This window comes from Mytilus galloprovincialis, chromosome 3 (assembly GCF_965363235.1).
Source record: "Mytilus galloprovincialis chromosome 3, xbMytGall1.hap1.1, whole genome shotgun sequence".
NCBI lineage: Eukaryota > Metazoa > Mollusca > Bivalvia > Mytilida > Mytilidae > Mytilus > Mytilus galloprovincialis.
Genome location: NC_134840.1, coordinates 17,944,158 through 18,016,246, shown reverse-complemented (window position 1 = coordinate 18,016,246; position 72,089 = coordinate 17,944,158). Strand labels below are relative to the sequence as shown.

The window sequence follows — 72,089 nt, the reverse complement described above, 5'->3', positions numbered from 1 at the left end:
ATATGTGTATTATTTCAAATAGGTCATGTAGGTTATAGACGTGTATTATTTCAAATATGTATTTAATCACAGTTTTGATTTTTCAAACTAAACTATTGTCTTGCCAGCAATTTCCAAAATTCACTTTTTAGGCCCCATTTATGGGCATTATGTTTTCTGGTCTGTGCGTCCGTTCGTCTGTCCGTCCATTCATCTGTCTGTCCCATTCAGGTTAAAGTTTCTTGGTCGAGGTAGTTTTTGATGAAGTTGAAGTCCAATCAATTTAAAACTTAGTACACACTAGAACACACCTGTGATATCTTGGGTCTGTGACTGAATTAAAGTATATAACTATGCGTAAGCCTTATTTTAGTATTAGGATTGTCATCTGATAAAGTCATGCAGTATATAAGATGCACAGTTTTCTCTGCTTTCAAAATCTTTCTGTTTGAATCCGTCAACCTGGATCTTATCAATTATTGGTAATATTAATTACTGCTGACAAATTGGACCTCGTTATTTTAGTATTACAGATGTTCCCTATGATTTAATCTTTCTAAATTAAATGTCAAATTACAGTTTTTACTCCATTTTCACGGTCCACTAAACATAGAAAATGATAGTGCAGATGGGGCATGCGTGTACTATGGACACATTCTTGTTTATACTTCTAAATCTTAAGACCGTTTTAATTTCACCTAATAAATGTATAACCGAAGAAAGCTACAAGTGAAACTTATATATAAGGGTATATATACTTGATAGGGTATACTGAAAATTTTACCCCTTTACACCTAGAATGGTAAAAGTGACGCCAACAAAATTTAAGCTTGACTTGTGTTTTGTGGTTATAAGCATTGCGTATAAGTTTCATAAAATTTGGTTCAGGCAAACTAAAGAAAGAAAACAGAAATTAAGTTTGGGATGTATAGATGTACGTACAAGTAAGGGACGTACATACTTATAGAAAAAAAACAAGGATACAACTCATTATGGTGGGGGCATAACAATAGTAGTATGACCTCAGGAATAAAAAGTTTATATACACTAGATTCATACAATGTTGATCTGAGGCCGGTGCTTATAACCCTACAACACCTTTTAGTTTCTGCTGTGTAATCACCATTGAGGCAATATTATTTGATTTTTTTGTTTTGAGCCATTTATTTGATATACTATAATAATCATTGCATCAGTCTTAGGACGACACATTGTTAATTATACATGTAGGTCAATCTTAAAGAATTTTACTGCCCCAGGAATAAAGTGTGAGGATAAAAAGTTCTGGATCCGCTACTGCATTGTTAAGCACTAAGAAAGTCAGTTTCTTCTTCTTCTTTAAGTTTTCCAGTTTTCCATCTGAATAAAGATGATTAATAACTGGTGCATACGTGGCCTATTTATTAAAATTAAGTTATATTTACAAACAGTGCAAAGAACAGATGTAGTGATTAAAACTATGTACATGAGATGAAGTTTTTTAAATAATAGTGGAGAGAACAGCATATGTTAGCTGATCTCTGAAAGAGTCGACTGTCTGTGTATTTACTACTGTGGTTGGTAAAAGATTCCATTGAGTTATTGTGTATGGGAAGAATGAAAATCTGTACGAGTCTTTTGATGTATAAATGTGTCTGAAGGTGTGAGAATGATGTTTTCTGGTTCTTGAGTCTGATGGAATGAGAATTGTGCTAGATGGTATGGCAACAAGTTGATGTGTGATCTTGTACATCATAACCAGTCGTGCACGCAGTCTGCGTTGTGTCAAAATTGGCCAGTTTAGTGTGTTCAGCATGTTTGATACACTACTAGTATTATGATACCTGTTGCAGGCATACCGAGCAGCTCGCCTTTGGACCATCTCTATCTTTGAAATAGATTCTGAAGTGTGGGGGTCCCAAACTGAGCAAGAGTATTCGAGTTTGGGACGGACAAGTGCTTGGTATGCCTGGCTCTTGATGTTTTGGTTTGATGTTTTCAGATTTCTTCGAAGGAAGCCGAGAGTTTTGTTGGCCTTTGATATATTGTCATCTATGTGTTTGTCCCATTTGAGGTTTGATTGTAATGTGATGCCCAAGTACTTAGCAGATGTAACAGATTCTAGTATATGATTGTGGAGAGTGTAATTATGTTTTAAAGGTTGACGTTTAGTTGTTACAGAGAGAACATTACACTTGTCTGGGTGGAAGGCCATCAGCCAGTCCTCTTCCCATTTTGCAGCTGCGTCAAGGTCAGCTTGCAGTTTTAGGCAGTCACTCTGGGATTTAACTGGCATGTATAAGATACTGTCATCAGCAAATAGTCTTAGTTTGCTATGTGTAAGGTAGTCTGGAAGGTCGTTGATATACGCCAAAAATAAGACAGGACCTAAGACAGTACCTTGAGGAACCCCAGAGGTGACTGGGACTGTGCTTGATGATCTTCCATCCAGAACAACTGTCTGGGTTCGGTCAGAGAGAAATGCAGAGATCCAATTTAAAGTGTTTCCATTAATGCCAAAATAGTGTAATTTGTATAGTAAGTGACGATGCGGAACTTTATCAAAGGCTTTCGCAAAGTCCATTATTACAAGGTCTGTTTGTGTATTTGAATTGTTTGTGGATTGAAGTTCTTGAATGAAGGAGAGAAGTTGTGTCTCACAAGAACGAGAGTTTGCTAGTACAATGTACATGGCCTATGACAAATGTTATTAAATCATTTTTTACAGCACTTGTCTTTAGCTTGATCTCGGTCTTGATACACATGAACTATAATATTCTAAGAAGTAGATGATGACTCGGTTGCTTTTAAATTATACTGATGCTATGATACTTATTGTCATTAAAACGTTTTTTCTGATGTCTGTTGTCAGTTTGATGCACTTGAGCATGCTGAACAAGTGAAGGTCCTCATATCCACATTGGAATGTGAAATAGTTAGAATTCAAATAACAGAAGTTTTCAAATGATGTTTGCTGGGAACAGCAGATCTAACATAATAATATATATATGTTCCTGATGTTTGGCATCAAAACTTTCAGATCGATGTCAGTTTTGACAAAAACAATGCACTTTTCTATTAAAGCCGGTATTTACCTTATTTACATGTTCTTGGCGTGAGACATAATGATAAGCCACCTGTGTATTGTTAAATAAATCAAACCATTAGGCAGCAACCATTTGATTTTCGGGGGGGGGGGGGGGGGGGGCTATGTTTGTTTCCAGTTTTCGGAGAAAAAAATAATTTGTTTTTGATTCTGAGAAAAAAAAATTGTTTGTTTCACCCTCAGCTGCCACTATATGTAATGCTAAAGTTGAAAGAAAAAAATTGTTTTCGACTTGTCGCGAAAAAAACAGATTGTTTTTCGCTGCAGGCGAAAAAAAAAGTTGGTACAGAAAAAAAAAACCATAGCCCCCCCCCCCCCCCCCCCCGAAAATCAAATGGTTGCTGCCTTATCACTTGTCAATTATCCGACAACTTGGTCAAATATCAACTTGTTCTCGCATACTCTTTCGATATTCTCGGGCTTTTACTTATTCAATAATAAACAGTTGTAAATATCGTACATAGTAAAAAATAGTGTGGGAAAATGTTCATTCATGTAATATTCATGAATGAAACGCTGTCTCGCGTAGATTTCTTTTGATTTTCTTCAGCCAATGGCCGATCCGCAAAGTAGTGTTGTGATACTTATTTGCAAACTGAAGTTGAATTCATCTGAATTGTCGGTAAACATTTATTCCTTTTTTAGCTCACCTGGCCCGAAGGGCCAAGTGAGCTTTTCCCATCACTTTGCGTCCGGCGTCCGTCGTCGTCCGTCGTCTGTCGTCCGTCGTCGTTAACTTTTACAAAAATCTTCTCCTCTGAAACTACTGGGCCAACTTGAACCAAACTTGGCCACAATCATCATTGGGGTATCTAGTTTAAAAAATGTGTGGCGTGACCCGGTCAACCAACCAAGATGGCCGCCACGGCTAAAAATAGAACATAGGGGTAAAATGCAGTTTTTTGCTTATAACTCAAAAACCAAAGCATTTAGAGGAAATCTGACATGTGGTAAATATGTTTATCAGGTCAAGATCTATCTGCCCTGAAATTTACAGATGAATCGGTCAACCTGTTGTTGGGTTGCTGCCCCTGAATTGGTCATTTTGAGGAAATTTTGCTGTTTTTGGTTATTATCTTGAATATTATTATAGATAGAGATAAACTGTAAACAGCAATAATGTTCGGCAAAGTTAGATTTACAAATAATTCAACATGACCGAAATGGTCAGTTGACCCCTTTAGAAGTTATTGCCCTTTATAGTCAATTTTTAACCATTTTTCATAAATCTAAGTAATCTTTTACAAAAATCTTCTCCTCTGAAACTACTAGGCCAAATTAATCCAAACTTGGCCACATTAATCTTTGGGGTATCTTGTTTAAAAAATGTGTGGCGTGACCCGGTCAACCAACCAAGATGGCCGCCACGGCTAAAAATAGAACATAGGGGTAAAATGCAGTTTTTGGCTTATAACTCAAAAACATAAGCATTTAGAGGAAATCTGATGTGGGGTAAAAATGTTTATCAGGTCAAGATCTATCTGCCCTGAAATTTTCAGATGAATCGGTCAACCTGTTGTTGGGTTGCTGACCCTGAATTGGTAATTTTGAGGAAATTTTGCCGTTTTTGGTTATTATCTTGAATATTATTATAGATAGAGATAAACCGTAAACAGTAATAATGTTCAGCAAAGTTAGATTTACAAATTAGTCAACATGACCGAAATGGTCAGTTGACCCCTTAAGGAGTTATTGCCCTTTATAGTCAATTTTTAACCATTTTTCATAAATCTAAGTAATCTTTTACAAAAATCTTCTCCACTGAAACTACTGGGCCAAATTAATCCAAAGTTGGCCACAATCATCTTTGGGGTATCTAGTTTAAAAAATGTGTGGCGTGACCCGGTCAACCAACCAAGATGGCCGCCACGGCTAAAAATAGAACATAGGGGTAAAATGCAGTTTTTGGCTTATAACTCAAAAACCAAAGCATTTAGAGGAAATCTGACATGGGGTAAATATGTTTATCAGGTCAAGATCTATCTGCCCTGAAATTTTCAGATGAATCGGTCAACCCGTTGTTGGGTTGCTGCCCCTGAATTGGTCATTTTGAGGAAATTTTGCTGTTTTTGGTTATTATCTTGAATATTATTATAGATAGAGATAAACTGTTAACAGCAATAATGTTCATCAAAGTAAGATTTACAAATAAGTCAACATGACCGAAATGGTCAGTTGACCCCTTTAGGAGTTATTGCCCTTTATAGTCAATTTTTAACCATTTTTTGTAAATCTTAGTTATCTTTTACAAAAATCTTCTCCTCTGAAACTACTGGGCCAAATTAATTCAAACTTAACCACAATTATCTTTGAGGTACCTTGTTTGAAAAATGTGTCCGATGACCTGGCCACCACAGCTAAAAATAGAACAGGGGTAAAATGTAGTTTTTTGCTTATAACTCTGAAACCAAATCATTTAGAGGAAATCTGACAAGGAGTTAAATTGTTAATCAAGTCAATATATATCTGCCCTGAAATATTCAAATGAATTGGACAACCGGTTGTTGGGTTGCTGCCCTCCAATTGGTAATTTTTAAAGAAATTTTGCTGTTTTTGGTTATTATCTTGAATACTATTATAGATAGCGATAAACTGTAAACAGCGATAATGTTCATCAAAGTAAGATCTACAAATAAGTCCACATGACCTAAATTGTCAATTGACCCCTTAAGGAGTTATTGCCCTTTATAGTCAATTTTCAAAAATTTTCATTAATTTGGTAAATTTATGTAAATTTTTACCAAATATTTTTCTCTTACTAATGGGCAAAGTTCATTATAGATATAATTGTAAGAAGCAAGAATGTTCAGTAAAGTAAGAACTTCAAACACATCACCATCACCAAAATACAATTTTGTCATGAATCCATTTGTGTCCTTTGTATAATATGCACATAGACCAAGGTGAGCGACACAGGCTCTTTAGAGCCTCTAGTTATTCAAGCTGTAATCTTTTCAAAAGAGTAGCAACTCAAAATATCCAAGAACCAGAATTCGAACACTAGTACTACATTATCTTGGAGCAGAACATTGCGATAGTCTGTCTCACTGGAAGTTGAGGCCGATGCCTATGGAAAGTAGCTATAGCAAGCTATAGCAAACTTTCCAAAAAATAGTTTTTGTGTTTTTGCCTGTTTTTTTCTAAAACAGTACTGTATGCAATAGGTCAGCTATATTTAGTACCGGTATATGAAAATATTGTATGATGGGGCATGTTTTATTTGACCATGACCTCATTTTAAAGTTTCATTGCTCAATGCCAAGTTTTTGTTTTGGTCCGTTTTTTAAATATGTGTTTAAGCAATATGTCAACTATATTTGATTTTGATGTATGGAATGATTGCAAGGTTCTGTCTGTGTGTCAATTATCATCAGACTATTTAACATTATCATGTTTCATTGGTCAATCTTATTCAAAAGTTTCCCTGGTTCAGTTTGTTTAGGCAGCAACCATTTGATTTTCTGGGGGGGGCTTTGGTTTTTTTTTCTGGACAAATTTGTTTTTTCGCCTGTGGCGAAAAACAATCTATTTTTTTCGCAACAAGTCGAAAACAATTTTTTTCTTTCAATTTTAGCATTACATATAGTGGCAGCCGAGGGTGAAACAAACAATTTTTTTTCTCAGAATCAAAAACAAATTATTTTTTTCTCCAAAAACTGGAAACAAACTTTTTTTTCCAAAAAAAACCATAGCCCCCCCCCCCCCCCAGAAAATCAAATAGTTGCTGCCTTATTAGATATTATATGCAATAGGTCAACTACATTTCAAGCATGTAATACATCTACGGTGTGCATGTTGGTCGGAGAGGTTTTATCCTAGCTTAACCTCAATTTCATGGTCCATTGATCACTATTAAGTTTCCCTGGATAGGATTGTTTCTTAGATACTCTGCAATAGGTCAACTATATTTAAAGCATATTTGCTGTACAGAATGATTGCAGATGTACATGTATTTCCAGTTTGGTTAATCTGGCCTAGACTATATTTTCTTGGATGATTTTTAAGTTTATGTGATTGTAGTATGTGTAGTAAAACTTTATATTTAGGATTATCAAGTATAAACATCAACTCAATGGCGAGTCAAGAGAGACATTACAGCACGAGCACTCTTGTTATGTATTGTTTTAATAGTTTATGAGACTACTTTCCTATCTTTTTTTTATTTTTAGACCTCTGCACATTTTAAACAGATCTTTTTCTGAAGACTGCCTTTGGAGTTTGACCTCTAGATGTTATGCTTTATCAGGTTGCTGTCTTGTGTTGATGTTTATCAACATCTTTTTTATTATTACATTGAAGTTTTAGCACAAACACATGGTAAAACTGACAAGACTAAAATACAAGATCTACTTAATGATCTTTATATTACTGTCTGCATACAAGGTCACAAACTTCGAATTTGTCATACTGTGTATATTTTGGATAATGTGTTACAAGTTTGTATAAATGGCGTTCATCCTACAAATCATTTTATTCCTTCAGTTGAATGCATACAACTAACAAGTACATTTCCAGTGAACATGATACCCTTATCAAAGATATCAGTTCTTTATTTGAATGAGAAACCCCTAGGGTGGTTTGGGAATAGAAATATGGTCAATTGGTTTTCTTCCTACTGACACACTTGCAAAAGTGTTTGGTGGTTCAGGATTTTTTTAAATTCAAGATTTCTTACCAGCATGACACAAAATCTGATGCATCTCTACACGTTAAAATCCCTTGCAATAACTCTTTGAGGGGTCGAGGTGGCCTGATGCAAGGTTAAATACACCAGTCCTGATCAAACTTCAAACTTTATGTGGCTATTTAAACATTTTTTGATTCGAGCGTCACTGATGAGTCTTTATTGAAGTTGCTTTTGTAGACGGAACGCTCGTCTGGCTTACATATAAAATTTTAATCCTGGTATCTATGATGAGTTTATTTACATCTGCGTTACATTGTAAGACCTAATCACAAAACCATGAAATGAGATCCAGGAAGACAGAAATATACAAAATAGAAATCTTATACTACATGCATCTGTTTACCAAACATGGATCATTCCATTCAAATGTTTTTAATCATGAAGCTTCAGACTTTGACAGAAGGCTGCTGCCAGATAAGCATACCATTTTGTCTCACATTTTTTGACACTCATCACAGGCAAAAAAACTTTAAGGGATGGTAACTGTTAAAGTATAATAAGATTATGAAGATGACATTTTATTGACATAACATAAATCCATCATGGAGAGGTACATTGAACTGGATCGTCAATTGATCATGTCCATCTTCATGTCCTGTTTCTTCTTTAGTCCAACTGAAAAAGAAAACAGGAAATTTTAGACTTTTTTCCCCCAATGATTATAGACAACTCTAACTATAACAATTAAAGGTGAACATTATACAAATGAAATGTTGTAACATTTGGTGTTAAAAATGCAAGCCCAATTACAAATTCTGGTGGGTCATTTGGAAACTAACTTTGTTAATATAAAAAGGCTTCAAATAACTTATTATTGTACTAGACTAATAACAAGGCTCAGTATAGCGTATATTATTACAGACATGTTTTATTCCTGCATAATGTTTCTCCTCATTGCCTTATAGTCAGTATTTAACAAATTTGCTCTTTTATATTTCATGATTGGCATATGCATTTACACTTGTAAAACCCTGATGGAAAGAAGTGCTTAAGATGTATGATGCAATATTATCATTAAAGTGTAGATACGCTCGTCTTGTTTTTCCAAGATTTTTCATGGACTGATTATTTCTATAAATTTTTCAATGACGACAGTATCTAGTTCTTTTTTTTTTAATTTCGTTCAATGTGTGCTCACAAGTTAACTTATTTTCAAATTATACAGCAAAAATATTTGGATAGCACTCCAAAATTTATTATTAAAATGTGGTGTGGTTTTAGCCTTAAATATAAAGAGGCAAAAGATGTTATTTTTGGTATTGGGGAAATTTTTGACCCATATAATGTTGTACAACATATAATGTTGATTTTAAAATTCTATATTTATAGCTGTAAAAAAGCAGGAGAAAAAACCTTCTGTGAAATGTAGTATTGCATATTTGAAATACTGTATAAGAAAATAGAACATACAGTAAATTTTTTATCGCCTACACAAAAAGAATATATAGATAAACAAGAGGCTGTCACAACGACAGCAAACCGGATTTATTAACATTTATTTGTGTCCTGGCAATATCACAAGAACCATTACTGATGAATGGTGAAAGTGAAAATCGTCAATATCAAATTTGACCTCCATTTTGTCATCAGTATCAACATATTAAAATTTGAAAAGCTTAGATTGAATGGTTCATGAGTAAATGCAACAACCTGAATAGAAACGCCATTTTACGATCTTTCAAGAACGGTAAAAGTCAAAATCGTCATTATTGAACTTGACCTCTATTTTGTCATCAGTAACAACATATTAAAATTTCAAAAGCTTTGGTTGAATGGTTCATGAGAAAATGCACGGACACGACGGGAAAAACCATTTTTCAATCTTTCAAGAACCATAACTCCTGAACGGTAAAAGTCAAAATCGTCATTATTGACCTTGACCTCCATTTTGTCATCAGTAACAGCATATTAAAATTTCAGAAGCTTAGGTAGAACAGTTCATGCATAAATGCACAGACACGACTGGAAAATCCATTTTTCAATCTTTCAAGAACCAAAACTCCTGAACGGTAAAAGTCAAATTCGTCATTATTGAACTTGACCTCCATTCTTTCATTAGTAACAACATATTAAAATTTGGGAAGCTTTCAATGGTAGAACAGTTCATGCGTAAATGCACGGACAACTCCATTTTTCAATCTTTCAAGAACCATAACTCCTGAACGGTAAAAGTCAAAATCGCCATTATTGAACTTGACCTTCGTATAGTTGTCAGGAATAACATATTAAAATTTTAAAAGCTTTGGTTGAACGGTTCATGAGTTAATGCACGGACAACATTTGATTGACGCCCGCCCGCCCGCCGTACATCCCCAAATCAATAACCAACATTTTTGTCACAAAAATCCGGTTAAAAATGGTTGCCACTACAATCTGTCCTAGGTGATTTAAATATTTCATAACTAGTACGAAAAATATAGTTATAATTTTGCTTTATGTCTTGCTATTTAGAGTTGAAGTAATATGATAATATCTTTAAGACCATATTCAAAACTGTACAGGTGTGTAATCCTGCTTGATTGTTTTCTGTCTTTATGTCAAAAATAAACAAATTACAAAAAAAAACTTATTTTCAAATTTCTACTTATCTGTACAACCCCTCCAAGTCAGTAACAATTATTATAAGCTACATTGTACTATGTTTAAGTTCAATCTCACTAACTTAACATTATTGAACACATCAATATAAGGCTCAGTATAGCGTATATTATACAGACATGTATATTTCCTGATATTTTTATCCTCATCATTGCCTTTGATATTAAATGTAACATCCACCATTATCTTGATATCCCTAATGTTCAAGAGGGTTTGCATGTTCCTCCGTCTTTGATTTATACATTCCAGTGTTCATTATTTTGTTTTTATTGTAATTTCGGAACAGAAAGGAAGTGCTGTACAATAGTATTGCTACAGGGTTAAAATATTTTTTTTGACATACATCTTTGTTCTTATTTCCCCTTAGTATAAATAATCTATTTAATTCTCCTTCAAACACGTTCAACAATTGAATGCTAGATTTTTTTCATTGTATAAACCATTGTACAGTATGTGTACTAGTAACTATTTACTGTAGGCTGTACAAATCACAGCTGTGCTTAAACCATAAATAATGAAGTTTATACAACTGTATTACAGATTTTCAGAACTCTTTTTGACCTGCAAGAAAATCTGTAGAACTCAGTCTAACTTTGAGTATGCCTCTTCGTGTAGACAACACCATCTCATAAATAATATTAATAAAATGTTGTGTTAACAGTTTTGTAAATTTCAGATTTTCAGGACTTTCCCCTTTTACAATAAAGCTGCTGTGTAACTTAACTGGCCATATCAAAAACATCAATGTAAGGCTCAGTATAGCGTATATATTATACAGACATGTATATTTCCTGATATTTTATCCTCATTGCCTTTGATATTATTGCCACAACATTTATTATCCTTAAAATTCAAAATGGGGACGATAACAGATGTGCAGTTCTGCAGGCTTTAGTAATCATGTGTTCAGCTAAATTGGCCATACTTAATATGAAAATATTAACAAACAGTTGATTGTTTACATAATAATCATCCAAACATGGCAATGCATTTTAAACTTACAAGTCAAGACTATCAAATAGTTCCCTTTGAATTGTCTACATATCAAATTCACAGAGGTACAAAGTCCATGTTGTCCTTATTAGATTTAATCAGTATTTGTACTCTTTAGTTAATTTTTTTTTTAAATAATTACCAAATTCAATAATATATTATTTATTGAAATTTTGATTTCATCTGAAGATAAGAAAATTTTGATTGTCAAATTAAAAGTTGGATTCCATAACCTATCTTAGAAATTACGACAGGGTGTTATACAGACACCAAATTTTTTCTCAAAAAGAAAATGCAGGGCGTCTAGGAAAATAGGTACGTACGAGACCTTCAAAGCCAACACCTCTGTTGGGGAAACATCATTTGATACATCAATATTAGGCTCAGTATAGCGTATATTTTATACAGACATGTATATTTCCTAATATTTTTTCCTCACTGCCTTTGATGTTAAATCAATTACATTCATTATCATACAAGTATCCTTTCAATTCAAATCAATTACATTCATTATCATACGTGTATCCTTAAATTCAAATCAATTACATTCATTATCATACGAGTATCCTTTCAATTCAAAAGAAAAGGGGACAAATCTTTCTGTTCCTTGGTTCTTTTTTTTTTCATTTAGATTTTATATGTATTGACAATTTTTTCTTATATAGATCTGAATTAAAGAACCTTAGTGAGCACGCTCACATACCCCACGTCCCCACATTGTCATTGGAGAAATTAAATAAGTATAAGAAAAAATATTGAATAATAATTTCCTGTCAATATACATAGTATGTCCTTATTATCTACAAAATTTCATGAAATTCTGTTGTGTGTTTTCAGAGGAGTTGAGATGACAAACTGTTGCAGTACATTGAAGCAAATAAGTTCAAAGGGGCATAACTCCTAGAAAAAAATTGAACCGTAATTTCCTGTTGATATGCACATCTACATAGTATGTCCTTATTATCTACAAAGTTTCATGAAATTCTGTTGTGTGGTTTGAGAGGAGTTGCGATGACAAACTGTTGCAGTAGTACATTAAAGTAAATAAGTTCAAAGGGGCGTAACTCCTAGAAAAAAAATTGAATCACATTTCCCGTCGATATGCACAACTACATAGTATGTCCTTATTTTCTGAAAAGGTTTCGTGAAATTATGTTGTGTGGTTTGAGAGGAGTTGCGATGACAAACTGTTGCAGTAATACATTAAAGTAAATAAGTTCAAAGGGGCGTAACTCCTAGAAAAAAAATTGAATCGCAATTTCCCGTCGATATGCACAACTACATAGTATGTCCTTATTATCTGAAAAGGTTTCGTGAAATTATGTTGTGTGGTTTGAGAGGAGTTGCGATGACAAACTGTTGCAGTAATACATTAAAGTAAATAAGTTCAAAGGGGCGTAACTCCTAGAAAAAAAATTGAATCGCAATTTCCCGTCGATATGCACAACTACATAGTATGTCCTTATTATCTGAAAAGGTTTCGTGAAATTCTGTTGTGTGGTTTGAGAGGAGTTGCGATGACAAGAAACAGGACTGACGGACGGACAGACGGGTCAAAAACATTATACCCTCCGCAACTTCGTTGCGTGGGGTATAATTAAATACAACAGTATAAATTCAAACTAATTTTTTTGACATATTTGTGAGCTCCAAGAATTTCTTGAGGTTTCATTTTAACTTTTGTTCAAGAAGGTAGCAGGTTTTTATAAGACACTGTGTTCTGCAATAAGCAAAATCCTCAACTATAGTCTTCATGAGCCTCTGGCCTTTGTTAGTCTTGTACAATTTTAAATTTTAGTTTCTTGCTTATATTTCGGATTTAGTATGACGTCCATTATCACTAAATTAGTATACATTGTTGTTTAGGGGCCAACTGAAGCACGCCTCCGAGTGCAGGAATTTCTCTCCCTACATTGAAGACTAATTGGTGGCCTTTGGCTGTTGTCTGCTCTTTGACACATTCCCCATTTCCATTCTCAATTTCATTCTTGTCAGAATGACTCTTCAGGCAGATTTTCACATAGACTTCAACATCAATTTTTAAAGAGGTGTCATTTCTCCAAGTTATTGACTTCTAATCCTAAAATATTTTTTTTAATACTACATTTCCGTACTTTTCAATTGTCTAATGTTTTGAAAAAGTCAAGTATGACCTCTTTTCAGAAATTCTAATTGCTGTTTCATACTCACATGATATTATTGAACACATCAATATAAGGCTCAGTATAGCGTATATTTTATACAGACATGTATATTTCCTGATATTTTATCCTCACTGCCTTTATTATAATGTGACATTAATGTTCATGCTAGTACAATGTACATATCCCACCAATTCTTCAGGAGAGGAACAGATTTTGCTGGTTACTTTTTTCTAATAGTTTCATATTTCATGACTTTTTTCTAATAGTTTCCAGTGGCGGATCCAGGGGGGGGGGGTTCCGGGGGTGCGCACCCCCCCTTTATTTTTGCCGATCAATGCATTTGTATCGGGACATATGTTTTGCACCCCCCCCTTGCCCTGGGTTAGCACCCCCCCTTTCGAAAATTCCTGCATCCGCCCCTGGTTTCATATTTCATGACTTTTTTCTGAAACTATCACAGGTTGTAATATTGATGTTATTTGGTATTTAATTACCTTCTTGAATCCAATATCATCAGCATATTCACGGAAGCATCTCCTACACATGTTCAACCCATATTTTCTAATCAGACCATGAGTATTCTTACATACTCTACTGCAAAAAAAATAATATACCTCTATTAAAGATATGCTGTAATACAATCAAAAATTTAATGTTGTCATTGAAAAATAAAAATTTCAGTTTTAATGCAAAAAGTTTTGACACAGGTGCAGATGTTGTGTTCATTGTATGAAATGGTATCACTTGAAAACATAGGCAAGTGCAAAAGCTAGGGTTTTTTTTTACTACATGTAGTACAGTTACTCAAGATATTCCAAAAAAAATTTGTCTGAATCAAAATGTCTATAACCATAAAGTTTTGTTGGAGTGAAAGCAAATACAACACACATAACGATGTCAGTTGAGATTCTTCTATGATCCCATTGACCCAAGACTGCAAGAGTAAAATTGTTATTGCAGAAAAGAAAGTATGCCCTTCAACCTGTCCAAATAATTTTGATGTCTTGAAAGTTATTATACTTTTTTGCTTTAACGCTTTACAGCGACATCATAATGCTGAGGCTATCTACTCAGGGGAATGCTGTTCCAGATTTTAATTGTGCGTGGAAAAAAATAGTCTTATTTGTGTTCTGCAGGATGGAATTTGGTATGAGAGTGTGTGCATGTTCCTGGACTGTCTGCGTGGTTGAATTAGTCCCGTTTTTTTTATTGCAATGAGATGTGATTTTATAGAACATGACCAGGCGAGCATCTGTTCTTCTGTGTGCGAGGTTTCTCCATTTTAAATGATGTTAAGATTCCTACGAAGAAAACCTAGTGTGCTGTTGGCTTTATTGCAGAAGTTGTTTATGTGACTGTGCCATTTTAAGTCTGATTGAATTGTCACACCTAGGTATTTTGCCTTATCAACATGTTCAAGAATGTGGCCATGTAAAGTGTAATTATATACGATCGGATTTTATTTCGGCTGAGCCTGATGAACATGACATTACACTTGTCAGGATGGAAAGCCATTTTCCATGTATTTTCCCAAATGCCTAGTGTGTTGAGGTCTTTTTGAAGGGTTTCACAATCACTGTTTGATTTTATTACTACATGTAGATATGCAATGGTGTGGTCTGCAAATAGGAGTATGGTGGAATTTAGCCCAACTGGTATGTCGTTAAATGTAAAATAAAAACAGACTTGGGCCCAGAACAGATCCTTGAGGCACTCTGGACTTTACAGGGACATAGCCTGAAGTCTCACCCTCTAGGATACCTGCTTGGGTATGACATGAGAAGAAGCCCTGTATCCATAATTTCATTGTTCAATGGACCATGAAATTGGGGTAAAAACTGTAATTTGGCATTGAAAATTAGTAAGACCATATCATAGACATAGTGAACATGTGTACTAAGCTTCAAGTTAATTGGATTTCAAATTCATCAAAAACTACCTCCACCAAAAACTTTATCCTGAAGCCTGACAGACAGACGGACAAACGAACGCAGACCAGAAAACAATGCCCGTAAATGGGGCATAAACATATGTTGAAAATTGAAAAGACATTTTATTATCAATGTCATAATGATTAGAAGGTTAATGATTCGATTAAAATGCTTTTTTTTTATTCCACACCCTTTTATATGACAACAAACACAATGGCATAATCGACTTAATAAAGTAAAATCCAAAGTGCTGCATCGATTAAAATTGCATGTACCAATAATTATTATATAATAAATTTGCCATTATTTAATTTGCTATAGAATATTTGGAATCCGGGTCTGTTCGCACCCATCCACGTTTGCCCCCTTTTACTTTCACACCCAATTCTACCGAGTTTTTTTGTATCATGGTAAGTTTATTGCTATATAAAATATCAGTGTGATTCTGACAACAATATTAAAAGTATTTCATTTATGTGTTCGATAATTCTTAATCATGTTTTGGTTGGTGCATTGAAATAAATGGGTTTTTTCCCAATGTTTCTAGTCAATAAAGTGCAAATCTGACAACGTTTTAAATAAATGGTAAGCATGGTAAGTGTATTGCTATAAATGTATTTTTTTTATGTGTTGGATAAATCTAAATCATGTTTTGTATTAGTAAAGGTTTAGTGTATTACAAAAATGTACTCTATATATATTTTCTTCTTTGTTTCTAAATAAAGGGAGATTATGAAAACATTTTTTATGTGTTTATAAAATCTTAATCATGTTTTTGTTAAGTGTATTGCTTTAAATACTTCTTTGTCATTGTTGATCATTGTTTCAAAAGGAATTGGGGTACTTATAAAGAAACAGGACTGACGGACGGACAGACGGTTTCAAAAGGAATTGGGGTACTTATAAAGTTTAATTATGTGTTGAAAATGGTTCGTAATCATCGTAACCAATACAAATTGGGGGCGAACGTGCAGGGTGCAAACAGACTTCGGGCGAACATGTGAGGTGCGAACGTGTGGGGTGCGAAAGTATATTGGGCGCGAACGGACCTGATACCGAATATAATTTTGCAGCTGAAAAGCTCAAATTTATTCGAGTTGTTGGTCTTTAAATTGATTGTTATCAATCAATTTAAATATAGAAGTGTTTTAACATATGTGCGCGTGTTACGTTAATCAAATTACCAATAACGTGAGCCAGCACCGAACTTTTTTGGATGAGCATTCCAGATATTTGCGAACCCCATGATGGCGAATAGGAAAAGACTGACATGTGCGAGTCTCGCTTTGAAGTCGATTTCCGGCAAGAGTAGCTTCCCTTTGTAAAAATATTGTCGAAAAACAACGAACAGTCATTCTGAAAGCTTTTCGATGTTTCTCAATTTTTTTCTCTGAAATTAAAGGATTGTCTAGAGAGATTTAGATCGTATACATTGGTTACAAAATTGAAATGGCTACCGTATTTCGACATATTTAACAATGGGCGTACAGAAAACAACAGCAGGTTAACTATCGTCTATTTTAGATATTTTCAAATGTGATAATGTCAAAGTAGGTTTTATTTTTGAGAAGCACACCATATGAACTGAATTTTCATTATCATTGCTGTGTTTAATACAGAAAAAAATGCATGTTTAAACATGATCAATTGATATAAAATACTTATTTAAACCAAAATAAATTTCATTATTTAGCATAATGGATGAACGAATGATGACATATTGTATTGAATGATGAAGTATATCTTTGTTAGTGATTTTGACTGGTAAAGACCGGATTGTTGGCACCTAAACGCTGCGTTCACACATTGCCGATTATTGCTCCTGTTTGAGATCAGACAGCGATAAGACACGAAAAGTGAAAAAATCAGTTCGTTATCCTCAGTTATTTGGAATGTCCTATCATTGTCTGAACGCAGCCATTTAATTTAAGTTCGTAACAAATTCCTACGGGTCAGGAATGGTCCAGATAGTTTGGCGAAGCTCCCTGACAGTTAGGTGCGTCCCTTAACATTCGGGTAAATTCAGCCTATTTTTTCTAGTCAGATTACACGCATGACTATGTCGTGACAGATTCTGCTGTATCAGATCAAATTCCTAACAATGTTCTGTGTTTTCTGGATGATGTCCTGTGAAATGGGATTGATATGGAGAAATTTTTCATTGCTGTTTTTCTGCCGATTGAATCCAGATTGCATCCAGATCTTGTCGATTGCAAAACCATCTTTACTGAAACCATTCTGGAACAATCCCGTTATTAATACGAGATTCCTCAATGATAGCCATGTGAGAGTCCCGACAATTACAGAATACAATACGTCCGAGACCAGACAGCCGTTTGCAATGAGGTAGAGAGGACGGTGATAGGATTACGTTCTGACAGTACCTAATCATCCTGAATAATTATATGCTGACAGTTTTCTAACAGATAACTTCTGTCAGCGTCGGTTCACTGTCTGGTCACTGTCTGATCTCTGTAGGATTACATTCGGTAGAATCAGGACGCAGTTGTGACAGACTCGATCAAATTTTACCATTTGAAAGATACAAATCGGTTTAGAATCGGATTGAGAACGGGATTATCGGGACAAGTTTGCTTGGAAACAGTTGAATATCAATGCTTCCTAAACAATATCTGATTGTTGTTGTGATTAGATTTATTGTTTTACAAATTTTGATTAAAGTTTGAATTTCCATCCACGGTTCACAGGATCTTGATCAGACTTTTGACCAAATTTAATGGTGAATGGTCCTGTGAAGGACGGCAGTAAAAATCGTGAATGTGTGACCCCAGTTTGACAAATCTTTAGTTGTAGGAATAAGTTACACCAGTTGACAAGAGATCAATCTGCATTAACATTTTTATAAAAAAAATCAGTTCTTACTGTGACGTTATAACATAAGCATTGTCAGGTATCTCCGTGGATGAAAAGTTAACGCTGGAGGAGCCTCTCATTACATCTCAGTCAACCCTGCAAGTCTTGAATCAGGGAACATTCCCCCGATTCACATTTGCTGTAGTACCTGTTCACCCTTATACTTGTTCGCCAAGGGTTCATGCACCCTGATTTTTATTTTTTTATTTTTGTTTAGTTGCATAATGCTTATTATTTAAACAGAGTATGTGGAAGTTTGTTGAAAAGTTCTCAGAATATTTGTACTGCTGCAACCAGATAATCATTTTTATTTGATTTGCAAAGTAGAATACTGGAATACAAAATCTTTGTTGATATTTGTTACAACTTTGATAATTTTAGTCAGTCAATTTTGGCAGTATATTAATAAATGAAGTTATAAATCCTTTTCATGTAGTACATGTACTTTTGTAAATAGATTTAAGAAGATTTGGTATGAGTGCCTATGAGACATGTCTCCATCCAAGTCACAATTTGTAAAAAAAACCATAATAGGGCAAAGTATGGTCGTCAACACAGAGTCTTGGCTGAAACCATAAAGCAAGCTATAAAGGGCCCAAAAATGGACTATCAGTAGTGTAAAACCATTCAAAAGGGAAAAACAATGTTCTAATCTATATAAAAAAAACCAAGAAACACTTATGAACCACATCAACAAACCACAACTACTCAACAGCAGGTTCATGACTAATGACAGGTGCAAACAAATGCAGTGTGTTTAAACATTTTAACAGGTACCAACCTTCACCCTTACCTGAAACAATAGTGTAACATCACAAGTTCACAACATAGAAAGACACACTATAAAGAATCAATTGAAATTGTTCAATCAAAAGACATTAGTGAACACAAGTGAACATACACTGATTTTAAATTATTTACGCCTCTTTGTATTTTCCTGTTATAAAAGCACATTGTTTTGCCCTGTGTAAAACAACTATTTCAGCAAACAAATAGCTTCAATTGCTTTAAAAACTGAAACAAGCTGACCTTATATGTGAATAGGTCTGTTGTTAAAGCAATTTTGGATTAAATGAATGTGTGCATCTTAGACAGTCATGTTTGTTTTGTAAATGTCTATTAGACCTGTTTTTTTTATTTCTTATTAAAGGTAGTGGAAACATGCAGACTATGAAAGGACAGTTAGGATTAAGGAGCAGTGGTAAGTTCTGAAAGTAGAAATATTTGTATTTGTAATACCTGGCTATTTTTATGCCCTGTCTAAAACTATTTCAGCTGGCTGGTTCATAGTTTCTAACACATTTTAAACTTTATATTACAATAGTTTTTGTAATTTGAATATGAAGATCTGTTTTACAGAATAAGATTCTATTTACTGAAGGTGCAAAAGATAATAAATCGTCTTAGTAGCCAACACTTTTTGTTTAATTGATTGCTTTAAAACCTGAAAGGTTAAAAATTGGCAAAAGAAGGTGTAAAAGTTTAATCTTCTGACAGGAAGCATTTGTAATAAGACAGTTTATCATTCAGGTATAAATGTAGTTTGCTCAGTTTTTGGATATTTCATAGCTGTCTTGATGTTTTTACAATAAGGTTTGAAAAGATCATTCTATTAAATTTGATTAGTATTGGATGGATTCATTAGATTGAAAACAATATATATATATATTCTACATTTTCAGCACATAAAGGTAAGATGTCTTGAAGGACAGTTGTATTATTATTTTGTCGGTTTTAAATTACAAACCAAATTTCTTTTATATTTACTTTAAACTTACATGTACATTATTTTTACTGTTAACATATGATTCTCAAGTCTCCAGATGCTCACATTCACAACCAATACATCAATGAAATTTAAATTATTTTTCTTACAACCAGTCATTTGTTTTCTGCTCTTTGGTCGGGTTGTCTCTCTGAAACATTCCCCATTTCTATTTTCAATTTTATTTGAATTTGAATTTTTCAGCAATTAGTGATAAATATGGAAATGTAAGGTATTGGCTTTACCTTAGTTTTACCCTAGGTTCACCTAAGAGTTTTTTGGTTAAAACACCTGATAGTTAATATGGTTAATACAACAATTCATAACAAAATCTTGAAAGGTATAGGTTTTGCTCATTGTTGAAGGCGGTATAGGGACCTATATATATATAGGCAATTATACTGCAGCTCATATGAAAGATGTAGAAAAATCTGGTTGACACATGCAATGTTTAATTCTGTCAAAAGGAATTTGTATTTGTTGAAAAGTAGATTCTTTTTTCTATTGAGTAACCAATTGAAGAATGTTGATCAGTTACATAGAATTATTATACCCCTGTAAAAAAAGTTGGTTTGAGGTTGTGTTTTTGAGGCGTTAAATACCAGAATAGCTCTTTCTGTCTGGCTTATGTGCCTTGTAAGTGCAACTCCTGCTACACGACTAGATGTTACTACTTTTCTATGTTATGTTTGTAGACCGATTTATTTTTTTTTGCCATTGCATTTTCCGTTTTTCTTCAAAATATGCTTTTGAATATCACTTTGGTATCTCCCACCTCTCCTTTAAAACGTTGTAGAATTATACCTGATGATGTCATAGGGGAATGTAATCCAAGTCTAACCAGGTAAAGGGGAGATAATACAATATGTAGGACAGGGGCAATCTCCCATACAGTATCCTTTTGTGAATTTACTCAGTTCTAGATCTTGCTGTTTAAAATATATTTTTAATCAATAATTCCTATTTAAAGTTAAACAAAATATTAAAGTAATAGCACTCAAACTGATAGTAGAAATTATGTTAACAAATTTGAATTTTTTATGCAGATTTCTAATACCCTGTAGGGCTAATAAGGTGGAGAAAAACCCATATCTCTCAAGTGTAGCTTGACATGAAATATTATCAAAAAGAAAGATTAAAGACAAATTTATAAAAGTAGCTATAAATTTAATATGTTTGCCTAAACGGAGTAGACAATTACAATGTTTTCTATTTCAGCTCTATCACCTACATCAAGTAAGATAACTTCAATATATTTCTATTACAGCTCTGAGCTTCTTCTCAATCAGATTAACTACCATATTTTCTATTTCAGCTCCTTTTCCTACTCAATAAGATAGTTACCATTATATTTTATTTTTAGCTCTAAGATAACAACAATATATTCAGCTCTACCTACTAGTCAGTAAGATAGGTATCCATATTTTCTATTTCGCCTCTATCTTTTAATCAATAAGATAACTCCAATATATTTCTATTTCAGCTCTAGCTCCTACGTCGAGTAAGATAACAACACAATATCTGGTCCTGGATCATATGAATAATCACTACAGAAAAGTTGTTGGTGCTAAGTGTAAGTGATGATTATATTTAAGGAAAAAAACAAATACATATTCAGTAAAATATACAAACAATGATACAATTTCAGTTTGGCTAAAAACAGCCCTCACAGTCCAAATTGCGGCTGACTTTAGTCAGACTGTTATAGTATATAGTCCCATGACAATTTAAAATAGGAATGAAATGAGATGTGAGGTATGTATAGCAAAGAGAGTGCAACTCAGTATTATTAAAACAAAATACAAGTTTTAAGTTGTTACTCATCTTCTATGTTTCTAATGTTAATCTGTATTATTCAAATGTATGTTTTGAAGAATGAAGTATAATTGGGTATCAGTATATATAGACTTTAATTAAAATGAACTTTTATCACAGAATTAAAAAAACATCAGTAAATGTTCACAAGACAATGTAAAAGAAATGTTTTTGAAAATTAGTTCTTATCAAAGGGATCTGAGCAAAAAATGAAATTCAACACACTGCGAGTTGTTGCTACACCTTTGGAAAAAATACCCTCACATAACAGCAAGTTTGAGAAAAAGATAGAAAAGATGTATTAAAATATCTAAAATTTGGATCTCCCTTTAAAAACTAAATATAAATAAAATTAGACAAAGGATGACATTGAAAATGGTTGTTGGGTAGAAAAAGCTAAACACAAAAACAAGTATCCACATACATTATTTGGTTGACCTTATTTGTCAAACTACGAATACCTCTAGCAATCGCACTTAGAAGCACAAATAAACTAGAAAACTAAACAATTGAATCAGAAAACTAAACCGATTTTAAGATTTATTAAGAAGTGATTTATTGCATCAGGACAGCAAATATTTACATGTTTAAGCTTATACTTATAAAATTTATTGTCTTCTTTCAACAGCTGCTATTGATAACAAACCACCAAAGGCTCTCAAAACTAGCCAAAAGAGTAAGTTATTTTTATTTACCCTGATGATTAAAATAGATATCTTTTGTATTCATTTTCAATGAGTAGATTTTAGTAAGAATTGAAATTATGATATAAAGATATAATTTGTCTGTTTTGATAAAATATTATGGTGGTAATACATATGCCATTGACCAACAATGATCAACAACCAAACATTTAATGAAGGATCCAGGAAGCATTCATTTTATAAACCCTTACCATGTGGTGCCGTAATTACGGCCGTACCCAAATCACTGTGGCCTCATGGTAGATTAACATGTCATTGTTTAATGTGTAACCTTCTTTGAATAAAGAATTCTTGCACACAAGGACCAACTTGGGTTGGGACAACTTTGACACAACTCAAAATTCATTTGATTAGATAAGTTGTTTGTTTTCAAAGAATTTTAAGGTCAGTTTGATTTTCACAAGCATTATTTAATATATATCGTCGCTGTTATGCAAAAACCTCATATCTCAATTTTTGCGGAAATCTTTTTATCGAGTATTTAGGATTAAATATGTATGTTCCACTGTATGCGAAAATATCTGATCTTCTAATCAATCATTAACCCGAATTCTGACATGTGACGAAAAAGTGTAGTCGGATTGGTGAGACATTTTGTTGTGCGAAAATATCGTATCTCAAAAGAAAAACACATGGCACGACAACTGACATTATAACAGGTACAGTTTTATCCATTTTAGGTTCTCAAAGCTAATATAGCTTAGAAATAATGAAAAGCTTTGAAAATACATAGTACGTGCAGAAATTTTTGCTCGTTTTGGTAATTGATTGGTTAGAAGATCAGATATTTTCGCATACAGTGGACCATACATATTTAATTCTAAATAATCGATAAAAAAATTTCAGTTTTTACTGCCTGGTGTAAAATTATCAAAACCTTAGATACGAGGTTTTTGCATAACAGCGACGATATAAATTGTAGATTAACTGTAAAAAATCATTTGGTATTGGAATCTATTGTCAAAATATTCACATAAGAATAAAACAACATTCATGATTAGACAAAAACAAAAAATCTTGAGTTATATGTGGGTTTTTTTTATTCAACAACAGTATTGCACGCTGTTAACAATTACTCCACTGACACAGCGAGTTATATGTGTTTTGAGACAGTTATTCACTGTGGATTCATTTATTTTCGTGGATACCAATTTTTCGTTGATTAGGGAACACTTGCATGTTCGTGGATATTTAATTTCGTGGTTTCGATACAGTCCATACAAGCCTATTGCAAAATTTATCATTCGTGGAACATTTGATTTCGTGGTTCACCTGTAACCTCAAAATCCACGAAAATTGGTATCCAATGAAAATTAATGAATCCACAGTATATAATGTATTGTTGTTTTCAACTGTGTTTCAGTACGTGACAGACAAACAAGAGATTATGTAAAGAAAACTGGAACTCGACCTCCTTCTAGAACAATGCCTTCAAGAACTCATTCACAGATGCAGTACTATGACCAGGATGATTATGATGATGAAAATCAATGGGTAAGCGTTTTATATTATTTTTTGGCTTCTGATTAAAGCAAGACAATGTTTTAGTTGTTAAACTGTCATTTACATGACCAAAATTATTAAATCATTTCCTCATAGGAGTTATTATCCATTCTTTTGCATTTCTATGACCAGATTAAGATAGTATATGAGGGAAGGGTATTTTTTCCAGTCTGTTTTTCAGTCTATACTTTTATTCTTCAATGAGAATATTGACAACTTGGAATTTGTATTTTTGCTTCAGGGAGAATATGACCCTGATGATGAGGAGGAAAGACTTGTTCAGACTATAATGAGAACAACATTGAAGCCTAAAAGCAGTACTAGTGTAAATGCCACCCACGGTTCAGTGACTGAACCAACAGAGAGACAATATGAAGAGTATGCTCATACAAATGTATCACAACAACCAAGGGCAATGTCAGCAAATTCTAAATGGATGAAAACTAGAAACATGATGACAGCAGTGAGGGCTGTTACAGCACCAATATCAGCTAGAAAAGATAAAACATATGATGGAGATTTAATTGAAAAGAGATCACATGCATTTACAGAGGAAAAACCATTTACACCTAGGACTTTAAAAACTAAAAATAGATCATCAAGGTTAAGTGAATACAAATATTATACTCCACCTCCACAGAAGAGGTCGGGAAAGAAACAGGAAGAAGAAGATCATGAAACAAAGAAAAAGGAAACCCCAGCACCAAAACCAAGGCCTAGACAAAGTGCTAAATCTCCACAGAGGGTTGATGCCTCTATGACAGACACATTAATGTTTGAAAGTCTCCAGAGTCGTGATTTCTCAAGATTCAAGGACAAAGAAGAATTAGTTCCCAAATTAGACATTTCTTTAGACAAAGATCACATGAACTGGCTCCAGGAGCAACAGTATAGGAATACAGTACGAGAAAAGAGTGGAACTTTAAGGTCTTCAATGGGCCGTATCCAGGAGGATGAAATGATGCATAGCACCGAATTTGATCAGACAAGGGATATGTCAACACTAGGAAAATCAAGTACAAGGTTAGTCAACTTATCCATTTTCACAAAAATTTAATGACATACTTTTTGTTTTAAATTCCAAGAGATAACATTAACAAATTATTTTAATTTCCCAACATAAATTTATAGCGTATGTTCAGCAAGGGTGTGCAAAGTTGAAGTTAAAAACTACAAACATTACAAAATTACAAATGTTTTCAAAATGGTAAACAGCTTGATATTGAGGGAATTTGCAAATAAATAACTAATTTTAGAGATTATATTATTCCAAAAAAAATGGAGAAATAATTTGTCAAATGAATAAATGAATGTACTTTTTGTTACAGGGGTTTCGGAAACACAACTGGCAGTCAGCGACTACATAAAGAGTAAGGACATTGTGTTGTCAACCTGTTAACTAATTATTGTAAACTGCTGTAAACAGAGTTCCTTTTTTTTTTTTTTTTTTCAATTCAAAATTCAAGAAGATAAGCTAAAACTTTGAATGTTTTTGGGTATGAATTTCTATTATTTTATTGTCAATTTTTTTAATCTTGCATTTATGTATGTCTCCAACATATTAAATTTGAAAAGAATAAAGGTTTAAAATAATTTGGATTCAAAATAAGGTATCGATCTTTCATTTTTTTTAAACTGTTAACAGCAGGTAATCTTTCTATGTCTATGCACATTCTAATTTCCCTTCGGTTTGGTGGAAGTATACTGCACATATCTTTATTTTTCATTGGTTTTTACATATATACAGTTTTTGCATCTGACAAAATAAGAGCTTAGCTTTTTGATTTTTATTAGAGTAGATTACCTTTTTAGCATTAGAACCTAAAAATCTAGAAATCTCTTCTTACAACTACTGAAACATTCCATGTTGAAAATTAATTTAATATTAAATTATGCATGTTCTTTAGTTTCTTCACAGCTGTAAAGAACCAGAAAAGGGCTTTAAAATTTAGCTTTCAGTTGATTGCAAGGACTTACCCTGTAAACAAATTTTGATAAAAAAAGTTACATTTTATTTTAGATTTGCATGATGAACAGTCAACCTTAGATTACAGCATTTGACCCTGGACTCAAAGGGTTGTCACTATAGTTACAAAGTATTCTAGAATACTCCCAAGTAGTCATCCCTTGCTTCTTAACTCTACTAAAAACAAAAACAAAATCTTTTTCTGTAAGAAAATCTTTTGAAGTACAATATACTCATGAAATATTAAAAATTAAAAATTTAGTAGAGAAAGAATTAGTTAACTGTGTCTGGTTAGTAGTTATGTGATTTTAAAACTCACTAAAATATTCATGTAATTTCTGATTTTATAGCAGTAGATCTTTGGCATTTAAAGAAAAACGCTGGAACCTTGTAAATGGTGCTTCAACAAATATTGAAAAGAAAGTTTTATTATACATGTATCTATTAACAAATAAAACTTTTTTTTATGAGAAAAAATGTTTGTGAAAAATTTGATCATATTCCAATGGTCCAATTTTCACCTGTTTCACATATTAGTTTAGTGACAAGACACAATTAATGATTGAATTAAGTAATTTTTTAGAAAGATTCTTTAGAAATGGCGTTTGCTTCCAATTTGCCTCATTAACATACTATTATCATCCCGGCCACCAAGCTACATTGTACATTTGTAAGAAAGCAAAATATGATCTGATATAAATTATTTTTACCTGCTGTAAACAATGGTAAAGGTAAAAGAAATGCTGTGTATATTTCAGGCACTTTGAAATATCTAAAAGTCCACGTCTTAAGTTAGCGTAAGTGATAGCATGATCAAGTTTATTTGGTTAGTTGTTGAGTTATTGTTCTGTCATTTTTATTCAGCTAATATTTGCATTAAAGAATGCTTGCAGACCCTTATTTGTCAATGTTTTGTGAGTCCTAGAACTCCTTGTATGAGAAGCCTGATTAAAATGGTTTAATCTTTCATAAAAAGCAACAAGCTAGCCAGGAAATAAAATTGCAGCTTCTTTTATTCTTGATGGGTGTTTTGGGGGGGGGGCGGGTAGGAGGGTTCCTGATCCCGAAATCCCGGGCTTAAAAACACGAAATCCTGAGGTCTCGAAATTCAAAAAAAAAGAATTCTCTGATCCGGAAAGGGTCGATCCCAAAATCCCAAGCTTAAAAACACCCGATCCTGGAGTCCTGATAAAGGTCCTATCCCCCCTCATTCTTTTTGATTCAATATACATTTACTTGTTTTGAGGGTTCATTATTGAGTCTCTGTTTGCTAGTGCTGATTGGAGTTTATATTAATGTCAGGGAAATAAAATAAAAATATCCCATACTGCACAATTACTGTGAAATTATACTAACTTTTATGGAAAATGATGATTAATAGTTTAAATTTAAAATATGCAATATACCAAGCATTTGTATATACTATACAAATCCTTGAATATACTAGCATTTATATCAATAACATTACGGTATTGGTTCAGACGGTATATTTGCTAATGGGAGATTTTATTCATCCTCAATATTTTTGAAGAGAATATATACAAAAGTTATAAAATGTTGGTGTTTACCTGTTTAGCTTTTACATGTAACCTATGTAATATTGTTTCCTTCCTATGTTTTCCTTTAAATATTGTTTTTGTTATTGATGTAGTCTAATCTATTTATTGCATGTATTAATAAAATGTCATACAATTGTTTAACTTTTCTTTTTGAATTTATTGATGACTATTTTGTATTTACAATTTCTACATGGAATGTTTTTAAGATCTTAGCTTATGAGCACACTAATGGTAATGCAGGTACACTCTCAGTACAATCTGTCTTCTCTCTTGTTTTGCCTTGGTAGACTATGAAAAGATTTATACAAATAATTGTTGGTCTTTTTTGTTTGTTTTACCTTCTGCAATCAGTGTTTTGTGTCTGTCCATGTTCTGTGCAAGCAAAAATCTTCCTAAATGGTTATACAGATATTTGAAAAATTTTACACAGTTGTACACAAAACCTGAGGATGTACTTAATAAATTATATGAATAATCCTATGTTAAAGGGGAGATAATATAACTTACTTTATTATTGCAATGTCTGCTAACAGTCTCTCATTCGTAAATGCAACTCCTACTGCATATCTATAAAGATAATGATGAAACTTTACACAGTTATATAACACTATCTAAGGAGATAAAGGAACATAATGTCAGTTCCACATATTAAAAGGGAGATAATCAAATTTTCTTACTTCAATAGTACAAACTGTGGCAATAATCTTTTTTTGCATTTTATTTATCTTTAGCATTGAGTTTATTTATAAATTTTTACCACAAATCCTTTCTACAAACATAGGAACAATAACATTTTCTATATATTACCAACATGACAATCACACATCTTAAACAAATTTGAAACAAAAAACCAAACAGGTGTTATTCCAGCTTGAAGTTAAGTGGTTGCTCCCTTAGGACTTGATTTGAAGATTTGAAAAATGTATTTTTCCTTTGTACTATGTTACAAATCAAACTTGTTGATTGTTGATGACTTTACTTCCTATCAGAAAAAAAAAATATATTTGCTGTAGCTCAAGTGTAATTCTTACAGCAAATCCTTGTATGTATTTCCTAAATCAAGAAAATTTTAGTGGTTTATAAATTGGACAATAGAGTAATAAAAGAAGACAGGAGGAAGTGGCAAGGAAAAAAGAAAATGAAATTGATAAAACTCCCACTTAATCCATCTTACTTGTCCAAACTGGTACTTTTTGGGTATTTTCATATCTTATAGATACTTATTAAAAAATTAACACTAACTCAAGATACATTATATTGCACTGTAAGGAATAGCACTAAGCAGTATTGAATAGCCAGTCATATATTATAGAAAGATCTTGGTAATCTGTGAGGAAATGGATCTATAGGTGAACACATATTACATTGAGACTCTGTTATAAATTGTAATAACTTTGTTGTATAGGCAATCATATATTGAACAAAGAAAAAGGGAAAGGTAAGATGTGGTTTGGCAGTGTGTCACAATGTGCTTTGTTAAATAGGGAAGAGGATGTCATTAACACATCAAGATTCACTACAAGCAAAAATGACAGGTGATTATAAGTCTTCGTCTGATTTTACCCTTTGTTTAAAGACAGTGGTACAAGCAACATCAAAAACATTGATAGTTAGATAGTAATTTCTTTAAATCTATGGTTACTGAATAGTAAATTAATTGTTTTTAAGCATCTGAGCAGTAAAATTAGTGAGTCCAGTTTTCAGTAATTAGAAAGTTTTACAGATAATTTACATGTCTGGCGACCTGAAAATCAATAATGCAACAACTGAATGTATTACAATGTTTTAAAACTGAAAGTATGTTTAGTCCAAATCTTTTTATCTTTACTTTATTTGAATATGGAATGGCAACACTTAACCAGACTGTATTAATGAAAATTTGAGGTCACTTAATTTTATACTTACTAGATGGCCAATGCAAATGTAGAATTTACACCAAAAGATACTGAAGGGTATTTCTAAAGTATACAAATGGTTTTTGGTTTACACAAACATTACTACAGCAAAGTAATGTTACTAGGCATAGCTCAACTTCAATGATTTTTGCAGATGTTTTTTTTTTTTTTAAATGCACATTTAGGGTGAATCTTGAATGTGTTTATTCACATCATGTGTGAAATATAATGCTTCAGTTTGCACATTTAGAAATTGTTAATGCAAAGTTAGAATTCATCAGCAAACAATATTCCATCTAGGCATTAGGGTTTGTTTGATTGATTATTTAGCAGAGATTAAAATCATGATCATCATTATCAGTGGTGAAATATCATCTTAACCAATGTTTTTGTGTGCATTTTGTTATATATTCAGACACGTTGATTGTGAATTGCATGATATTATTAAAAGAATATTAACACTCATCATAGAGAAATTCCCATTTAGTAAAACAAAAAACTAAAATACACATTGACATGGTTTTGACAATGCAATGTTTGACTGAAGAACCTTAGCAAAATTAATTATATCTGCAGTCTAAACTCATTGGTAAAATGCATTCATATAAATAGATATATGAAGATGTGGTACGAGTGCCAATGAGACAACTCTCTATCCAAGTCGCAATTTATGAAAATAAACCATTATAAGTCAAAGTACGGTTTTAAACACGGAGCCCTGGCTCACACTGAACAACAAGCTATAAAAGGCCCAAAAACTTACTAGTGTAAAAACATTCAAATGGGAAAACCAACGGTCTAATCTATATAAAAAAAAACCCGAAAAACACTTATGAACCACATCAACAAACGACAACTACTGAACATCAGATTCCTGACTTTGGACAGGTGCAAACAATTGTAGCAGGTTTGAAATTGTAATGGTACCAAACCTTCACCCTGTTCTGAATCATATTGTAACATCATAGCATAGAAAGACACACTATAAAATATCAATTGAAATGGCTTAACTCAATCAAAAGACATATTAACAAAAGTGAACATACACTGTAATTCATTTCAACTTTTCCTGGTAAATTGAGGAAATTTAGAAAAAGGTGATTGAAAATTAAGAAGAATCTGCAATACAAGCTTTGATCTTTGAACAAATTTAATAATATCGTAAAAAAATAATTGAAAATGGATCAGTTAAGAATTTTTATGTATTATATGGTAAAATTAAGGTTTCTGTTGTTTGGCACAGTTTAAAGAAAAGCCATAGTAAAATCCAATGCTTTAATTATAATTCCTGCTTTATTTTACAGGGAAGAAGAACTTAAATATATGGAGTTTATGAAAGAAGTTACAGATGATGTTCTAACTAGAGGAGTTTTTACAAACAGGTGGGATATGGAAGTGTAAATGATGCTTTATAGGAACAATAAAATCATTAATAAAATAGGGACAAAAAATATAGGGTGGTATGGAAATAAAAGTAACCTGCAAAATCAAATCACAAGAAATTCATACAGTAATATTACAAAGACATTTAAAATTAATAAGTAACTTAACTACACATGAAAAAAAACCGAAAGATAATTTTCTTTCAGTAGCAGTGTTCAGTTTCTACTTCACATTTTGTAGGTATTCACTTATTTTTGGTGAATATTATTCCTAGTAAAGGTATGTAAAAGTTAAAACCAGAATAACAGAAAAAGAATCAAATGCACTGAATAATTTGTTAAAACATTAATTTTCTTCCTTCTTATTACTGCAGGGTACTGAAACAGGTGTTTGAAAGTCACATCAGGAAAAAGAAAGGACAGCTGGATGAGGTAGGGAAACTAACTTTTCAAAGTTGACACTACATACAATACAGAAAGCTTACTTTTTATGCCCCTGCCATAGCAGAGGGGCCATAAGTTTTACTCTTGTTCGTCTGTACATCCCAAAATTGTTTCGTTTTCTAACTGATTTGCCCAAACGAAATGCCTTTTTTAGCTGACCATGCTGTATGGGCTTTGCTCGTTGTTGAAGGCAATACAGTGACTTATAGTTGTTAATTTCTATGTCATTTTAGTCTCTTGTGGAGAGTTGTTTCATTGCCAATCATACCAAATCTTCTTTTTTTTTTACACGTAACAGAAAACTTTCAACTTTAGCGGTTTCATTTGTATGACGTCATGTTTTGAAATCAGACTTAAATGCACCAAAAAAAATAATAGACTTTCGCGGAATTTTATTTTATTTTTATTTTGTTGATTACTCCGAGCTCTTGTGCATTACTGCTTTTTATTATGCATCCGAATAAGAATAACAGTTATCTTGTCTTCTTTTAATTGCACTGTTAAAATCAATTAAATTGGCAAAGGTTCTGTAAATAGGTTCCAATACATGTAGATTTATGTGGGAAGTATATTGTAACAGCCATTATTATGTATATCTCTGAGTCTGCGCTAAGTATAGATATATCGAGAATTTTATCACAGTGTTGTTTACAAAGGAGAGGCGGATTTAGGGGGGGGGGGGGGGCTTTTTCAGAAATATTTTGGTTGGTTATATAGGGAATCACTGAAGCGTGACACGAGCGGGCCCCCTCTTAGGCAGTCAATGGGCCCCCACTTATGAACATTTCAGGATCCGCCACTGCAAAACAAAAGAAGCATGTCATATTAGAATTAGAACTTTAATTTGTCAACTTGAGTACTGGTCAAATTTGTAACTTCTAACCTAAATTGTTTGTATATTTCGGTTATACAATATGAAATGCATTATCTGACTATCATCATCTCTTAAATTGTTCAACTGGTTAGTGATTGAATTTTTTAGTTATTCTATCATTCACTTTTTTCAGAGAAGAATGAGATCAATGTTGGGTAAAGTTCGAAATGACCTTGGAATTCTTGATGATGATGAATCTGATCTCGGAGAAAGTAATCGTATGGGAGAAACAGTATCCACCTCTTCTTTTAAATTGAGGCCTACCCTTGCTAAATTTGAACATAGTAAGGTTTCTGATGTTACATTTGATTCAACTGTGGATTCACAAAACACATACAAGTTTAAAAGTACATCATCTGCAGACATGTATAGCACCATCCACTCTGAACCTGAAGATTTATCTGCTTCTCAAGCATTGAGAGATTACCAGATGAAGATCACCAGGAAGGAAGAAATGAGTGAAGGGGAAGTAACTCCTGAGGAATCAGAAAGTCTGAAAGTTGATGAAAAACCGTCAATACAACCAAAAGTCATACAAGTTATATCCAAAGAGGATGATAATGTGTCTGTGCATTCAAGGGTTTCCAAAGCTAGGTCAACTGGAAAATCTTCAGTTCATTCGCATGTTTCAAAGGCAACATCTGTTGGAAAGAAATCGGAAGGAGCTCAATCATCAAAACAGAGATCACAACCAGCAAGTCAACATGATGATGATACATTAACAGAAAGGTCACAAAATCGTACAGAGAATGATCAGACGGATGAAGGAGAGTATGGGGAAGATGAATTTGAAAGTGATGGGGACTTCTAATCAAACAACAAATATACAATTTTAATCATCAGATTTTGCTCAATTTTGTTAAAACAACTATTATATTATACAGGAGCTTTTGTTTCATTATGATATGCTTGTTAGAATCTTTTCGGTTTGAACTATGATGAAGTCTTAGTAATCACAGGGTTAGTTTATTCAGCATATTTTGTACTTGTAGTAAGATAAATTGTGTATTTAACAAAATTGTTGAAGATTCTGTCATACATTTAGATGCATCACCTGTATTTATACACAGTGCAATGAAGTAGTGGCTATTATAGTGTTTTGATCCCTCCATTAATCTGTTGCCTTATATATACATTTATTCATACAAGAGCATAATTCATGTGAATTTTTTTGCTAAAATTCAACATTTCACTTAATTTTTTGCTGATTATTGGGTATTTTTTTACTCTTTAAACCAAATAATATCAAAATACAAATCTGGCTTAAAGTACAAGGAATGTTTATCAAACAGGTGGATGGAAGGACAGCAAGTGGTAAAGAGTTCTTGTCTTTTCACTCCTTCAATTTTCAAACCAGAGCCTTCACAATTTCTAGAATGTTTGCTTATAATTACCGTATATTGAATATGTGCAGCTGACTTTTTCCACTTGTTTCAATAATTTTTGCCAATCTTCCAGATGAATAAACTTTTTACTTAATGAGGGTTTATCAAATAATAATATTTTTTAGATTTTTAATTTATTCATGATATTGGAGAGAGCTTATTTCATCCCAAATGTAAACATGTGACATACTCCACTATTAGAGACCTATCAATTTGTCTGTTTGCATTTGTTTATAGGCTTTTAATAATCTTGAGTTTCATACCAGATAAGAGGTTAACAGATATGTAGTTGGGTTATATGTTTGTCTGTGATATTTATATTTCATTTCATACATTTAAGTACTATATATACCATGGTTTTTACGAGTTAACATATTTAAACAAACGATTCCGAAGGATGAGTTTGTTTAAATATGTTAATGAGTAAGACACATGGTATATAAAATTTGTAATATAAATAAAATGATTGACAGCTTCAAGACCTTCAATTAATTTTGGAAATTGATCACGTTACAGTTTTATCCAATGAAATGGAAGCTCCCGCAAGTCACTTTTGCGCTTAGTGTAAGTCACTTTTGCGCTTCATATATGATCGTCTGTGTACTTCATGTAATAGAACCCCTGAATTTGCAGAAAGTAAAGAAAATGTCGGATTTTCCCTGATTTGTTTTTAGTTTTGCGCCCCGTGTATGATTGTAGGCGCAGGTAATTTCATAATGTCATCAGACTCAGGTTAACAAAAATGTCGGATTCCAGCGACATGGATTAAATAATTACTCTAATGACGGTAAGAATTGTTTTGTTTTTTTTCAATGTATCATACAAATTAATCATATTTTACAGAATTTTCATCTAATTGAAAAATGCTTTTCTTCCGTTATTTTATTAGATTATTTATTAAAACACAATTTTAATGATAAAACAATATTTTAACAGTGGTGGATCCAGGGGCGTAGATAGTGTACGTCCCCTAATCATGTTTTTTCACAGATATTTGTAGCCGATATTTATTCCTTTTTGTAAAGGTACCCCCCTTTTTAAATCGAAATTTAATTGAATTTTCGCAAAGGAAATGATAGTTTTACATTTTATTTTTTTCAAAACTGAAAGAAGAAACATTTAGTAATTGTTTCCAAAATAAAGGGATTTCGTAACAATCCTATATAGTTTGAAAAGGGTTTCTTTAAATGTGGTACACATAATTTTTTGCTTTTTCTTATAAAATGAAAACAAATGAAGATCTTGACCTTTTAGTACGTTATACAGTTTCCTAAATATTTTAGAGGCGGATACATTAAAAAAAAAGTGGAGCTTCAGCCATGGAATAACATGAAAATGAATATGTTATACCATGGCTGAAGCTCCGCCTTTTTTCCTTTGGATTCTAGTCGAGTTGCATATTTAATTAGCAAAGTATGGTACAACATAAATTTGCATATAATATACCATGGTTTTCCCTCACCACACTTTTTAAGCAAATTATTTCATAAAAACATCAAAGGAAAAAATTCAATTTATGTTACAATTGTTGATGTGCAATTACTGGCAAGGAGACATTTTTTATTCTTGTTTTCATATTTTAATTGATTTTCTCATGAAGATACAAGGTCAAAACTTTTGAAGAAAAAAAGTGTTATGGGTTTTCACTGTAACAGTTTATCTAAACTTATAAGAAGAATGTTTGAAATAACATGATAAAATTCAAATGAAAATAACTAGAAACATGTATACACATACACTTTGGATGTATCAAGTGTATGTGTCAATGCAACATAAAGCACACATCAATTAATCAATCAATCAATCATATGAAATGATGTTATTCTAAATATTAATTTTTGCTTGAAATATGTAGCTTTTCATATATTTGAGAATATACAAGGTGCTTTTAAGATACATATATTATTGTGTGAGGGTATGATTTTATATGATATTATCACATATTTTGTACTGATATGTACGTTTTTGCATGCCCAATAATAGCCGGAAGTCAAGGTTGGTTATCAGCCCTCGGGGCCGATATCGATATCAGCCCTCGAAATCCATATCAAGCCCCCGAGTTTAACTTCCGGTAAACTGTCAATCAAAGACTATTTGTAAACAAGTTGAACACAATGAAAAGAAATTTAGAAAGTTACGAATCAGTAGAAGAAAAAAGTAGAAATCAACAGTGAAAATCACAAAAGTTCCCGTAAAATTTTGACGTCATAAAGAATTTATAAAATATATGACGCCACACTGGAATGAGTAGCGATATAGGATTCTTCTTAAGCATTTTTAACATTTGTAATGTAACATTTTAAAGTCGTTTAATATTTGCAATTCTTAGAATTAATATATTTATTGTTAATCATTTCTGAAACTTTTCACAAAACGTTGTTTACCTACTGTGATACGAACTTTTTTAAACTCACAGTGATACATTTTTTATTTTATTTTCGTAAAATATCTTTTTGATTTTTGATGAAATATCAAACATAATTTGGTGTAAGCTATTTGTTTTCTCTTGCTTAAAAATATGTGATAAATAGATTATTACATGTCATTTTTCATATGGTCCCTGGTATCAGCCCACGACCCATATCAAGCCCTCGGGCTAAAGCCCTCTGGCTTGATATGGGAGTCTAGGGCTGATACCAGGGCAATATGAAAAATGCCATGTAATAATCTATAATTATAAAACATTAGTTAAATTTCAACATTGAAATAACTGTAGAAAATGAGTATGATTCAAAGAGGTCCAACTTCCAGTATCAAATAATGGAGAATACAAAGTTATGCTCACTATGACTGCATATATTTGTTACAGTAGAATATTTTGTCCTGCTTAAGTACATTAAGTTATCTCCAATCTACATTTTGATGTGAAAAAACATGAATATCAAATGTGTTCAGACCTGATATTGGAATAAAGCATGATGAAAAGTAGTTTTTAATGTAGATGTTATTTGTTAAATATGATGTGTTGAATATCATGCATTAAGGGTGGCCGTAACTTTTTAACATCAAGGCAAAAGCTTCTAGTGACTTTAACAAAACATGTATTTTAGATTTTGATCAACTGTATGTGTATTTCTCTGGAAGGCAAGTTTCAGGAAAAATTTCCATACATCAAATTATGAATTTTATGTCTTCATCCTCACTTAATCATTCATGTATTACCTTTGGATTACTGATAATTAGTCGCCTTGGTAAAATGATCTTCTTTTTAAGAAAGTAAGTTTTTGCTACTGATGTTGTGTAGAAATTAAATCCGTCCATTTATTTATTTTAGTGCACAACTTGATATAAGCAGAAAAAGAATAGTACTAAATCAATTTTTGTAACTTACAAATGCAATGAAATAAAACCATGTGAATTATCCGTCCATTGAGGTAGTTGTCTCAGATCATTGTTCTTTTAGCAACATTTTTCATATACACATTTATGTTTAGTTAATATTAAATTTTTAAAATATACAAGTACTGGTAGTTTGTTCTTCATTGTCTTGTTTGATCATGATGAAGCTATGCCTACTAGTGTACATTATTACTTGTCTGTTTGACCTGTACAACTGTGTATATCTTTTCTCAAAATATTCAACAGTTGACAGATTTAGAAATATGGTCATCCCTTTGGACTTCTCAAGTCTGGCATTCAAACCCTTGCTTAAGTGTGGCATTAATTTAGCTGTGTGGGAATTATAAATAGGCACATTAAATCAGATTGCCAGTGTAGAGATAGTGACACACTCTGCAAGAGAAAGAACCCTTGCAACATTTCCGAGTGTTCTGTAGATGATGTCCTCTCCCTTCTATCCAATCCTATTGTGTTTAGGTTTAATTTTTAAAAGATAAATAGATAGTCTAATGGTAAGTCAATGATATTTAGTATGCACTGGTATTTCAAAGCATTAGCATGTCTCATTACCATGGAGAAGATATGACATAGAAGGTAAGCAACTACAGGTCACCATATGGCCTTCAACAATGTGTTTGGATTTGGACGAAACTGATTTTAATACATCCTCTTTGTCGTTTGTGCATAATCCATGGAGTTGAGACTTGCACAAAATGCTGATTTCATGAACAACCATAGACTAAATAAATCAAGTCTGAACAGTTTAGGCAGTGTATGTGTGGGAAGCATCAACAAGGTACAAAAAAATGTATCAGTTTTTTCTAATAGGTAAATGATATTTGGTATGCCGGTGTATTTACATTAGAAACTTATGCATGGTTTAGATTTACTATAAATAAGAATATGTGGTATGAGTGCTAATGCGACAACTCTCCATCGAAGTCATAATGTATAATAAGTTAACAATTATAGGTCAAAGTAAATTTGTACTTAGTTGAAATTTTATACTCTTGGTTTATCTTTACCCTAGAAATCCATAATCCAAATAAAAATAGTAAATCCACAGTAGTTGGTAGGCACTTGAACCTGCATTGGTATTTCTTATTTAAGGATGTACTTGGCTGAGGTTTTGGAATAAGTGTCAAATGTTCGGACTCCTCGGTGTAAAATATTTTGCCCCATAACACCTATTCATCTTTTAACATAAGACTTACTATAAGCCAGCCTTTTCCCGCCATATTTAAAAAAAATCAAATATCTCGAAAAGAAGCTCCATGATCAATCAATATTTTTAGCATACTTTTATCCTTAATGGATGCTCTAACAGCTTATAGTATCAATTTTAAATTCTTAATTTATTAATTTTCACCTAACCTCACCTAAGTACATCCTTAAGAAGCACAAGTATTTTTAAATTACCGGTAAGACAAAAATTGAAAATCAGGTAGAAGACCTCACCGAAAAAGACCATACAGGCAATACAATATGTAATTTTAGAAAATGTGGTATGATTGCTAAGGAGACAACTCTTTAACAGAGACTGAATGCATAGAGGTTGGCAACTATAGGTCACTGTACAGCCTTCAACAATATGCAAAACATATACTGTATAGTGAGCTATAAAAGGCCCTGATTTGACAAATGTTAAACAATTCAAACAAGAAAACTAACTTTGTACTAAACAATAAAGGAAAAAAACAAATATGATATACTGCAACAAACGACAACCACTGAATTTAGCCTTATAACTTGGGACAGGCACCTAAAGAATGTGGTGGAACCGTGAATTATATTTCAGTAAAATCACTTAACACACCAATTGATTGAAATTGAGATGCAATTACTTCGTCATTGAAAGTCTACATATATCTTATCTATGAATTGATTAAAAACATGGTAAGTTTAATAATTTATTAATGTATACATAAAGAGAAACATGTTATTGATATCTTATATACCACCTTCTATTTTTTTTAAATAAGGATTGTGTCTTTCCTCCACTATCTCTTTTTTTCCCTTGACACAACTAGGTAGCTATTATATTGAAGTTAAAAAAGAAAGCTAATTTTGACCATGCAAAATATAACACCACATTATGCTTTAGTTGCATCATCTAAATTATTGAGTTAAATTTCAATTTTGAAGGCTACAAATAAAATATAACATCAATAAAAATAAAATTTACTACTTTATTTCAAGAAGATTTCATCATCATCATTAAAAATATTGAGGTTTTCACATTTGTTTGGTGTTGGTGACACCACAGGTGATAATCTTATGTTGCTTGAAGGATTCATTACAACTACATTTTGTTTAGGTGTGCATGGTGACATCACAGGTGATAATCTTATATTGCTATAAGGATTTATTACAACTACATTTTTTTTAGGTGTGCATGGCACAGTCTGTTCAAGCTGTGGTGTTCCTGGACTATCATTTGGTCTTAGACTCTGCTCTGAACCTGTGATGGTATGCTTTCTTGCTGAAAAGAGAGATGAGAAGCACATTTTAACAATAATAAACTTCCAGAAAAGTCACATCTGACCTACACAGTTTGATCAGTATGCTTTATTAACTTATTAAATTCCTTATTTCAGTTGAGATTTGGTGTAAGGGTGCATTTAACGATTCAACAGAGTATAACAATCTTCTGTGAAAAAGTGGTCTCACTCATTGACCTATATTTTAGTTTTTTTCCATTTTCATTGTTTTTAACATCTAAGGTCATATCTCAGACACTCCAATTCTCACATTTTATACTTTTCCACTTTTGATAACTGATTTTATATCATGATTTTTATCAAGTAATAATGGAAGAGGTGATATTTGTAATAATAGACTACCAATTCTTTTTTTTTTAAGTTACCTCATAAAAAATAAAAGAGAAATTTCCGCACCCAGAGGCGTCCTTTATCTGGCCCCTAAACAAATATATATATACTAGTTCAGTGATGATGAACGCCATACTAAACTCCAAATTATACACAAGAAACTAAAATTAAAAATAATACAAGACTAACAAAGTCCAGAGGCTCCTGAATTGGGACAGGTGCAAAATTGCAGCTGGGTTAAACATGTTTATGAGATCTCAACCCTCCCCCTATACCTCTAGCCAATGTAGAAAAGTAAATGCATAACAATATGCACATTAAAATTCAGTTCAAGAGAAGTCCGAGTCAGATGTCAGAAGATGTAACAAAACAAAATAAACAAAATAACAACAGACTATTAGCAGTTAACTGACATGCCAGCTCCAGACCTCAATTAAACTGATTGAAAGATTATGTCTTCATCATATGACAATCAGGCACAATCCCTCCCGTTAGGGGTTTAGTATCATACTATCATAAAATATATGAGAAGAACATAACCCTTGTCTTCATCATATGAATAAATGAATATATATGAATTACATACACATTTACAAGCCAATTGCAGTATACATTCTTACAGCTATGTTAGAAAATTAAAAGTTAATCAGTTTTCTTAATATACAGTCATTGTAGATTTATGTTTCACAAATTGTTTTACAAAAAAAAAATCACTTGCAGGAAATATAATTATCATTTTCAATGGGGTTCGTGTTGTTTATTCTTTAGTTTTCTATGTTGTGTCATGTGTACTATTGTTTTTCTGTTTGTCTTTTTCATTTTTAGCCATGGCGTTGTCAGTTTGTTATAGATTTATGAGTTTGACTGTCCCTTTGGTATCTTTCGTCCCTCTTTTACAACAATTTATGATATGTTCTCATATTTCTCTCCTAAATGCTGGCAACTAAGTCTTATTAGCCAATAAGCTTCTTTCATTAGTTTGGACCAATACAATTTATAGTACAATAAACAATGTGCTATAGTCACACTTAAAAACTCTGTATAATACTGTTGTTTAAAAATATGAGTTATTTCCCTTGCATATACAAAATGTTTACACACTAGTAATTGCTGGTAACATTTGCAGGAAAGTTCAAACCTATGTAAAGTACCTGATCTAAGCAGGACAATTTCAAGCAAAGGTGTTTCATTATGATGTGGTCTCCTGTTCAAATTCACTGGTGTGGTGGGTGTAAGAAAACTGTGAAGAGTTGACTGAATGACTGGTGTTCCTGAAACATTTGCTTCTTGACTGTCTGAAAAATACATATATTGAAATATAATATAGTGAAAAAGTAACCTTTTATTACTTGCAATAACTAGAAGATGCTAAAGTGGATCATAGCTAGAAGTACATTCATCACAAAAAAACATTTTAGCATACTCCTATTACTTGCCTGAAAACCAGTTTTTTACAACTTGCCACTGACCTATTAGGGGTTTAGGTATGTGTGTTTGAAGACTGGCAAGAAAATTATTTGTGTTTTGTTATCATTTAAATTTATTTCTTTTTACTGTAAAATAATTGTGATCAAACTTGACAGATCATTGAAATAGTATACATTGGCCATCTAACTGTTTTATATTGTCTCACATAAACTGGTATACAATTAATCCTATTAAGCTTGGCTTTAATAATACACCGGTAACTTTTGTACTATTGAATCTGTAAATTAAAACTTGTACCTTGGCTTCCTTGACTCAAACTAAAATCACTGTAATTTGGAACTGTAGCAAATGGTGAGTCATAAGTACTTCTGTCAGGCAGTTCATGGAATATTGGTGGTGTCTGTGGAACAGATTGTTCTTGTGATCCTTCAAGCCGATACATTGTTACTGGTGAACATCTTTTTTTAATGAACAAGACCCTGTAAATAAATAAATAAATTGAATTACTGAGATTTTGAGTTGCAATCTGGATGTCGCAGGTGTGCTCAAATCTAATCTAAATGGACTCGACTTTTCCTACCGAAGATCATGGTCCTCTCCAGCCACTCTATTTTACTCAAAAACTTACCACCACAAAATAGCACAATACTGACAATAGTGCTGAAAGAGGTGTTACACTTATCATCTTAAAACACATCTGACAATAATAAATTTTAACCCATGATTGGTTACATGAAGGTAAAGCCCTTTTTAATGATTGATGTTTTTCAATTCATTATTGAAAATTTCCAAATTTTGTCCAAGAGTAAATTTTACAAATTGAGAATTCTTAAAACATCTCATGATAAATTAATTCTAGTTTAACTCAACCTTCATATAAGTTTGCTGGTCAGTATTACATGACTTTAATAATCAAATTTTAAAAATCGTGACCATAAAAGTTATCATGACAACTCTAGTATGCTTTTAAAAACATATCTTCATCCAGAGCGAAGGATTGCATGATTTCATCTCAACATTATTTTGTACATGGCTGTGTGAACTGCTGTTTGTGTTTTCATTGTTTGAATTCTTTTTCTGTATTAAAATATGTTGTTGTCTTATTTTTTATCATCTATGGTTTCAAATTTCACCCCTGGTATCTTCTAAACCTCATGTGCTGATCAGGAACCTTGTCAATGATTGTTTTAAATTACGTTGCAATGTTAATATAAGATTTTAATAGGGCATTACATTTTGTAGCTACGAGATATAACAAAAAATTAAAATATAATTATTTTCTTTCAATCATTGATGAAAGTGAAATAATAATTTGCTTTTAGCAGCATGTTTGGTTCAACTTTGTCAAAATAAGCTAATACTATTGCTAATGAATTATTCACCTGCAAGTGAACAATTTTACCTTATTCAATCCTTATTCATGTGACTGCGTACCTATAGATTATTTAAACAAGAACATAATAAAGAACATTATTTAAGTATTCATATGCCAGGAAAATATAAAAGCTCCTTTTCAAAATTTCTATGTGGTGTGGCGTCGATTAAAAACAGGCAGATATGAAGGGGTTTTATGTGAAAATAGATTTTTTTTTAATGATTCATGTATGCAACAGAAACTCATTGAAGATGAGAAACATGTTTTACTCAAATGCCCTTTATATTCACATGCAAACTAGAGGTTTTTACTAGAGCAGTTTCTTTGAATAGTGTTTTTAGACTTAAATGTAGTCCAAATAATTATGACGTCTGGCAAGGCTAATTTATTTAAAAATAATAATAGCCTTGCCAGACATCATAATTATTTGGACTAACTTAAATGATAATGAAAATTTTTTACTTTTATTTACAAAAGAAAATTTGTGCTTTTATTCTGCCAAAATCTACCATGATATCTCAATTCAAAGGAAGAATGTTTTATATAAAAATATATATTTTTATTTTTATTTTTATCGATTAGTTCATTGTTATGTAAAAGTCTCTCATAACTCTTTTGAGAGTGGCTCTCGAATGTTTATAAGATTGTTTTGTACTTTTAATTAAAACATGCTGTAATATATATTGTATTCATGTTTGTATTGTTCATGTAGAGAAGTGAGACTATAATAAAATATCTAGTTTCATTTGATTTGATTTGCCATAATCATGAAATATTTGGTCTGGTAATGAAATAATAAACGTCCAAGTACTCACATAATTAAAAAAGCCCATGATGAGGAGGCTTAATAATTGTCACTTGAAGAGTTAATTTTATATGTATAGTGGCGTAGCCAGGGTTTAAATGATGTGGATGCGAAAATATTCGCCAAGCGGAGCAAGGCCAATTTTTTTTAGGACCTTTTATGCACTTTTTTTTCAGACGTTTTTCCTGTATACATGTGTACTCCTCCTACATTCCAACAATGGCTAGATGTTTGTTTAATTTCAAAATACCCATTAATATATAAGTTTCTAACAGAATTTTGTTGTTTTCTCGTAACTACCATCATTAGATACAGTAATATATGATGTTAAAGTTTCACATCCAATTGAAATATGAAATCTCAAAATGGACCCATTACAAAGGCCCTTTTATATATGGAACTTCGAAATATAGGCTCTGAAGTGATGCCCCCCCTTTCCCGTAATTTGAGCCTCCACAAGGGATTTTTTTATTACTTGTCTTAATGCCTTGCAGGGGACAGAAATGCCGGGCGTCCGTCATGTGTTGCCAGATTTTTGTGAAATTTATATCATCAGCAATATCTTTGAAACTCGCGAAAACAAGTCCTGATCAAATAATTTAACCAACTATGCCCCCTTTGAAATATAAATCATAATTGATATAAAATTGCATTTGGCCTGAAGATTTTATTTCTCTTTAGATATTAAATTTTAAAAAAAGATAGAAAATGCTTTTTTTAGTAACTGCCCTTGTATATTAGAATAGATAAATATGTGCACTATACGGGTACTTATAAAGTGAGAAACGGAATCGAAACGAAACGAAATGAAACGAAACGAAATACAACGAAACGCAACGAAATACAACGAAACGAAACGAAATATAACGAAACGAAATGAAAAAATGAAGAAACAAAATACAACGAAATGAATCTGACCTTATGTTATGCAATTGTGTGGTGCTGTTGATGTAGTTATCATTGTTACAACCACGCTAAAACAGTATGTAAGATGAAAAGAAAAACTCCTTTGATCTCTTAATTGAGGATTGTAAATTAATTTATTGTTTATTGAAAGACTGCATACTTTTCTACAACCCCGTGTGTACGTGCTACCCGTTCTGACGTACAATATAACACTTTGATGTTCCAAAAATACTTTTTAAAGGCATTGTCTTTCATCCTTTCGGCTCCCTTTAGCATGCCTGAGTTTATATATGGGTAAGTTGTGAGCGTGAGAAAAAAAATTAAAGGTCTTTGAAGTTTTCTAAAACGCATTTAGCACCAGATGTTGCACGGGCTCCAGCCGGGTATATATAAAAGGAATATTTTTTATTCAACCGTTATTACGCAAAATGGAGCCCAATGAAAAGGAAAAGAAAATGTAAGTACCCTTATACATGTACATTTTATTTCGACAGTGTTAGTAGTTAAGGAAACAGAACTTAAAAACATTTTGATGTTGAGTCATTGCAATTTTTAGTAGCTAACCAGCTGATATCTGATATCTTTATAGACCATAATGGCAAAATATTTCAATAGCCCAGGTCATAATAAATTGTGAATAAAAAAATGATTTATTTTAAGAGTATTTTAGGGGTTTGAGGGTTAATGTATATAAATGGTCTTTAACGTCCAGTGGCAAGTTAAATAAATATTCAGGACAAGAACATTTAATATAATAAGATATGAATGTTTTACCCTGTTTTGTGCAAGAATTTCGAAAAGATTCCACTCTGGTTTTTGTCTATGTATTTCTATTTGTATCCATCTGATGAGTTAAGCCCTTTTCAATTGATTTTTATAGTTCGTTCCTATATTTTACTGTTACATCACTGTCCCACGTTAGGGGAGGGTTGGGATCCCGCTAACATGTTTACCCCGCCACAGTATGCATGTATGTGTATATGTATGTGCCTGTCCCAAGTCAGGAGCCTGTAATTCAGTGGTTGCCGTTTGTTGCTGTGTTACATATTTGGTTTTTTTCGTTAATTTTTTGTACATTAATTAGGCCGTTAGTTTTCTCGTTTGAATGGTTTTACATTTGTCATTTCGGGGCGTTTTATAGCTGACTATGCGGTACGGGCTTTGCTCATTGTTGAAGACCGTCCAAAATAGGAACGAACTATAAAAAGCCGTTGAAAAAAATATTTTGGCTTTTATATCAGAAACGGATAACTATTGGCTACTACGGGAGTTTTTAACGACCTTGACTGGCTATAAAGCCCTTGCACGGTTGGTACTATTGGGGAAAAACAAGTTCCTGTCCTCATAATTTTTTTCGAATATAAGTACTTACAAAGCATTTTAACCGACCGGTCTTATTAAACTCGGTAAATCCGAGAAACTTGAGAAAGGGGAGATCATTTTTTCTTGTGAGGGGCGTCACCATTTAAATATTTGTGTTCGTGACTCTTTCTGCACGGCAAATTCAATCCCTTTTACACCACCCGTATTGAAATCATGGACCTGCCCAATTACAGGGTCGTTGAAAAGACTTCTTTATACATGACATTTTTATAATTGAATTTGAAAATATCTTTTCTATATAATAGTTTTATTTTGAAGTATTTGTCAGGGGCGTAGCTGCCGTTAGGCACTTTAGGCACGTGCCTACACATATTTTTTTCACAAATATATATTTTTTTTAAAATTAATAAACAACGTTATATGTAGATGAACTCCAGTGAAGTTGTCACAACTCTAATTATCGAATGTCATGTGTACACTATTCTCTCGTCCTTATACATGTTATAGTGAAAAGAATATTGGATAGAATTGAATGTTTTTATGTGTGTACCTTATATAGAAACTATAAACTAGAACTTTGGTTCGGATCATTTCAATTTTATCAACAAAAACTTGAATGAACCTCAACTTAGACTCATGAATTTTTAATTAGTTGTTGTAAATTTTCAACTAGCTTTCCACTTTGTCTTCACTCGACTTGCCAATGTTGGTCGTCCGTTTGACTGTGCAGGATGTATAAATACATAGTCACGTCTGGTCAGAATGGGGACATTTAATCTTATGCCTAGTTGTAGAGAGAATGCCACTCTTTGAGGAGTTCGTAGTTGGCCTACTGAAAGGCAAAGTGCCTGCTCCTATCCAATGATCCCTCATTTTCCAATGCATGGCATTTTCATATTGTAAATATTTATTTTTTTTATATTTGATTTTCCAATTGTACTGCGTTATTTAATTCACCATTCAGATGTTATGGTAAATTATTCATAATTCTTCGATGTTTTCATCATGTATATTATAATTTTAATGATTAAGTAACCAGAAAATTTAATATTTTTGTGCATAAAAGGAGTAGGTCCAGTTAGACCCCTTTTTGGCCCCAAAATATAGCAGTTTTACAAAATTGTTAAAATGTAAACTTTTATTTATTTATTGGACAGTAGAATGCTTCTGCTACATAAATATGGGCTGTTTTTGATAATACAATGCACATATATCGGGTACTAGCACCATTAAGTCATGCTAAATTACTGCAATCCTCACAATTCTAGCATTTTAGTTGAATTTTGGACGGTTTTCGTGTAAAACTAAAGTGGCCGCATTCGTGTTCATCCTTAATATTGAAATGTAAGTTGCATTTTATGATTATACATAACATATATAAAGGTTGAGGATGAGCACTTTCATTTTTGACAAAAACCATCTGAAAAGAGACATTTTTTTGCATATTTAGGCTTGAATCGGATCGTTTTTAATGACTAAATCAGTTAAAATCTTTCACATAAACTAATCGAATCAAATGAAATAGACACTTAAGTGTTTAAAAAGTGGCCAAAATCTTTCGTCAGATGAACAGTGGCGGATCCGGGGGGGGGGGGGGGGGGGGGTCCGGGGGTTGGATTTGAATGGGAGCATATAGTTGGAACCCCCACCCCCTTTACTCTGGGTTGGGAACCCCCCTTTTAAAATGGCTGGATCCGCCACTGGATGAACCTGAAATTTTTGACCAAAATCGGTCCTTACCGGACCTACTCCTTTTGCAGCCGAAACGCTGAAATCCGTTTACCGTCGGGGGGCTTCGCCCCGCTAACCCCCTACCAGGGCTCTGCCCTGGACCTTGAGCCAGACACCCTGCCGATTTGTGCCTACAGTTGAATGAATACCTAGCTACGCCCCTGTTTGTATTATGATTGAGGAAAATTTCTTTTGAAGTAAAAGGGCTGGGGAGGGGCAATATATTTGATGCTTTTGGAGAGGGTTTCGTTTCTTCATTTTTACATTTCGTTTCGTTTCTTTATATTTCGTTTCGTTTCGTTGTATTTCGTTGCGTTTCGTTGTATTTCGTTTCGTTTCGTTATATTTCGTTTCGTTTCGTTTCGTTTCGATTCCGTTTCTCACTTTATAAGTACCCGCACTATACCGGGACTTTTGAACTCTTTTTTTGAAAATAAAATTAATATTGTACCAAGTTTGAAACGGGTATTTATTAGCCCAGAAATGATCACACTCCATAATAAATACTAGTCGTATTTATTGTCACAGGAAACGATATAAGGCAATGATGTGTTTGTTGTTAACTATAGTTGCTATGTCATCAATCCGCTTTGTTCAATCTCAGACCAAACATGTCTGCAGGTCTACGTATTATCATCCTCTGCGCTTGCCGTTGCCGACGACGCGCTAAGACGTAGTTGACAGCACTTTTCTGCGATTTATCCATCTTGTTTACATAAACTAAAAAATCATCTTAAAGGAAAGACCACGTATACTGCGTTGGAAATGATTGCACGATGTTCACATATCCTCACCCTTACATTCAGACACAACATATGCAATTATATATATATATTTTTTTTTTTTTGTCAAAATGATGTGGATGCTTGAGCATCTGAGCATACATGCAAGCTACGCCACATTGTTGATTCAATGGACCCCTAAGGGAGCTACCATTTGATTTTTATGTGGGGGCTAGGATGAAAAATTTTGTCCTGCTTTTTTTTTTAGTTGTAATCTCTGTCCTGCCTTTTTATTTTTTACTCTATTCTGTCCTACCTTTTTTTTTACTAGTTTATCCTGACTTTTTTTACACAAATTGTCATCCTGCCTTTTTTTTTTTACCAAGTTGCTCATCCTGCCTTTTTTTTTACTCAAAACTCCTGTCCTGCCTATTTTTTTCAAATTTCATCCTAGCCCCCCCATAAAAATCAAATGGTAGCTCCCTAATAATTATTGTTCTTTCAGTGGAAATTAAAAAGACACTTCTAGTGTGTCAGCAACAACACAGGTTCTAACATGAATTTGTCTATTTTAGAACTTTTACTAACCCAAACAACTGTCAAAAACAACGACAAAAACAATAGTCCGTAAAATAAAACCATTAACGGTGTATAAATCAGGATTGTTTCTTCAACTGAAAAACCAGACAAGAAGGTTAGCAATAATGCTGAATATGAAGAAGTTAAAATTCCAGTTAACATTCCCTGTGACTCTGTTTCGAATACATTTGCGGGCTCAACTATTAGTTTACCTTTTGAGCACGTGTTCGGAATTCGTCTGCAAGTTTTGTGGAAGTCCAATCAATGATACGTTAACATCCTTTGATAAAAAATTGACCAATGAGAGAAGGTTTTCTAAACTGTGACGGCAATAAATCATTCTACTCGAACAGAATCAAAGGTGTCTTATTGAACTTTTTCTTCTTTTAGATATTTGGATACACGAACTGCACACCAAACATACATTATAGTCCCTAGGTCTAGAATTTCAATCACTCAATCAGTTCAAAAGTTTATGTCCCATTTCATCTGTTTATCTAGGTAAAAAAAGAGAAGGTCGGTGTGTTTGATCAGAGACATATAATTGTATTATATGTCTCTGGTTTGATATATCGGTGATTCATTGGTGGCTAGTCATTGTTTTTATCAAGTCCCTAGGAATGGTATACTATAGTGATCATCACTATGAAAATCCTTGATTCTACTTTTAAAAAAAATACATTGATTAATTAATATAGGACAATCATTGACAACAGAGGCAAATTTATCCCCTCCCCCTTTTTTTGGTGGGAAAAATTTGATTGAATTAATAGAGAACCACTGACGCATAACTGGATTGGTCCCGTCTTATGAAAATTTTCTGGATCTGCCACTGGACAAGATTTTTGACATAATTTTTGTTGCAGATAGCTCCACATAGGGATACTGATCCGGCGGCGGCGTTAGCTTACTTCTTAAAAGGTTTATATTTTAGAAGGTGAAAGATCTGGATGCTTCATACTTTGTATATAGATGCCTCATGTTACGAAGTTTCTGTCAGCCACATGTTCAATGTCCTTGACCTCATTTTCATGGTTCAGTGACCACTTGAAAAAAAAGTTCAGAATTTTTGTAATGTTGAATTCTGTCTTATTATAAGTAATAGGATAACTATATTTGGTATGTGGTACCGTGCAAGGTCCTCATGCCTGTCAGTTTTCACTTGACCTCAACCTCATTTCATGGATCAGTGAACAAGGTTAAGTTTTGGTGGTCAAGTCCATATCTCAGATACTATAAGCAATAGGGCTAGTATATTTGGTGTATGGAAGGATTGAAAGGTGTACATGTCCAACTGGCAGGTGTCATCTGACCTTGACCTCACAAGGCCGTAACTACCCTTGAGGCAAGTGAGGCAATTGCCTCACTAAAATTTCGACACTGATTATTTTTTTAAAACATATATAACATATAAATATAATAATCGTTTGTTGGTCTGCCTCAACCTTAATTTCTATAACTTGTCATCACTCCTATTAAACTATTCTTCCTGGATATAACTCAGCATCTCAACGAGTGATGTTTCTCGATTACATTATCCTAGTAACGATAATCATCATGGATCTCTAGTTAAAAACAGGCTCTTGCAGAAAAAGGAAAAGTGACACTGAAGGTAAAGAAGGAATATTCTAGTAAACTAGTTTTTTTTGTGAACAAAGTCTGAGTATTGCATATAACTTCATTAGAACAATCCAAAAACGATAAGCGACTGACAAATCAAGTACTGGTGTTCGGAAGGGGCAGTCCTGTCTGCGTATTCATTTCTCCGTTTCACCAACTTTTGACAAATCAAGTACTGGGCATCGCAAGGGGGCAGTCCTGTCTGCGTATTCATTTCATGAACCTTAATCTTTCTCTTTACAGATAAATAAAATTAGATAATATGAAACTTGCATGGATTAGTTTTTATCCACGTTTCTTTAACCTTAAAAATTGAAAGAATATCCCATATTCCAATTTTATTGAGGAATGGTAGAACCTTTAACACATGATTTTGTCTTTACTTATTCGGGACTACGGAATTTCGTTTCTTTATATTCGGGGTTTCGGAATCGAACACCCCAACCCCTAACCCTAAATTTATAGATTCTGGAACTAAAATACCACCAACTATTTCCAGAAATAATTTGAAATTACGGACCTACATGTAAACGTCAAAAACTCCATTCTAATTCCCCTGTACCCATATCATATATACTTACTCTAGATAGAATGATATACATATATCTTATCTCATTATATCCCTAGTTTGTCTACTCTTTGTCAGCGTAAAAGCGAGTTTAATATTTTGTAACTGCGACTGTATGGTGGTGCTTACAGGAAAACTTAATTCCCTTTTGCAAACAAAACTGTTACTACCGATGCTGCTACCGAATTGTTGATGGAGAAGGAATTGGAAGAAGACATTGATCATTGTGTTGATGATGGTAGTGTGTTACCTTAAGAAACACAGACTGCCCTGAAACGACTGAAGACTTGGAAAAGAGCATGCATGAGTGGCGAGAGATTGTACGGTCTTGACATGCTCCCTTCATCGCGATAAGGATATCAGCAGACCAAACTATGATTCTGAAACGATTTGACTGAACCGGCCATAGAAAAATTTGGCAAACTCTGACTGAATCGATGTTTGTTCTATGTTCTGGCAGCAGACTCAAATCAGTGATATCTGGATGATTATCTTACATATAAATTAAATAAAGTTGTTAAAAATTTGGTGAAAGTAAAAGTCTTCAAATATGAAAAATTTATATAAAAAGTGTCCACATTCAAAACATTATCAAACTCTTTAAAAATGCCTAGAATGCAGGATTTTGCACCATTCATTTCATACCCTCCAAAAAAATTTCGCATCGCTTCGCTCGGCTCAATTATTTTGCCTCACTAAAATAAGATGCCTAGCTACGGCCTTGCCTCATTTTCATGGTTCAGTGGTTATAGTTAAGTTTTTGTGTTTTGGTCTGTTTTTACTCATACTTTATGCAATAGGTCTACTATATTTGTTGTATGGAATGATTGTAAGGTGTACATGTCTAGTGGGCAGATGTCATCTGACCTTGACCTCATTTTCATGGTTCAGTGGTCAAAGTTAAGTTTTTAAGTTTTGGTCTTTTTATCTAATATAATATGCCAAAGGTCAACTATATTTGGTGTATGGAAATATATTATGATCTATATGTCAGTCCCGCAGGTTTATTTGACCATGACCTCAATTGCACGGTTCATTGCACAGTGTTAAGTTTTTGTGTTTTGGTCTACTTTTCTTAAACTATAAGTAATAGGTCAACAATATTTGTTGTATGGAAGCTTTGTTAGCTGTACATGTCTGCCTGGCATGGTTCATCTGACCTTGACCTCATTTTCATGGTTCATCGGTCTTTGTTTAGCTACAATGTATCTTGGTTAATGTTAAGTTTATGTGACAGTTGTAATAAAGCTTTATACTTAGGACTGTCAACATAATATCAATGATTAGTAGATAAGGCGAGACATTTCAGTGTGTGCACTCTTGTTTTTTTTATTTTTGACATAATTTTTTTTATACGACTCAGAATCTGATCCTACTCTAAATTGAATCTAATGTAGGACTAGGAAGTTCGAAGGTTACAATGTATAGTCCATCAATGCTGTAATCAGGATAAAGCCAATATTTATCAAATGATCTAATTAATAATATTCAAGAATAACGAATACCTGTTGTCTTCAGTAGTTCATCTATAGTGGTCACTAGCAAGTTGACCATGAGGGTTGTGAGATCAAACCATAGCTAGGTAGAAAAATACTTTCATTCTTAGTTTACAACCATTGCCAGTTCTGCTGCTGAAGGGTTCTGGTTTTCTCCATGGGATTCCAGCTTCCTCCACCTTAAAAAGCTTGCCACCATGATATAGTTTAAAAGTGTATTAATTGCTGTGAAACATCAACAAAAATCATTCAATTAGTGTATTTTGTAAATTTCATGACATTTGTTTAAAAAAAATAATTGAATAAATCCTTACATTACACGTTCTTGAATACTTGTAAACTTTAAAGGGGCACTAGCTGTCAAATTCATGGTCACCGATTTGACTCAAATTCTCATATTTGATTTATAACAATGTAAAACATTTATTCAAACTATCAAAAGTCTAAAATAAACAGTTTACAGAGCATGGGGTAGACAATATATAGGTTCGTTTCGTGTGTATTTTAGTCCAGACGCCATCTAATTAACTACCGATTTGACCTCAGATGACAATATAAGCGATGTAAACATAAATAAAGATATGAATAGATTAAACTAACACGTGCAATTGGATTTTTATAGGTCTGTTTGATTTTATTTTATAGATTAAAAATAGATGTTTCTCATTGTTTTTAACCGTATAAGAATGATTTTATGTGCATCGAATTAGTAATCAAATGATTTACCGTAGTTTCACTTTCATTGTTGACATTCTTTTTCTTTAAATAACCAGTACACGTACAATGCATGCGTTGTCAATTTCCAGCTAGGGGTTAAATTGAAGTTCACATGAATACGAATTTAAAGAGGTCGACTCATTCACTTGCAAGTGAATCACTAATTATAATTGTTTCTTAGCGTAATTTGACAAAATTGAACCTTTTTGGCTGCAAAAAGCGAATTGTTTTTTCACTATTTTACTTTCATTATTGATTGAACAGAAAAAAATCAAACTTTAGATTTTTTATATATCTCGTAGCTAGTGCCCTTTTAAGTTCAGGTATATATTTTATTTTTTCCAAGGATAAGCAAGTTGAGAAATGCTGAACATCTAATGAACCAAATCAAAACATACTCTAAAAGCAGACCAAAATCTGTTGCTATACAGGAAAAAGATGACACCATATTCGAAGCATCTGAATCCGAAAGTGATGAAGGTAAAGCCAAATTAGTTAACATTTCTGTGCCTATCCTAACTTCCTAAAGAAGAAACTTTATTGTTGGATCTCTAGGTAAATGTTACATATATATTAATATGAGTAAAAGAGAATGTTTGATATATGTATACAATTTTGAAATTTTTATGACAAGTTCGATGTGTATTTTTGAAAATATTGTCTGTGTGTAAATCCATGTATAACCATTTTAAAAGAAACTCAGTAGATCGGTATGAAAGACAAAAAAACAAAAAAACATATAAACAATACACAATGCAAATATAAGAGTACTTGCAGTCACTAGAAGCAAGTTCAAAGCCAACTACAACTAATATATAAATCATATTTTCCCAGATTAAAGTATCAATTAGAACTCATCTAATGGATTTAGTTTAAAGATGTCATTAACAGTCAGAGAAAAGCATGACCTTGTGCAATGTCAAAATAAATGCGTATCAATAGTGTATTGATTTTCCCCTTAATGTGGAAGGAAAATCCCTAAATCTTTCTCACAATGGAATACTTGTCCCTTTTTAGTATAAAAGCAATGTTTATGTTGGTAAGAGTTATTGTAATGAATATGCAACAGCTTCAGATGTTTGTAATTTTCTATTTTCATGGACTGTGACATTATATTTAAATTTCAACAGATTACAATGTTGATGTAGAGATTCCAGGAATTAATCAGCTTAAAAGGTAAGTTTAAGAGCTTCTGTGTGTACTGGTGAGTCTCAATGGTCTCAAAAATCATATTCACCTATTCCACTCAATTTCTCATATTGATTTATATTGTAATTAAATGATTATCTAAAGTGCAAAAAGTCCAAGGGAAACAACTAAAAATACTTGTATTCTTTATAATGCACCAACATTCATAAATATTTAAGACAAGAAGCCATCCAAACAAACCTCATGTTTGACTTTATTTCAATGCTCACAACAAATGCTTCAGAAATCAGTTTGATCAATTAATATGCTTGAAAGCATGAAATGAAAGAAATCTTAACAAAAACATCCAAAAACAGTTAAGGTCAACTTTGCCTGAGGGAGTTCAACACTATATAGAACAATGAAAGGACTGCTTTGAAAATAATACTGTTGTAATTCATATCAAATCTTGTTTTAATGACAAAAAATTTAGAACTGATGCCACAGTGATTTCAATAGTTGCTTGACTGAGTATGTAAGCAAATTAAGTATCAGTTTACTCTGGCAAAATTTTCAAGTTTTGTAATTATAAGTTATGTTTATTAGTAGACTACAACTTCTTCATTGATATCAATTTCCAAGTATTGGTCTAGTACAGAAATAAAGTATTCATCCTGAAGCAAAAATATCCTTTAGGGACAACATCAAAAGATCAATATAAGATAAAAAACTTAATTCAAATCGTTTGGGGGTGAGGGGTTGAAATGCTGCAAGATTTGGTTATCCGACATTGATTTTTACATATATCCATATTGGTCAATCAATTTTTTCCCAAATTAAGTTAAGAGGGGGAGGGACGGGGGTCAGTGAAAAAACTATGTGAATTAAGTTTTTTATCCTTCATTGAACTTTTGATGTCGTCCCTTAAAAACATCCATCATCTGCTTTTTTTACCCTTGCAGAGTACTTGTGCCTAGATGAGATTTTAATATTGTTATTATTGTGTTTACAGACAATCTCCTGTGATTGGCGGAAGAATAATGAGGCCAGTAAAAACAGCACAATGTAATCAGAGAAATTTGGTAATCTCTTATAATGCTTGGTTTTTACTTTCTATTCAATTTTTTGTCATCTCGGTATACTTGTTTCTACATGCATAATATTGCAAGAAGAAAAATGAATTGAAAAATTTACTTATTTGTATTTTGAAGTGAAAATCTGTTCATACCTATAAAAACACAATGTTATAAATCTAATTCATTCTTAAAATTAATCAAATTTCTTCAATAAAACACCCCTCATTTGCAAGTATACTACACTTACAAAAATTATAAAATTCAATTTTGTGGTTTTTCAGAAGTCCACAAAGAAAGGTGGACACCAGTCAACTCCATTGAAGAGGAACTCATTAGAAATGGCACAGCATGGTGCAAAAAGCACAATGAAGAACAATGCAAATATAAAACAAATAGATATATCAAAGGACAAAGGGAAATCGAGTAAAACTCTGAAAGATAGAAAGAGGACAAAATATTCCTGGTCGGGAAGCGATGAAAGTATTGAAGTTCTGCGCAAGGATGAAGGAATGACATGTATGGTTATTGTGATACTGATAATTGTTCAAATAACTACTTTAAACATAATGTACTTTTAGGTTTTTTGTTTGTCGATGCCACAGTATGTTAATTTATATCTCCCTAATCATAGATGTAATACCCATTACATCTATGCCTTAACATTGTATGTAGGTAGAAATATTGTTGATGTACTGTCAATCTGTTTGAAAGCAGATTGGAAGAAACCAAAGGAATACATGATAAATTCAAAATTTGACCTTGTCCTTATTCTCTAATTTGTAAAGGTCAAGACATTTTCTTTGAACAAAACATAGACTTGATAATTTTTTTCACATAGGGAAATTTGTCATTACAGAATTTTCTGCACTTTTTAATGGGATTGAATGAAACTTGATACTTGTGCTTATCCCCAGCTGGTTATTTCTCAGATTTCATCTGGCTAATGTCATGTCCTTAAAAAACATAACTCCAGGAGTTGCTTCCTATTACCTATTACACATGTTACTGTGTTGAAAGTATTCATATGAAAAAAGAAAAGCTTTTGATGATGAATTCCCAGCAAAAGGTATAAAAACATTGAATAATTAAATTCTGTAAATTTACAATGAAGTCTGTAATTGAAAATATAGTCCACTAACTATTTTATCCTATTGTGCATATCATTCGCATTTATTTTAGCAAATCCAACACGTCTGAATTTTTGTCAGAATAATTTACTTCGTTTTCTATGGTAAAACAGTTGGTTTTTTTTAACTTACCTTCAATAAAGAAGAAAAAGTGGGGTCGCATCAAAAACAAACTTTACAATTCATTTATATAGTAATTCCTGTTTGTGCACTGTAAATACTTTTTTTCAGGGCAGCAAAAAATTTCATTCCTATTACCAAAAATGAATCAAGAATATGTCTGTGAAGTACCTGGAGGACCAGACATTTATAAAGGTATAAATGAAAGATTATTATACCCCAGCTTTAAAAAAGGGTGTATACTGTTTAACCTCTGTCTATCCATCTGTCAGTCCGTCCGTCCCATGAATATTTTTGACGCATTTTTCTCAGGAACTACTTGACAAGGATTTCTAAAATTTGGTTTCATGGTTTATATTAGTCAGTTATACTGTGTGATGCATTTTCAGATTCAACACTCAACAATTTCCTTGTTAACATAACACTTGCATTAGTTTACACATAATAGCCAAGTTTAAATTTTCGTCAAATTTTTCTCAGGAACAACAATACAAGGATTTCTGAAATTTGGTTTCAGGGTTAATATAAGTCAGCTATACCGTGTGATGCATTTTCAGATTCATCACTCAACAACTTCCTGTTTACCGAAAAATTTCGGCAGGGGTATCATCAGTGAGCAGTACCTCGCAGTTCGACTTGTTAGTATTATTTTGTTCTTTGTTTTTAAAAATGCATAAATGCAATATTTTGTTGAATGTAAAAATGGTCTAAAGCTGTATTTATTAAAAAATGACACAGGAAGCTAAAAAGACTGGTTGAAGATTTACTGTGCAAATTCTTTTCCTATATGCCCTGTATTAAGACTTAGCATAGATTTCTATCATTCTATCTCTCTGCATATTAAAAAAAAATCACTTTGTTTCACACCATGTTTACTTTCTTCAGTACTAAAACTTTTATGCATTTGTGTTGTAGAATTTGTTTACAATTAAAAAAAATATTTAAATTATGATCTGTTTCACAGGAAAAAAAGAAGAGATGAATAGACTGTTGGTCAATGTTAGTGCTGAAGAAATTACTGAAGATCCTGAAACATTTGATGACATGGATGATGATGCCAGCAATGATGAAGATGATGACGAAAATGATGAGGATGAATATACCTATACTTATACCTGGGTGACTGAATCTGGTACTCAAACAGTGCAATCAACCATACCCAGTTCAAAGAAAACAAGTAAAATAGTGCATTCAACACCTTATACTGAAAATGCCAGTACCACTCATATTGGAGCAGACAGTACTGGCACATCTACTCTGAAAAAAAATGTTGAAATTAATAGGAGGTCCAGGACAGGAAATCTAAAATTGCCTGGTAAGTACCTGTATTTATAGAAGAATAATGATATACCTTGCTCACCTCATAATTGTTAAAGATCAAGGAAAGAAAGGAATTATAAAGGAATATATATAAGGAAAAAAAAACTCATTGAGCACTTGCAACATGTTAAAATTGTTGCATTCTTAATGTGCATGTCCCAAGCCACTAAATTGTCATTGGTGGCTGACAGAGGGGAGATGGTACTCTTCATATATAAAGTTATACACAAACATGGTCTATTCCCAAATTTGTATGGTTGCTGTCAGTTTATATATAATATTAGCTTAAATCTGTCTATTGGTATTTCTTTTTGACATTTAGTTATATTAAGGGCCTTTTACGGCATATTCATTACCCTATATGCTTTACTCATTGTTGATGGCTGTATAGTGACCTGTAGTTGTTATCATTCTTCTCTTGTAATCTTGAGTAAACATTTCTTATATTTTTATAGATAAACCTTCACAGTCTACTATAGTGAAGTCAGAATGTGAATTTATAGAAAAGGACAAGACAGGCATTTCATTCAATCACAAGTTGAACTCAACAATTCAGAAAAATGCACAGAATATCAAAGATTGTGGGTTTCCTGTAGATTTATCCTCAATAAGATTCTTTCAGGGTAGATCAAGTAAGAAATATTTCATCATTGTGTAACAATTTTCCCTATGACAAACTAAAACAATGATATTTTTTATGAATAGACTCCTTAAGTTTCAGTGATAAGTAGAATAAGAAAATAAAACAACTATTATGGTTCATAACCACCACAACACTTTCCTTTCTATAGTTGCAGTGAAATCTGTGTAAATGTAGCCTTAGACAGTTAAATTATTTAAGACTATTTACCTAATCATTTGAAGTAAGAATTTGGACAGAGAACCTAGAGGTTTGTCAGATGTATGTTGATGAACAATATTTATTTTAGATATCACTTCTGTAACTTGGTTTAAAGTATTTAGATACTTATTCATTCTGAAAACAGAATTCATTTAATTAGTGAGAGAAAAAAATAAACACTTTATATTGTTATAAATTAAACAGAAATTAAATGGATAATGTGGATAAAAATTGACAAAATTAAAAAAAAATATATTACTCTAGAAAAATATATATATTTTTTGTTGTTAAATTAAAGGTATATATAGGTCTGGTGATCATTTAAATATATCTTTTCCTTTTTCAAAATGAACTGTTTGAATTCTTTTGTAAAAGTATGGTGATCATTTAAATAAAAACATGTATCAGCAAACATTTAAATGATTTTTTTTTTATTTAAAAAAACTGCTTTCACAGTTAAATTTCTCAACAAGTAGCCAGACAAAGTATTATTTATTCAGATTAAAACTTATAGTGATGTAATACAAAAGATCAAAACACTCACATATACATTAGAATTAATGCTAATTTTAATTAGTGGTAGCCATCTATTAAAGTTTGTGTACTCTAAGTATGTTTCTACAGTGTAGGAATATTTGTATTCTACCCAAGCTGAGTATTTAGCTCAATCTACTTACATCTACTTAATATACACAATCCTGTCTCTTTGAGAGGAATTGACTTCTCATATCTTATTTATATATAAAGGAATAATAGGATAAGTCTTATAAACAAAACAAATTGAAGCTACACATTCCAATTGATTTTACAGAAGTCATAGAAAAGACACCTATTCAGCAAAAAGCAGAAAAGACACCAACTAAACAGATAACTGCACTGCAAGTTTTGGAAGAGTTGAGGTAAGAATTATGTCTTTTTTGGGATAAAATCAATCAGAAACACACAGAAAAATAATATGTTTGCATTGACTAGTTCAGCATTAGAATATAGTCCTTTATTTGGTTTTAAAAAAATGGTTATTGATTAAGATGGAAGGAATTATTCTTTACTTCTGATATTTGTCGTTGTTTTGTTTTTTTGTAGTGTTATGTCTTTTTACTTGAAATATATCTTTGGACCCATTTTAGTTAATAGTATAAGTCTAGTCTAAATTCTGTTAAAAACAAATAAACCAGCTGATTTTAAATACAATGGATTAGAATGTGTATGCAAATTACATTTACTCACTTTAGTATTTAAAGATTATTTTCTACTTCATGAAATTGATATCTATAAAATCCTATTAATTGTTTCAAAAGTAAAAGTTTTTATTCTTATGTTTTAAATGAAACTTTTCTTTAGAAAAGAATTTTACAAAAGAATTCAAACAGTTCATTTTGAAAAAGGAAAAGAGGCTTTAACAATCTATGATAAGTTAACAAAAGAAATATTTTGTATTTAATACATTATTTGATTTTACAATTAAATGATTAAACAAGCATAGACAAGATAGTTCATTTCTTTTTGTAAAGGGCACCATCCAGACCTAAAAAGAAAAAGATTACAGAAAAACAACTTAGTTCTACAAAAATGTTTTTGTCTGACCATGCTGCATTTGTAGATATGGTACCAGAACTGTCAACAATAAACAAAGGTATTATAAGAATTATTTATTCTGTATGAAAAAAAAGGCTTTTAAGAATATGAATGTTTATGTTTTATTATTATAAAAAAAAATGGCTTGGGTAAAAAAATTTCATTTTCATCACATGTACATTCTTCACAAGAAAAGAAGAAATATATTGACAAAACTGTCAGAACTAAAGAAACTCGGTAAATCAAAATAAGAATGATATATAAAAAAAATGATTCTCCCTCAAATCTTTAAACTAATATAGATTTAATAACATTTTTCTTTGACAATTATGAATATATTAATCAATATATTTTCTTAACTGTTGATAAAAAAAAATGTATTACATTTCTTTTGGTGTAAAACATCATACAGACATGAACAGATTTGTAAAGGTTTTTTTCTATGAATTGTGGGGTATTTAACTTTAACTTTAGCTGTGTAAAAAATATCTTTCATTTTTAGTTTGTGGTAAAACAGATGACAGTATTGAAATAACAAGAGAAAAGTCACCATTTATGAAGATGTGTAGAACTGAATCTCCAATTACACCTTTCATCTCACCAAAGGTTAGTATTAGACTTGTAATGTAATCAGTGGAAAAGAATATTTTAACTGCAAATATCATTTTTTTAATCAAATTTCAAATGTATTTGGTGTGTCCCATTTTGCCTTAATTAGACATATATCCCCTTCTGTTTTATTTGTTGGTTTTTTTGTTTTTTTTGGGGGGGGGGTTTCTTTATCAAAAGACAAGTGTCATAAATGAACATTGAATATTTTGCTTTCCTGATAAAATCTTAATATTCAGATAAGTTTTATTTATTGTAAGTTTATTAAGCAAGATACTGATGTTTTAGTGTTTTTAGAAAATTTAAGGTTATCTCCCCTTAGTTTACCACTAAAGTAAATTTGAATAATCAATGCATTTTTTTGAAAAAGTAATATCACTGTTTACTATTGGTTTTTTTCAGACAGACAAGGAGCATGTGTTCACTAGCACACCAACTAAGGATAAAAATAAAGAAAAAGAATTTCCTCAGGTATTTTTCAGTGGATTTGAATTGTAGTTTAGTTGTTTGAATACTTGTATTTTATTCCAAAGAGCATTTTCAGGATAGAGTTAATTTAAATTGGGAGGCAATATGATTTATTTTCTGTAGTAAGAATTCAGAAATTATTGTGTGGATCATTATTGCAATTATGGAGTACTTTTTATTGCAATACTCACCCAGTCACATTATTCATATTATTAAAAACCTTGCAATAATTTTTGAATTTACAGTATACTCTGTTATATCCTATAAAAATGAAACCCTCAAAAAAATTAGAGGGAGGCATATTCCAAGTTTTCACATTTATTAAGTGGTCAAGTGACCAAATTTGAAATACAAAGTATTGATATATTAATTTGGAGAAAATTATTTGGGCACATAATTTTTCTAAACTTGTTTGCAGTTAAGTCCTAAGTCAGATGACCTTTCCAGCACACCATACTAGAGCATACAGGTTTACATCAAATGACAATATGGCAGAAAAAAAGGAACTTTTGTAAAGTTTTGTTTTTATGATGAGCAGATAATACATAACATAAATAAACATGTGTAAAAAAAAAGTTGAAAATGCAAACAATAACAATTATAAGATTTCATGGTAAAGTCAATCCTATTGTTGCTAACATTCATGTCATTTAGACTCTGGGATAGTTGTCTCATTGGCAATTATACAACATCTCCTTATTTTGATATTTATATATTTTAGTTTGATCTATCATCAGTCCAGTTACCTGTGTTTGATGAAGATGAGCTTGAATTCTATGAGTCCAGAGAAGTAAACTCACAAGAGATTGTTTGTGAATCATTAGAAGAGTATGTGGACCTTCCTGAACCAGTAGTTCTGGAGAAAAAAACAAATAATGAAAAAGAGGTTCTTATTTCAAGTGAAGAATTTTTTCAACATTTTGATACTAGTTGTGAATTTTAGTAATATTATAGGAAGAAAGAATTGTATAAAAATGTACAAACTTATTTAAGGTATGGTTTTATGGGTTTTTAATTATTTGAGCTTAACCAATCTTTACTTCAAGTCCTTTGTGGGTAATTTTAAAAGGCACATATCGGTAGTGCTTTGCTTTGTAAATTTTTTCAAAAAAAAATGAAAAACAGTTTTGCCAGTCTCCAAATGTTTTCAATTACATATTTTAACAACAAGCTTGCATGAGTTAATTAAGCAGATCTACCAATAGAAGAAATCAGAAATTTTAGTCATTCTGGACAGATCAATTTTATTTACTATTTTAAAAAATCTGTATCACAACATTATCTCCCCTGGTTGTTATGAACTTTGAATGTTTTTTTAATTAATGTCATGTTTTGTTTTAGGTATCTGTTCTCAAAAATGGTGAAAAAGGTACAGAATCAACAAAACGATCTCAAAAGTCTACTGCCACAAGTCCAAAAGATATAAACAATAATGACGGATCTAAAAACAATTCAGTGAATGATGGAAATATCAGTGTTGTTCCTTTAAACAAGTCATTAGAAGTCAAAACTAAGCCTGTCACATCCAATAAGTCCAAGTTAAAAGATAAAAACAAAGAACAATGCTGCATTGTAGCTCTTAATATTCCAGTTAAACCTATAAAAATGAGATCCAAGTGCAATATAGATTACAAAGAGGTTCTTAGAAATACCCCTGTTGGTAAGTTGAAATAATGGAGATATATATTAAGAACTTTTTTGATGTATCAAAATAATTCTGGCATAAATTGTTATTCATTAATTCCAGTATATAAACTTTTTCAATACTACTAATTACATCTGATGTTTTTTGCAACAACAAAAAATACTTTTTCAATGATATAAAAAAATAACTTACATTCTCATAAAAGTTTAATTGATCAGACATGTTCCATATAAAATTTAGTGAAGTTGGTAAAGTTCTATATATATATATTTCAAAGAGGATATATCAGATTTCTTTATAATATAATAATATTTTGATATTTTTATCTTTTCAGATTGTATACAAGCCATGTTATTCTGAACTTGAAACATTCTACTTTTGAAATAGTGCAACAAGGGGAGATAAATACTCTTGAATAATTTGTTATTAAAAAGAGTTAGGTTAAAAGTTATTTGTGTAGAGATAAAATGTTTTTATTGTTGATTGTGTGCCTTTATAAGGGTAACATATTTAATGTAGCAGTGATTTTGATAATTGTTTTAATTGTTATATAAATAATGTTTTAGGTTACAACAGTGATACTAATTTTACAAGAAAAGTGCTAAATTATAATGTATTCATGTACATAGATGTTATTGTTAATTTCAATTGTATATTTAAAAGAAATTCAGATTTGTGATGAAATTGTATAAAAGTCAATCTAATGTTAGATAAAATATGAATATGAAAAATTCTAAACAATGTTGCTATTGCTTAAAGACGAAATGTAAAAAATAAAAGACTTTGTTATTATCCTGTGATAAAATTTGTCAAATATTATAATTTGTGTTTCCATTAGAATGATAATTCAGGGAAAATATGTTCATCAAATACTCATTACAACAATTATTTGATAGTACATGTACCAGTTTATGTTAATATTTTAGTAAAATATGATATTTAATGTTCTTCGAAAACTGTGATAAAAAAGAATCTGTGATGGAGTAGAATTAGAAATATTTGCCATTCTGTGATTAACTTTGGTGCAACAATGATCTCATTTCATATAATAAATTTAATTTATATAATATTGTTTTATCTTTCTTTGATGGCAGGTTGAGTTTGCAACAAAATGAAAATTAAACTGTAGTACAGATGTACCCAGTATAAATGAATGAAGATTTGGGGGTATATGTCAATCAAACAGCAGCCCAATATCAAAATTTATCAAAATTAACAAAAAAAACAAAAGATACCTACTGTCAATTTATTTCAAAAGTTTCAGAGGACTTCTAATATGAATTGTTGCCCTTGGATGTCATTTTTAATCATTCATATTAAGCTCACCACTTCACATCTATTGTCCTTCATTGTTTTTACAAAAATGTTCTCTGCAACTACTGGATCACATTTATCCAAACTTGACCACAATCATTATTGGGGTATCGATGACACCTTTGCCAACCAAGATGGCCAACAATGAACATGACTAAAAATAGAAAATAGGGGTATAATGCAACTTTTGTCTATCATTTTGAAAACCTGTATAAATATAGAAATCTGATACAGGCAAAATGTTGACCTCTACTCTACCAAATGTTCACATTTATCTGTCCCAACAACTTCTCTTAGAAATTATTACCCTAAAATGTACCTTTTTTTTTCATTTTTGCCTATGATCTTGAAATCTATAATAGATGGGGAGAAACTTTTAATTGCAAATCTGATCAGCAAAACAAGTTCTACAAATAAGTCATTTGAATTTGTGTTGTATTGCTTCTTAAGTAGAAGAAACTGGATTCATTTTTCGTAAGCTTCACGGGAAGAAATGCTGGAAGTATACAGAAAAGACCAATAAAACATGCAACCGACTCTTTAGAGCTGATAATTTTAGTTTTCCCATCAGTTGAAAAATACAACATACATAAAAGAACATAAAATAACGTATATTTCTTTAATTGTAATCATATAAGTTTAGTTACCAAAGATTAAGTCAAATATTCTTGCATGGCCCAATCAGTCATCAAAAACATGTTGTAAGGCATCAGAGCAATCTCCAATTGCCTTAACAGTCATCAAACCATGTAAGACATCAGAACAAACTCCCATGGCACAAACAGTCACCAAAACATGTAAGACATCAGAGCAATCTCCCATTGCCAAAACATGTTGTCAGACATCAGAGGAATCTCACGGCCCAAGCAATCATTAAAACATGTAAGGCATCAGAGCAATCTCCCATGGCCCAAACAGTCATCAAAACATGTTGTAGGGCATCAGAGCAATCTCTCATGGCCCAAACAATCATCAAATTATGGTCTAAGGCATCAGAGAAATCTCCCATGGCACAAACAGTCATCAAAACATGCAAGACGTCAGAGCAATCACCCATGGCCCAAACAGTCATCAAACCATGTAAGACATCAGACAAATTTCCCATGCCCAAACAGTCACCAAAACATGTAAGACGTCAGAGCAATCTCTCATGCCCAAACAGTCACCAAAACATGTAAGACATCAGACAAATTTCCCATGCCCAAACAGTCACCAAAACATGTAAGACGTCAGAGCAATCTCCCATGCCCAAACAGTCACCAAAACATGTAAGACGTCAGAGCAATCTCCCATGCCCAAACAGTCACCAGAACATGTAAGACGTCAGAGCAATTTCCCATGCCCAAACAGTCACCAAAAACATGTAAGACGTCAGAGCAAACTCCAATGTCCAAACAGTCACCATAACATGTAAGACGTCAGAGCAATCTCCCATTGCCAAAACATGTTGTCAGACATAAGAGGAATCTGACGGCCCAAACAATCATCAAAACATGTAAGGCATCAGAGCAATCTCTCACGGCCCAAACAATCATCAAAACATGTTCTAAGGCATCCGAGCAATCTCCTATGGCACAAACAGTCATCAAAACATACAAGACGTCAGAGCAATCTCCCATGGCCCAAACAGTCATCAAAACATGTTGTAAGGCATCAGAGCAATCTCCTATGGCACAAACAGTCATCAAAACATGCAAGACGTCAGAGCAATCTCCCATGGCCCAAACAGTCATCAAAACATGTTGTAAGGCATCAGAGCAATCTCCTATGGCACAAACAGTCATCAAAACATGTTGTAAGGCATCAGAGCAATCTCCGATGACCCAAACAGTCATCAACACATGCAAGACGTCAGTGCAATCTCCCATGTCCCAAACAGTCATCAAAGCATGTTGTAAGGCATAAGAGCAATCTCCCATGTTGGTCAGACATCAGGGGAATCTCACGGCCCAAACAATCATCAAAACATGTTGTAAGGCATCAGAGCAATTTCCCATGGCCCAAACAGTCATCAAAACATGTAAGACGTCAGAGCAATCCAACCATGGCCCAAACAATCATCAAAACTTGTTGTAAGGCATCAGAGCAATCTCCCATTGCCCAAACAGTCATCAAAACATGTAAGACGTCAGAGCAAACTCCAATGTCCAAACAGTCATCAAAACATGTAAGACATCAGAGCCATCCATGGTCCGAACATGTAAGACATCAGAGCAATCTGCCATGGCACACACAGTCATCAAAACATGGTTTTTGATTTTACAATCGTTCTATGTATTACTTGTAAATTATTTAACCAGGGATTTCGTTACCATAAATTACTTAAAACTTTTACTAAATTTTTCCATAGATATAAAGAATTGGTTTTGAAATTTGGTTGTAGCGAACTTATTTCAAACGGTATAGCACATCCTCGTTTTTACGGAAATGTTGTTAACCATGCCCGGAAATTTAGAAATGATCCTTGTAAACTTATCGCTCCTTTAAATAAACTTGTTCTAAAAGGTTACCAATTCAACACTGTAATAAGATAATTGAATATTGTTTTATTGGTAAAAATATTGATTTTGTTATCCGTAAATTAAAAGCAAACTAAATATTACTAAATTTATACATATACACATTCATGGATCTACAATCTGTCGATACCTGTATCTTGGCATTGCACAAGGTCATGTTTTTCTCTGACTGTTTATGATGTCTTTACACTTAACCCATTGAATGTTGGATGTGTACGGATTGATAATTTAGTCTTAAATGCATGATTTCTTTTATTACTTGTTGGTGGCTTTGAACTAGCTGTCGGTTAACTGGGGGTACTCTCAGATCTGTTCCTAGTGTCTTTTTGTTGCTGGGATGTACAAGTACCTGGCCATGTCCACTTGTATTTTGTCCATCTAATGAGTTAAGCCCTTTCAACTGATTTTTAAAGTTCGTTCTTGTGTTGTACTGTTATTCCACTGTCCCAGGTTAGGGGAGGGCTAACATGTTTAACCCGCCACATTATGAATGTATGTGCTTGTCCCAAGTCAGGAGCCTGTAACTCAGTGGTTGTCGTTTGTTTATTTTGTTAGATGGACATATTTGTTTTTCGTTATTTTTTTTGTACGTAAATAAAACCGTTAATTTTCTCGTTTGAATTGTTTTATATTGTCATTTCGGGGCCTTTTATAGCTGACTATGCGGTATTGGTTTTGTTCATTGTTGAAGGCCGTACGGTGACCTATAGTTGTTCATTTGTGTCATTTTGGTTTCTTGTGGAGAGTTGTCTTATTGGCAATCATACCACATCTTCTTTTTTATATGTAAGACATCAGAGCAATCTCCCATGACCCAAACCAGTCATCAAAACATGTTGTAAGACGTCAGAGCAATCTCCCATGGCCCAAACAGTCAACAAAAAAGGTTGTAATGCATCATAACAATCTCATATAGCCCCGATAAGTCACTAACACAAGTCTGACGTCAGATCAATCTTCTTTGGTCCCAAAAAGTCCTCAAAGGATTAAGCAGGCTATCAGACGTCAGAGCAATCTCCCATGCATGGCACCAGCAGTCACCAACACAGGTTGTAAGATACCAGAGATATCTCTTATGGCCCTAATAAGTCACTATAACAGGTTGTTTGATCAATCTCCCATGACCCCAACTGAACAGGCCAACTAAAAACTTGCGAATAATCAAGTTCCGCAAGATTTCATCAAAATTTGGATTTCGACTACGTCAGGGAAACCTGGACTAGTTTAATATTTTCTTCACAGCTAAACTTGAATTACATTAAAAAGTAATTATGACAATATTTGAAGACCACAGTGACTTTATTCGTCTAGTTTTATCAAAATTTGAACGGTATGTAGAGACAATAAACTTGATCATGATTCTAATTTTGAAAAAAATACATAATTAGGCCCCTATATAATTTTATTTGGCCGAAGGTATAAATGAATTACCACAAGTTGTTTTTTTTTTTTGTTTTTTTTTTTTGTTACTAATGACCAAATTCCATTGTATTGCTAAGATATGATAGCTTTGTCTAATATTTCGGCTCTCCCTCGACACCATTTGAGATTATGGTCTCGAGAAAAGATGATAGTCCGTCGGAAGTGGACGATAAATGGCTGACCCGTGTTAAGAGAGAGCCATATCTCTTGAACGTAAAAGACACCCTTGAAGTTGTAGATTTCGAAAAAGAGTAGTCGAATGCTGCTTCAAGGCAGCATTCACACCCGCAAATTGGAGAGGGATTAATATAAGTTGACTTGGTACAATTAAAAACCTGATAATAAATTGTTCAAATAAGGCCTTCGAAAATAGTGGAATAAATTACTTTTGGAGTGTCAAGAACTCGTTGGAAGTACTTGATAAATTGCATGCTTATATTGGTGATTTTGAATCTGTTCAAAGTTTTGATTTTTCTACCCTGTATACCACATTGCCTCATATTCTCATTAAGAAAAAATTCACACACCTAATTAAATGGGCATTCAAGAAATCAGAATGTGAATATATATGTTCAAACTCTTTTAGGTCATTTTTTAGTAGCAATAAACAAAAAAAAAACATGTTAATTGGACATGCTTTGATACTATATATGCCCTTGAATTTTTACTAGATAACATTTTTGTTCGCTTTGGGGATTCCGTATATCGTCAGATTATCGGAATTCCAATGGGGACTAACTGTGCACCACTTATTGCGGACCTGTTTTTGTATTGTTATGAGTTACAATTTATGACAAAAATAAGCAAAGACCCATCGAAACAACATCTGATAAACAAATTTAATAATACTTTTAGATATTTGGATGATATTTTGGCTCTCAATAATGACGACTTCAGTATGTATATTAAAGAAATTTATCCTGTTGAACTTACTTTAAATAAAGCTAATACTAACAATGACCACTGCCCTTTTCTCGATCTTGATATCTATATCACTAATGGAAAGCTGAATACTAAAATTTATGATAAAAGGGATGATTTTTCATTTCCTATCGTTAATTATCCGTTTTTAGATGGTGACGTTCCCTTGTCACCATCTTACGGTGTTTATATATCTCAACTTGTACGATTCGCTCGTGTATGTAACAATGTTTTAGATTTTAACGAGAGAAATTTATGTATTACTGAAAAATTATGACACCAGGGTTTTCGATATCACAAACTAGTTAAAACATTTACTAACTTTTATCATCGGTATAAAGACATCATTCGTAAATATAGCTCAACATGCAGACTTCTAATACGTTCAGGTATTTCACATCCAATTTTTTATGGAAATATTCTTTATAAAGCACAAAGGTGTCAGTATTCACCTCAGAAACTTACAAAACCTTTGAATAGACTTATTAAGAAGGGATATAATTACGATACTGTTGTCAAGTCATTAAAGATTTCATATTTTGGCGTTAATATTGACTCACTGATAAGGTCTTTGCATCGGAACTAAACACATTTATTCTAAAAACAGTTGTTGGCATGACATGGGTTATGTTCTTTTCATATATGTTATGATGATGGTATGATACTAAACCCCTAACGGGAAGGATTGTGCCTGATGTTCATATGATGAAATCATAATCTTTCAGTCAGTTTAATTGAAGTCTGGAGCTGGCATGTCAGTTAACTGCTAGTAGTCTGTTGTTATTTATGTATTATTGTCATTTTGTTTATTTTCTTTGGTTACATCTTCTGACATCAGACTCGGACTTCTCTTGAACTGAATTTTAATGTGCGTATTGTTATGCGTTTACTTTTCCACATTGGTTAGAGGTATAGGGGGAGGGTTGAGATCTCACAAACATGTTTAACCCCGCCGCATTTTTGCGCCTGTCCCAAGTCAGGAGCCTCTGGCCTTTGTTAGTCTTGTATTATTTTAATTTTAGTTTCTTGTGTACAATTTGGAAATTAGTATGGCGTTCATTATCACTGGACTAGTATATATTTGTTTAGGGGGCAGCTGAAGGACGCCTCCGGGTGCGGGAATTTCTCGCTACATTGAAGACCTGTTGGTGACCCTCTGCTGTTGTTTTTTTATTTGGTCGGGTTGTTGTCTCTTTGACACATTCCCCATTTCCATTCTCAATTTTATGCTATATTATAACTTGTTTCCCAATCCACTATAAATAACTATGTTTAAACTAATAATTTCCGATTCGGATGATCTAAAGAGGTAGTATCAAGTTCCCTTAAATTCAAAACCAGGGACATTACTAAAAAGTCTTTTAATCTTTACTGAAATTCAAAGTATCACAGCCCAAAATGTGTCATGTATGTATGGTTTCAACAATGTTATGGCTTATTTTTGTGAAGATCAACAAATTATAAAAACTACCGTATTCTGAAGAAAAAAAATCGTTGACAAAAATCAAAACTTAGTTGGAAGTAAAGCTATGTTATGCATTGGTTAATGTTTGTGAACAAATTCTTAATTTATTTTGGTTAAACGCAATTTCCTTCGATGCAAAGTTTGTCTACTGAAGAAAAAAAAAACATGTCAAATTGGAAATTCCCTTCACAAATTCTCTCAAGCACATATTGAGTTTATCGCAATATGCAAGATAATTAAACCCTTTTAATTTTTTTAATTTTTTATTCAGTTTTCGGTAGGATTAAATCATTTAACAAGATATTGACAATGCGAGAAATTCAAATAAGAGGGGAATTTGTACTATTTTTGTCCGTCGAGAATACCAACAATTTGATTTATGCTAACATAATAAAAGATGTCAAACAGCAACCAAGGCCAGCCACTGAAGATCACTGAACTACAGGCTCCTCGAGAAAGACAGATGACCAGTGATGGGTTGGGTATGTTTGTAAGAGCTGCCCCCCCCCCCCCAAATCCCTCAACACACACACATACACCCTAGTGTTCTCGGCAATAAGCCTTTAATTGGATGTCTATTAAAACGATATGTCCACTTGCATGTCACAATTACTTTTTTTAAATTTTTATTAGGTTGCACTGATCTCAACATTATAAACTATAGCAAAATGTATAGGAATACCTTTCAGTCTTATTTTCCCTTGCTTTCTTCTAGGGAAAATTATTTCCCTATCATGACGAAATTGAATCAATCAACACTTTAACTTCATATAGATTTTTTTTTTAAAAGTCCTACACAGAATCAAGTTGACCGTTGTCAAAAAAAGGCGGGAATTCTTTATTATGCAAATTAATGAGAATAGTTTATGAACAGGTTTTGAATAGAGAACACGTTTTTTGAAAAGATAGGCAAATGTTTATGAACAAGTTAACAAACTGAAGAACTTCAAGAAGGAATAGCAAACAAGTAAATTCTGGTGCAGGAAGGAAACTTATAATGTAGTTATTACACTTTTTCTTCTGTATATTTTTTTTTCGCGATTTTTTTTTATTCTACGTTTACAATAACTTTTCTCTAACAATGGTGGTTTTAGTTTCGTATTCCTTTAAAAATGTTTGAACTTCTAACTTTTACAAAGCTTTAAATCGAAATATGTTTCTTAACCATAAGTCCACCGTTGTTCTATCCTTTATATGATGACTAAACTTTTTTGGCTCAGTATAGTACCAGAAGAAATACATTGTCAATATCTTTATGCTTATGCTGTGCTTTCCCATTTGTTTGCAGTGAAGAGTTCAATTCGGACAGGTTATGGTTTAATTACTTTATCTGGCTGTGAAAAAAATATCTCTCTATGGCATTTTTTTTTTCATTTTTCTGTTTTTCACTTATCAAATGGAATAGCCATTTTAAAGTTTAGACTTGAATAAAAGTGCCACTGATTGTTATAAAGTGATATTGTCTTTTTTATTGTTTTACTGTAAAATATAATTATCCCCCTCCACCACCTAAAAA

General features: G+C 32.5%; 4 protein-coding genes across 13 annotated transcripts in view; 3 read left to right on the top strand and 1 right to left on the bottom strand.

Moving 5' to 3' along the window:
• Positions 1–16,773: 16,773 nt before the first annotated feature.
• On the top strand, positions 16,774–37,047 carry LOC143067310 (spermatogenesis-associated protein 7-like). Of its 4 annotated transcripts, none has more exons than XM_076240457.1 (11): positions 16,774–16,920; positions 19,442–19,492; positions 21,540–21,629; positions 22,500–22,547; positions 23,939–24,069; positions 24,320–25,101; positions 25,407–25,448; positions 29,009–29,041; positions 30,803–30,880; positions 31,255–31,312; positions 32,332–37,047. In XM_076240457.1, exons 1-11 carry the CDS (start codon positions 16,896–16,898, stop codon positions 33,007–33,009), a joined length of 2,016 nt encoding a protein of 671 aa, XP_076096572.1. In that variant the 5' UTR covers positions 16,774–16,895; the 3' UTR covers positions 33,010–37,047. The 4 variants fall into 4 exon arrangements, with proteins under 4 accessions (XP_076096572.1, XP_076096571.1, XP_076096573.1 ...); XM_076240456.1 differs by lacking the exon at positions 29,009–29,041 and adding an exon at positions 26,803–26,841; XM_076240458.1 differs by lacking the exon at positions 29,009–29,041 and adding an exon at positions 26,803–26,841 and having other exon boundaries at positions 16,774–16,971; positions 19,446–19,492.
• A 2,044-nt stretch (positions 37,048–39,091) lies between these two features.
• LOC143067308 (uncharacterized) lies at positions 39,092–52,339 on the bottom strand. 3 transcript variants are annotated; one of them, XM_076240455.1, is made up of 4 exons: positions 52,316–52,339; positions 41,479–41,660; positions 40,905–41,048; positions 39,092–39,404 (listed from the first exon to the last, which is right to left on the bottom strand). In XM_076240455.1, the coding sequence occupies exons 2-4, from the start codon at positions 41,621–41,623 to the stop codon at positions 39,112–39,114; spliced, it is 582 nt and encodes a 193-aa protein (XP_076096570.1). In that variant the 5' UTR covers positions 41,624–41,660; positions 52,316–52,339; the 3' UTR covers positions 39,092–39,111. The 3 variants fall into 3 exon arrangements, with proteins under 3 accessions (XP_076096570.1, XP_076096568.1, XP_076096569.1); XM_076240453.1 differs by lacking the exon at positions 52,316–52,339 and adding an exon at positions 48,835–48,984; XM_076240454.1 differs by lacking the exon at positions 52,316–52,339 and adding an exon at positions 48,632–48,828.
• Positions 48,879–63,999, top strand: LOC143067307 (uncharacterized). 3 transcript variants are annotated; one of them, XM_076240451.1, is made up of 15 exons: positions 48,879–48,983; positions 53,370–53,503; positions 54,154–54,199; positions 55,164–55,233; positions 55,509–55,743; positions 56,586–56,669; positions 57,439–57,789; positions 58,250–58,426; positions 59,447–59,534; positions 60,147–60,268; positions 60,713–60,816; positions 61,222–61,290; positions 62,009–62,173; positions 62,629–62,947; positions 63,267–63,999. In XM_076240451.1, the coding sequence occupies exons 2-15, from the start codon at positions 53,401–53,403 to the stop codon at positions 63,290–63,292; spliced, it is 1,959 nt and encodes a 652-aa protein (XP_076096566.1). In that variant the 5' UTR covers positions 48,879–48,983; positions 53,370–53,400; the 3' UTR covers positions 63,293–63,999. The 3 variants fall into 3 exon arrangements, with proteins under 3 accessions (XP_076096566.1, XP_076096565.1, XP_076096567.1); XM_076240450.1 differs by lacking the exon at positions 48,879–48,983 and adding an exon at positions 49,004–49,123; XM_076240452.1 differs by lacking the exon at positions 48,879–48,983 and adding an exon at positions 49,036–49,060.
• Positions 64,000–71,409: 7,410 nt separating this feature from the next.
• LOC143067306 (G2/mitotic-specific cyclin-B-like) overlaps positions 71,410–72,089 on the top strand; it is a 13,573-nt gene continuing 12,893 nt past the window's right edge. The window contains exon 1 of one of the 3 annotated variants that reach the window (XM_076240448.1): positions 71,410–71,540. The gene's annotated coding sequence lies outside the window, so the exon portion shown is untranslated. Of the gene's footprint in view, positions 71,573–72,089 lie in introns of all 3 variants that reach the window. The other 2 variants (XM_076240449.1, XM_076240447.1) reach the window with 2 other exon arrangements.

Coding starts and splice junctions, on each gene's coding strand:
- LOC143067310 (XM_076240456.1), top strand. CDS start 16,896: ATGGGCGTACAGAAAACAACAGCAG. Junction 22,548..23,938: donor TCTCAAAACTAGCCAAAAGA/GTAAGTTATTTT, acceptor ACTGTGTTTCAG/TACGTGACAGACAAACAAGA. Junction 25,102..25,406: donor CTAGGAAAATCAAGTACAAG/GTTAGTCAACTT, acceptor TTTTTGTTACAG/GGGTTTCGGAAACACAACTG.
- LOC143067308 (XM_076240453.1), bottom strand. CDS start 48,962: ATGATTTATTGCCGTCACAGTTTAGAAAACCTTCTCTCATTGGTCAAT. Junction 41,049..41,478: donor TTTGAGTCAAGGAAGCCAAG/GTACAAGTTTTA, acceptor TGTATTTTTCAG/ACAGTCAAGAAGCAAATGTT. Junction 39,405..40,904: donor AATTGTCCTGCTTAGATCAG/GTACTTTACATA, acceptor CTCTCTTTTCAG/CAAGAAAGCATACCATCACA.
- LOC143067307 (XM_076240450.1), top strand. CDS start 49,098: ATGTCCCATTTCATCTGTTTATCTAG. Junction 49,124..53,369: donor CATTTCATCTGTTTATCTAG/GTAAAAAAAGAG, acceptor ATTTTTTCCAAG/GATAAGCAAGTTGAGAAATG. Junction 54,200..55,163: donor GGAATTAATCAGCTTAAAAG/GTAAGTTTAAGA, acceptor TTGTGTTTACAG/ACAATCTCCTGTGATTGGCG.